Below are 72,089 nucleotides of genomic sequence, written 5' to 3'. Positions count from 1 at the left end.
CGCGCACATATCTCGCAGACACACAGACAGATTCGCAGACACAGATACACAGGCATATTCACCAACACATTCATAGAAACTCAGACAGAGATAACAGACATACACTGGATCAGGAGACTCTGGCACAGGTTTGGCTGTTGGTGCTTGATGATTGGGCAGGACGGTCTGGATTCTGCGCTCTCCTTGCATTGTTTACACGTTGCCTCCACGGGCTCCACCCTCCGATGCTCAAGTTGGTTGCTGTCTTCAAGGGTGCACTTTCGCCAGTTTGTGCATTCTGAAGCAAGCGATTTTCAGGCGTCGGTTTGTATAATGTATTGATTTAGGAAGGCTTTCAGAGGTCGTTATAAAGTTTTCTCTGCCCTCCTAGTGCTCGCTTGCCTTTGCAGAACTTGAAGTGGAGCACTTGTTTCCTGAGTCTTGTGTCAGTCATGAGGGATATGTGGCCCGCTCAATGCAGCAGGTCGAGCGTGAACAGCGCCTCGATACTTGGGATATTTGCCTGGGAGAGGACGCTCACGTAGATATCCCAATCCTGCCAGTGGATTTTCAGGGTTTTGCGGAGGCAACATTGGTGATGTCTCTCCAGTGATATGAGGTGTCTGCTGTACAACCATGCGGTTCAGACTAAATATGTTTAGTCCCACGACCATTCTCTCCTATGCCTTGGTGAATGCATCGATAATGTTTTGTAGTCCAGCCTCTGAATGGGCTCTCACACAGGCGTTGTCTGCGTACCGCAGCTCGATGACATAGGTTGGAGTAGTCTTAGTTCTGTCACGTAAATGTTGGAGCTTGAACAGTTTCTGCTTGTCCGATGCATAAGCTCCACTCCAGCGGGGAGCTTCAGGGTGAGAGGGTGGGCATTTGCTGCAAGGAAGATTGAGGAGAACGTTGGTGAGATGACGCATCCCTGTTTGACCTCAGTTTGCCAACCGATTGGGCCTCTGGTGGTTCCGTTCATGGGTACCATGACTTGCATGTTATCGTGGAGTAGAGACACAGAGGCGCAGATACACACATTCACAGACACGTAGTCACAAACAAACAGAAACGTTTAGAGACATATAAAGGCAAACATTCAAACGCAGGCGCCCCCAGTCACACAGAGACTCACACATCAATACATTTACACATATAAAAACTCACAGACACACATAACCATTCGGTAAAAACACAGGCACGCACACAGATACACGCGGACACACACATTTATTCACAGACACACATTCACAAACAGAAACAGTCACAGACACACACAGGCACTTGTAGGTACGCGGACGGACAGTTGGACGCACACAGCCACACACTGACACAGACTTAAATTCACAGACACTCACACAGACACATTTACAGACATACACTGACACTCATAGACACACACAGAGACACACTGACACGCACTGACACACAGACACACGCACACTAACACTCGCAGGAACACAAATACAACAACAGATACATTCAAAGACAAACGCACAGACACTTGCAGACACACACACACACAGCCACACACACATTGGCACACACAACCAGACACACTCAGAGACACCTTCACAGACAGACACACAGACATTCGCAGATACACCGGGGCACATTTACATGCACATTCACATGCACACACAAATTAAGAGATGGCTAGGGAAATAGCAAATGCACGAGTGATAATTTAGCAAAATTCACTAGACTCTGGGGTGGTCCCGGCGCATTGGAAATTAGCAAATGCGACACCGCTGTTTAAAAAAGGAGGAAGGCAGAAAGGGGGTAATTATAGGCCAGTGAGCTTAACTTCGGTAGAAGGGAAGATGCTGGAATCTATCATCAAGGAAGAAATAGCGAGGCATCTGGATGGAAATTGTCCCATTGGGCAGACACATAGAACATAGAACATTACAGCGCAGTACAGGCCCTTCAGCCCTCGATGTTGCACCGACCTGTGAAAACACTCTACAGCCCATTTACACTATTCCCTTATCGTCCACATGTCTATCCAATGGCCATTTGAATACCTTAGTGTTGGCGAGTCCACTACTGTTGCAAGCAGGGCACTCCACACCCTTACTACTCTCTGAGTAAAGAACCTACCTCTGACGTCTGTCTTATATCTATCTCCCCTCAATTTAAAGCTATGTCCCCTCATGCTAGACATCACCATCCGAGGAAAAAGGCTCTCACTGTCCACCCTATCTAATCCTCTGATCATCTTGTATGCCTCAATTAAGTCACCTCTTAAACATCTTCTCTCTAACGAAGACAGCCTCAAGTCCCTCAGCCTTTCCTCATAAGATCTTCCCTGCATACCAGGCAACATTCTGGTAAATCTCCTCTGCACTATTTCCAATGCTTCCACATCCTTCCTATAATGTGGTGACCAGAATTGCACGCAATACTCCAAATGCGGCAGCACCAGAGTTGTGTACAGCTGCAACATGTCCTCATGGCTCCGAAACTCAATCCCTCTACCAATAAAAGCTAACACATCGTACGCCTTCCTAACAACCCTCTCAACCTAAGTGGCAACTTTCAGGGATCTATGTACATGGACACCGAGATCTCTCTGCTCATCCACACCGCCAAGAATCTTACCATTAGCCCAGTACACTGTCTTCCTGTTATTCCTTCCAAAATGAATCACCTCACACTTTTCTGCATTAAACTCCATTTGCCACCTCTCTGCCCAGCGCTGCAGCTTATCTATGTCCCTCTGTAACTTGTAACATCCTTCCGCGCTGTCCACAACTCCACCGACTTTAGTGTCATCTGCAAATTTACTTACCCATCCTTCTACGCCCTCCTCCAGGTCATTTATAAAAATGACAAACAGCAGTGGCCCCAAAACAGAACCTTGTCGTACACCACTAGTAACTGGCCTCCAGTCTGAACTCTTCCCACCAACCACCACCCTTTGTCTTCTTCCAGCTAGCCAATTTCTGATCGAAACTGCTAAACCTCCCTCAATCCCATGCTTCCGTATTTTCTGCAGTAGCCTACCGTGGGGAACATTATCAAATGCTTTGCTGAAATCCATATACACCACATTAACTGCATTACCCTCATCCATCTGTTTGGTCACCTTCTCAAAGAACTCAATAAGGTTTGTGAGGCGCGACCTACCCTTCACGAAACCGTGTTGACTATGTCTAATCAAATTATTACTTTCCAGATGATGAGACACCCTATCTCTTATAAACCTTTCCAAGATTTTGCCCACAACAGAAGTAAGGCTCACTGGTCTATAGTTACCGGGGTTGTCTCTACTCCCCTTCTTGAACAAAGCGACAACATTTGCTATCCTACAGTCTTCTGGCACCATTCCTGTAGACAAAGATGACTTCAAGATCAAAGCCAAATGCTCAGCAGTCTCCTCCCTCGCTTCTCAAAGAATCCTAGGATAAATCCCACCCGGCACAGGGGACTTATCTATTTTCACCCTTTCCAGAATTGTTAACACCCCCTCCTTATGAACCTCAAGCCCTTCTAGTCTAGTAGCCTGAATCTCCGTATTCTCCTCGACAACATTGTCTTTTTCCTGTTTGAATACAGACGAAAAATATTCATTTAGCACCTCCCGGATCTCCTCGGACTCCAAGTATAACTTCCCACTACTGTCCTTGACTGGCCCTACTCTTACCCGAGTCATTCTTTTATTCCTGACATATCTACAGAAAGCTTTAGTGTTATCCTTGATCCTACCTGCCAAAGACTTCTTAAGTCCCCTCCTGGCTCTTCTTAGCTCTCTCAGTAGGTCCTTCCTAGCTAACTTGTAACTCTCGAGCGCCCTTACTGAACCTTCATGTCTCATCTTTACATAAGCCGCCTTCTTCCTCTTGACAAGTGTTTCGACTGCCTTAGGAAACCACGGTTCCCTTGCTCGACCATTTCCTCCCTGCCTGACAAGCACATACTTATCAAGGACACACAGAAGCTGTTCCTTGAACAAGCTCCACATTTCCATTGTGCCCATCCCCTGCAGATTTCCTCTCCATCCGATGCATTCTAAGTCTTGCCTTATCGCATCATAATTGCTTCCCCCCCCCCCCCCCCAGATACAACTCTTGCCCTGCGGTATATACCTATCCCTTTCCATCACTAAAGTAAAGGTAATCGAATTGCGGTCACTATCACCAAAGTGCTCACCTACCTCCAAATCTAACAGCTGTCCTGGTTCATTGCCCAGTACCAAATCCAATACGGCCTCGCCTCTCGTTGGCCAATCTACATACTGTGTCAGGAAACCCTCCTGCACACATTGGACAAAAACGGACCCATCCAAGTACTCGAACTATAGTGTTCCCAGTCAATATTTGCAATGGGTACAGCATGGCACATAAAGGGCAGGTCGTGCCTAACTAATTTAGTGGTTTTTTTTGAGGACATTTCCAGTGCGGTAGGTAGGGGGGAACCAATGGATGTGGTATATCTGGATTTCCAGAAAACCTTTGACAAGGTGCCACATAAAAGGTTGCTGCATCAGATAAAGATGCATGGCATCAAGGGTAAAGTAATAGCATGGATAGAGGATTGGTTAATTAATAGGAAGCAAAGAGTGGGGATTAATGGGTGTTTCTCTGGTTGGAAATCAGTAGCTAGTGGTGTCCCTCAGGGAACAGTGTTGGGCCCACAATCGTTCACAATTTACATGGATGATTTGGAGTTGGGGACCAAGGGCAATGTATCCAAGTTTGCAGACGACACTAAGATGAGCGGTAAAGCAAAAAGTGCAGAGGATACTGGAAGACTGCAGAGGGATTTGAGTAGGTTAACTGAATGGGCTAGGGTCTGGCAGATGGAATACAATTTTGACAAATGTGAGGTTATCCATTTTGGTAGGAATATCAGCAAAAGGGATTATTATTTAAATAGTAAAATATTAATATACGCTGCTGTGCAGAGAGACCTGGGTCTGCTAGTGCATGAGTCGCAAAAAGTTGGTTTACAGCTGCGCCAGGTGATTAAGAAGGCAAATGGAATTTTGTCCTTCATTGCTGGAGGGATGGAGTTTAAGACTAGGGAGGCTATGCTGCAATTGAATAAGGTGTTAATGAGGCCATACCTGGAGTATTGTGTTCAGTTTTGGTCTCCGTACTTGAGAAAGGACGTACCGGCACTGGAGGGTGTGCAGGGGAGATTCACTAGGTTAATCCCAGAGCCGAAGGTTTTGGATTACGAGGAGAGGTTGAGTAGACTAGGACTGTACTCCTTTGAATTTAGAAGGATGAGGGGGGGGGGATCCTATAGAAACAAATAAAATTGTGAAGGGAATAGATAGGATAGATGCGGAAAGGTTGTTTCCACTTGCGGGTGAAAGCAGAACTAGGGGGCATAGCCTCAATATAAGGGGATGTTGATTTAGGACTGCGTTTAGGAGGAACGTCTTCACCCAAGGGTTGTGAATCTATTGAATCCCTTGCCCAGTGAAACAGTAGAGACTCCTTCATTAAATGTTTTTAAAATAAAGATAGATAGTTTTTTGAAGAATACAGGCATTAAGGGTTATGGCGTTCGGGCCGGAAAGCGGAGCTGAGTCCACAAACGACCAGCCATGATCTCAGTGAATGGCGGAGCAGGCTCGAGGGGACAGATGGCGTACTCCTGCTCCTAGTTCTAATGTTCTTATGTTAAGATATACATTCACAGGCACACAGACACAATGGTAGCCACTCACAAAGAAACTCGCAGATAGCGAAACACTAGCCAAACACACACAGTCATTTGCTGACACACACATTTACAGACGCACAGACATAATATAGTAATATAATTTTTTTATTGTCACAAGTAGCCTTACATTAACACAGCAACGAAGTTACATTCAAAAGCCCCTGATAGCCACATTCTGGCGATTGTTCGGGTACACGGAAGGAGAATTCAGACTGTCAAAATTACCAAACAATACGCATTTCGGAACATGTGCGGGGAAACCGTAGCACGGAGTAAACCCACATATTCACAGACACACACAGATACTCTTTCACACACACACGGATGCACACAGACACACATAAAGAGACGTTTACGTGTCCGCAGACTCACACACTGACACATTGGTAGGCAGCAAGGCACATTCGCAGACATGCAGGCCCCAGACATAGACACACACGCTGTCAGTTACACAGAATAAGACAGAGACCACAAACGGTTGATGTCAATCTGAATGTAGTCAATTTGGGGGACACTCAAATATTAACTGCAGCAAAGTTAAACCTCTGCTCGAGAGTTTTAGAGGAAATTCGTTCCTTTCAATATTTATCAGCGTGTGAGTGTAATGGGTGAAGGCGTTTCCTACTTAATATATTCCTGTCTTCCAGACAATCACACACACGTCGTTCTCCTCCCACAAACCTGCCCCTTTCCGTGCTCAGAATGTCATTCATATTTATCTGTAGGAAATGTCGATTCAAGGTTAAGTCTGTTTCGCACTCCTGCCCAGACGCTGTCAGATATCCGGGACATTTCCACTGTGTTTTTCTCTTTGATTTGCTTTCGACTCAATTTTCCAGCATCGTTTGACTTTGGAGTGAATGGAATGAATGATCTGGTGCGTTGTGTGTGAGCAGTCAGTCTGATTTTTTTCACAGCAGCGTATGGAAATAGAACAGGGGAACAATAACACAGAAATAGACGCTGAAGTGGACCATACAGATTGTTCTGCTATGCACTGAGATCATAGTCAATACTATATGTCACGTTTTTACCCAGTACTCAGGACCGTGGAGAGTCCAAGTATTTTATTTCCTGACCTTCAGCTCACAACAATCCAAGGCCTTTTTTCGGATAGACCAAAGGATTGGGAAAGGCTCCAAAGGATCTGGCAGGAGAAACTGAAAGCACTGTTGCTAAGTTTGCAGATGGTTAAAGATCTGTAGAGGGAGAGGTAGTATTGAGGAATCAAGGGGGCTGCAGAAGGATTTGGACAAGATAGGAGAGTGGGCAATGAAGTGGCAAATGAAATACAATGTGGAAAAGTGTGAGGTTATGCATTATGGAAGGAGGAATTTAGGCAAAGTGTATTTTCTAAATGGGGAAATGATTACGAAATCAGAAGCAGAAAGGGATTTGGGAGTCCTTGTTCACGATTCTCTTAACGTTAATGTGCAGGTTCAGTCGGCAGTTAAGAAGGCCAATGCAATGTTACCATTTTTGTCAAGAGGGTAGAATACAGGGCCTGGGAGGTACTTCTGAGGCTATCTAAGGCTCTGGTCAGACGCCAGTTGGAGTATCGTGAGCAGTTTTGGGTCCTGTATCTAAGGAAGGATGTGCTGGCGATGGAAAGGGTGTAGATGAGGTTCACAAGAATTAACCCTGAAATTAAGAAATTGTCGTATGAGGAACGGTTGAGGACTCTGGGTCTGGATTCGTTGGAGTTCAGAAGGATGAGGGGGGGTGGCATAATGAAACTTACAGGATACTGCGAGGCCTGGGTAGAGTGGACGTGGAGAGGATGTTTCCACTTTGTAGGAGAAACTGGAACCAGAGGTCACCATCTCAGACTAAAGGGACGATCGCCTCCTCCATTGGGTCTTGCGACCCCGTCCCCAGACCTCATTGGCAGAGTGCCAGGGAACTTTCTGGAAAGGCATGAAGAGGGGGATAAAGATCCAGAACCAAGACCTTCCCCAGTGAACACTTAGTGAGATGTAATCGAAAGGATGGAGTGACGACACGAGACGGACGGAAGAAGCAAGCAAGCCCCACTTCTTTGGACGAAGGCTTTGAGGAAATCGAGACTCAACAGATCAGAACTGCAGCTAGAATAAATCCATTCTCTTAATTGGATGAATAATATTGTGACTGTTATTAATTGGGATAATTTAAGTGGGATAGCTCTTTTACTGTTTGATAAATAAATAAAATTCGTTTAATTTGCGTGACCACATACGGTTAACGTTAATACACCAGCGGACCTCCTGGGATCAGCAGCGTATGGTTTGATATGACCTCCTCAGAATATGAACTTTCCCTTTAAGGAGAGCCCCAACTCGCAGAACAGCTCCAACGTGGGTGCATATTGGGGAAGCAGAGCCTCAGGAGAATGTAGGAGGTTTGGAATTGTGTTGCAATAAATCTTGCTCGTTAATTTCTACGTATCGTCTGTGCATTCTTAATAATGCAGATATACAATTGCGATACACACTGGCCAGGAGGATAGGATGCAGTTGCCGTCGATACCGGTTGCAGTGCGCGCGGTCCATTATTTCTAGGCCTCAGAGGTCCGAATAGTGATCACAGACATGCCACATATTGGAAATCTGGGGCGTTTTAACGCAACCACAGGCGGTTTGAAGCAAGAACTCATAAGTGAGCGTCAATCGCCTTTGGCTAGAACTGAAGAAGCCGGTACGCTTTCTTCCCTGAGCAGGAGGAACAGGATTACGACCACCAACCAGTGGGGGCTGGAACAGCCCACAGAGACCACAGAGGGGAATTGTAGGCCCCGTGCGGATCGGCCTGCCTGCCGAGTACCAGGACGGACGGCTCCCACGTGCGAGGGCATACTACCTCGAAGACGACCGCAGCAGCAATGAGCAGTCGCACCCATTCTGAAAACTCTGCAAATCAATGGTCATCCAATCAGCAGGGAGATCGACATTGGTTCTGCAGGATCTGTAGTCTCGCTGTATTTTCAACCTTATTTCGTTGGTCATCAATCATTAACAATGTTGGACACCAACACACGGCTGGCCACTTTTACGGGGCGACACTACCAAGAGCGGGCACGTCAACTGTCCGGTCGCGTACGGTCAACAATCTGCCGTTCGTCCTCTGGCCGTGGTTCAAGGGAATGGGCCGAGCCTCCTGGGGCATGACTGATTATGTCACCTGCGATTATATTGACAGGGAGTGTGCAGCATGCACCCAGATGGCCCTGAAGGGGTTCTAACAATATATCCATCGTTCTTCCAGGATCGCTTGTGAACCATGAACGGTACTCTGGTCCCATTAAGCATTGGCCAACCACGCTACAGCAACGTACGACCTGTACGCAAAGCTCAGCAGAGGTCGTACGTTTGCGAATTCGACATGAACCAAGTTTCCCTCCAGTTAGTCCTGTTTACTGAGTCCAGACTCTTCGTAACGGTGAACATGCACTGAGGGCTACTTGAGTACACCCGACACCCCTTTGGGTATCCTCCACATACGCAATATTACACTCATAAAACTGAACATCATGAAAAACCGACTTCACGTGGGGGTATTTCAAGGCCAGTTCCTGATCACGTACCCGTCTGACCAGGGAGATCTGGAAAACCTGTCCGAGGTGCTGAGGCGTTTGGAGCAAGCTGCCGTTCGCCTCCTGCCGGAGAAAATGTGCCTTCAACGCCGCCCAAATAACGTACCTCGGCTATCTGTTAGGCCGCTACGGTTTTCAGCCAGTGGAAGGAAAGGTACCGGCAATTCGGCAGGGTCCGGATCCAGATGGCTCAACAGAACTCCAATTCGCCTAGGGCCTGGTAGATTGATATGGAAAGTTTCTCTCCAACAAGGCCACCACTTTTGATCTTCCAAAATGTGTCACCTCGCATTTGCCTGGATTGAACTCCATCTGCCATTTATCTGCCCAACTCTCCAATCTATTTATATTTTGCTCTATTCTCTGACAGTCCTCCTCGCTATCTGCAACTCCACCAATCTTAGTAGCATCTGCAAACTTGCTAATCAGACCACCTATACCTTCGTCCAGATCATTTATGTATATCACAAACAACAGTGGTCCGAGAACGGATCCCTGTGGAAGACCACTAGTCACCTTTCTCCATTTTGCGACAATCCCTTCCACCACTACTCTCTGTCTCCTGTTGCCCATCCAGTTCTTTATCGATCTAGCTAGTACACCCTGAACCCCATACGACTTCACTTTTTCCATCAACCTGCGATGGGAAACTTTATCAAACGCCTTACTGAAATTCATGTGTATGACAACTACAGCCCTTCCCTCATCAATTAACGTTGTCACTTCCTCAAAGAATTCTATTAGGTCTGTAAGACATGACCTTCCCTGGACACAACCATGCTGCCGATCACTGATAAGTCTATTTTCTTCCAAATGTGACTAGATCCTATCCCTCAGTATCTTCTCCAATAGTTTGCCTACCACTGACGTCAAGCTCACAGGTCTATAATTACCTGGATTATCCCTGCTACCCTTCTTAAACAAAGTGACAACATTAGCAATTCTCCAGTCCTCCGGGACCTCACCGGTGCTCAAGAATGCTGCAAAGATATCCGTTAAAGGCCCAGCTATTTCTTCTCTCGCTTCCCTGGGATAGATCCCATCTGGACTTGGGGACTTGTCCACCTTAATGCCTTTTAGAATACCCAAAACGTTCCCCTTCCTTATGCCGACTTGACCTAGAGTATTTAAACATCCATCCTTTGCCTCAACATCCGTCATGTCCCTCTCCTTGGTGAATACCGATGCAAAGTACTCATTAAGAATCTCACCCATTTCCTCTGACTCCACGCATAGATTCCCTCTTTTGTCTTTGCGTGGGCCAATCCTTTCTCTACTTACCCTCTTGCTCCTTCTCCCCGAACAAAAGGCTTTGGGATTTTCCTTATCCATGTTAGCCAAAGGTATTTCATGCCCCCTTTTAGCCCTATATATTGCGTGTTTGAGATTTGGCCTACTTTCCCGATATTCCTCCAAAGAGTCAGCAGATTTAAATTGCCTAGATCTTCTGTATGCTTTCTTTTTCATCTCACAATTTCACCCGTCATCCATGGTTCCCTAATCTTGCCATTTCTATCCCTCATTTTCACAGGGACATGTTTGTCCTGCACTCTAATCGACCTTTCCTTAAAAGACTCCCACATTTCAAATGTGGATTTACCCTTAAAGAGCTGCTCCCAATCCACATTCCCTAGCTCCTGCCGAATTTTGTTATACTTGGCCTTTCCCCAATTTAGCACTCTTGCTTTAGGACCACTCTCGTCTTTGTCCATGAGTATTCTAAAACTTAGTGAATTGTGGTCGCGATTCCCAAAGTAATCACCGACTATGGCCCTTTCCCGAGTTGGACTACTTACACGCTGCTCTAAAAAACTCTCCTGCATGCTCCTTACATATTCTGCTCCATCTACGCCTCCAACACGACACGAGTCCCATTCAATGTTGGGGAAGTTAAAATCTCCCATCACGACCACCCTATTGCTCCTACATTTTTCTATAATCTGTCTACATATTTGTACATCGACTTCACGCTCGCTTTTGGGAGGTCTGCAGTAAAGTCCCAACAATGTTAGTGCAACCTTCCTATTTCTTAGCTCTACCCATATTGTCTCAGTGCTCGAATCCTGCTTCATGTCCTCCTTAATCATAGCTGTGATATCATCTCTGACCTTTAATGCAACTCCTCCACCCCTTTAACCTCCCTCTCTATCCCTCCTTAAGCATCTATACACTGGTATATTTAGTTGCCAGTCTTGCCCTTCCCTCAACCATGTCTCTGTAATACCAATAACATCATATTCCCAGGTACTAATCCAAGCCCGAAGATCATCTATCTTACCTGCTACACTTCTTGCATTGAAACAAATGCACCTCAGATGACCTGTCCATTTGCGTTCATCATCTCTTCCCTGTCTACTCTTCCCCTTAGTCACATTGAGTTTATTATCTAGTACCTTACTGGCTTTAGTTGCTGTCTCTTTATGTGACCTCTAACTTCCTAATCGGGTTCCCATCCCCCTGCCACATTAGGATAAAGCCTCCCCAACATTGTTAGCAAAAGCCCCCCTAGGACATTGGTTCCAGTCCTGCCGAGGCGTTGACCATTCGATTTGTAATGGTCCCAACGCCCCCAGAACCGGGTCCAATGCCCCAAATATCTGAACCCCTCCTTCCTGCACTATCTCTCAAGCCACGTATTCATTCTGACTATTCTTGAATTTCTACTCTGACTGTCTCGTGGCACTGGTAGCAATCCTGAGATTACTACCTTTGAGGTCCTACCTTTTAACTTATCTCCTAACTCCCTAAATTATGATTGTAGGGCCACATCCCGTTTATTAACCTATATCGTTGGTGCCTCTATGCACCACGACAACTGGCTGTTCACCCTTCCCCTTCAGTATGTTAGCAGCCGATCTGAGACATCCCTGACCCGTGCACCCGGGAGACAACATACCATTCGGGGGTCTCGTTTTCGGCCACAGAAACGCCTGTCTACTCCCCTTACGATTGAATCCCCCATGACGATAGACCTGCCAGTCTTTTTCTCACTCTTCTGTGCAGCAGAGCCAGCCACGGTGCCATGAGCCTGACTACTTCTGCCTTCCCATGGTGAGCCATCTCCCTCAACAGTATCCAAAACGGTATACCTATTTTGGAGGGAGATGACCGCAGGGGACACCTGCACTGCCTCCCTGCTCTTTCTCTGCATTTTGGTCACCCATTCCCTGTCTCCCTCACCAATCCTAATCTGCGGTGTGACCAACTCACTTAACGTGGTATCCACGACCTCCTCAGCATCGCGAATGCTCCAAAGTGAGTCCATCCGCAGCTCCAGAGCCGTCATGCGGTCTAACAGGAGCTGCAGCTGGACACACTTCCCGCACATGAAGGGGTCAGGGGCATCTGCCACGTAACTGAACTCCCACATAAGAGAGGGAGAGAGAGTGGGAACGGGGCTGGGAGTTAGAGAGGCAACTAGCGTAAGAGGGAAATTGAGTGTGCACGAGGGAGAGAGCGTGAGAGAATGAGAGAGCGTGAAGGAAGGGAGAGCATGAGTGTTGGTGGGTTCTTTAATGTGCTCCCCATACCACAATATATAAAACATTGCGGCTCAGGTGAACTCCATGATACACTTTCGGGTTATCCAAACCCTGGCCCATAACAAACTGGGGGCTCGAGGGGGATAAAAGTATATTTATTGGATTGGCTTTGTGAACTTAAAGACAGTGAGGGGTGAGCATATTGTGGTTGCTTTTCAGGTGTGGTATTTCAGCTTAAGTACGGAGTGTTTTGAACAATGTCTTTCAGAGGCTCTGAGGTTTTTGGGGGTGGAGTCGGTCACACGCATTACCTTACGGCCAGAGACTAAAAGCAGTCTTCGATTTGTCACAAACATTGCAGTTAACATTACCGAACAAAATGCGAAAGGTTGAGGTAATTATGTTTGTGGCAAAGCACTTAAAAATGCCTGAGATACAGTTTGACGCATTGGAAATGGCAAAAATTCAGTTACAAATTAAACAAATGCAACATGAGAAAGAATTAAAGCAGCTTGAATACGAAAGAGAGAGAGAGGAAAAAATAAAGAGAGCGAGAGTATGAACTTTGGAAAATAGCCATGAAACATGACAGTCAGTTAAAATTGGCGGATTTAAACAGAAATGTACAGTTTGAAGATAGAGATGAGGATGAAGTGAAAGAGCGTCAAAGTCGAAGGCTTGGTGGGGATCTATTTAAATATGTCCAAGCATTGCCTAGGTTTGACGTGAATGAGGTAGAAGCCTTTTTTATTTCATTTGAGAAGATGGCTAAACATAAGAACATAAGAACTAGCAGGAGTAAGCCTTCTGGCCCATCGAGCCTGCTCCGCTATTCAATGAGAATATGACTGATCTTTTGAGGACTTAGCTCCACTTTCATGCCCGAACACCATAACCGTTAATCCTATCGTTATCTTAAAAACATTTAATGAAGGAGCGTCAAATGCTTCACTGGGCAAGGAATTCCATCGATTCACAACCCTTTGGGTGAACAGGTTCCTCCTAAACTGAGTCCTAAATCTACTTCCCCTTATTTTGAGGCTATGCCCCCTAGTTCTGCTTTAACCCGCCAGTGGAAACAAACTGCCAGCATCTATCCTATATATTCCCTTCCTAATTTTATATGTTTCTATAAGATCCCCCCTCATCTTTCTAAATTACAACGAGTACAGTCCCAGTCTACTCAACCTCTCCTCGTAATCCAAGCCCTTCAGCTCTGGGATTAACCTAGTGAATCTCCTCTGCGCCAATACGTCCTTTCTCTGGTAAACTGAACACAATTCTGCAGGTTAAGCCTCACTAACACCTAATACAGTTGCAGCATAACCTCCTTAGTCATAAACTCCATCGCTCTAGCAATGATGGACAACATTCCATTTGCCTTATTAATCACTTGTTGCACCTGTAAACCAACTTTTTGCGACTCGTGCACTAGCACACCCAGGTCTCTCTGCACAGCAGCATGTTTGAATATTTTATCATTTAAATAATAATCCCTTTTGCTGTTATTCCTACAAAAATGGATAACATCACATTTGTCAACATTGTATTCCATCTGCCAGACTGTAGCCCATTCAGCTAACCTATCCAGACTTCCGGTATCCTCTGCACTTTTTGCTTCACCACTCATCTTAGTGCCGTCTGCAAACTTGGCCACGTTGCCTTTGGTCCCCAACTCCAAATCATCTATGTAAATTGTGAACAATTGTGGGCCGAACACTGAATCCCTGAGGAACACCACTAGCTACAGATTGCCACCAGAGAAACACCCATTAATCCCCACTCTTTGCTTTCTTTTAAGTAACCAATCCTCTATCCATGCTACTACTTTACCCTTAATGCCACGCAGCTTTATCTTATGCAGGGACCTGTTGTGTGGCACCTTGTAAAGGCTTTCTGAAAATCCATATATACCACATCCATTGGCTTCCCGTTATCTACCGCACTGGTAATGGCCTTCACAAAATTCCACTAAATTAGTTCGGCACGACCTGCCCTTTCTGAACCCATGTTGCGTCTGCCCAATGGAACAATTTTCATCCAGATGCCACGCTATTTCTTCCTTGATGATAGATTCCAGCATCTTCTCTACTACCGAAGTTTAGCTAACTGGCCCATAATTACCCGCTTACTGCGTACCTCCTTTTTTAAACAGTGGTGTCATGTTTGCTAATTTCCAATCCGCCGGGTGGAATTGTCTGGTGAATTTTGGTAAATTATCACTCGTGCATTTGCAATTTCCCTAGCCATCTCTTTTAGCACTCTGGGATGCACTCCATTAGGGCATGAGACCTGTCTACCTTTAGCCCCATTAGCTTGCCTATCACTGCCTCCTCCATGATAACAATCATCTCACGGTCCTCACCTGTGATTGCTTTATTTCCATCAGTCACTGGCATGTTATTTGTGTCTTCCACTTTGAGGACCGACCCAAAAATCCTGTTCTGTTCCTCAGCCATTTCCTCATCTCACACTGGAACATAGAACAGTACAGCACAGAACAGGCCCTTCGGCACTCGATGTTGTGCCGAGCATTGTCCGAAAAAAAGATCACGCTATCCCAGTCCCTGTCATTCTAGTGTGCTCCATGTGCCTATCCAATAGCCGCTTGAAAGTTCCTAAAATGTCCGACTCCACTATCACAGCAGGCAGTCCATTCCACACCATAGCCACTCTCTGGGTAAAGAATACATTTTTGCATACATTAATACTTACTTTAATACATCATTAAATCTCCCTTCTCAGCCTCTAAAGGACCAATATTTACCTTAGCCACTCTTTTTTGTTTTATATATTTGTGGAATCTTTTACGATCTGTTTTTATATTCTGGGCAAGTTTTCTCTCATAATCTATCTTTCTCTTCTTTATAGCTTTTTTAGTAGCTTTCTGTTGCCCCCTAAAGATTTCCCAGTCCTCTCGTCTCCCACCAATCTTTGCCACTTTGTATGCTTTTCCCTTCAATTTGACACTCTCCCTTATTTCCTTCGATATACTCGGTCCATTTTCCCTCTTTCTACCGCCCTTCCTTTTTGTTGGTATATACCTTTGCTGAGCACTGTAAAAAATCGCTTGCAATGTTCTCCACTGTTCCTCAACTGTTTCACCATGAGGTATTTGCTCCCAGTCGACCTTAGCTAGCTCTTCTCTCATTCCGTTGTAATTCCTTTTGTATAAGCACAAAACACTAGTGTTTGATTTTACCTTCTCACCCTCCATCTGTATTTTAAATTCCACCATATTGTGATCGCCCCTTCTGAGAGGATCCCTAACGATGAAATCATGAATCAATCCTGTCTCATTACACAGGACCAGATCTAGTACCGCTTGTTCCCTCGTAGGTTCCATTACATACCGTTCTAGGACACTATCGCGGATACATTCTGTAATCTCCTCCTCAATGCTGCCTTGACCGACCTGGTTAACCAATCGACATGTAGATTAAGATCCCCTATGATAACTACTGTACCATTTCTACATGCATCCGTTATTTCTTTGTTTATTCCCTGTCCCACCATAATGTTACTATTTGGTGGCCAATAGACTACTCCTATCAGTGACTTTTTCGCCTCGCTATTCCTGATTTCCACCCAAATGGATTCAACCTTATCCTCCATTGCACTGTTGTCGTCCCTTACTATTGCCCGGATGTCAACCTTAAATAGCAGAGCTACACCACCTCCCTTAACATCCACTCTGTCCTTCCGAATAGTTTGATTCCCTTGGATATTTAACTCCCAGTCGTGACCATCCTTTAACCATGTTTCAGTAAGGCCACTAAATCATAATCATTCACGATGATTTGCGCCATCAACTCATTTACCTTTAAACAAATTAAATGGCCACAGGACATGTGGGTATTACTGATTCAAACAAAGCTGGTTGCTTGTACTAGTGATGTGTTTGCATCACTATCAGAGAAGCTATCTGGGACGTATGAGGAGGTGAAAATTCCCATCTTAGGTGCGTATGGATTAGTGCCTGAAGCCTCCAGGCAAAGGTTTAGAAATTTAAGGAAAGAACCAGGTCAAACATACATGGAGTTTGAAAGCATCAAACAGAGTAATTTTGATAGATGGACAAGTGCTTTGAGAATAGACCAAACGTATGAAGGTCTCAGAGAAATTTTACTTTTGGCCGAGTTTAAAAATTAAATTACTAATGTACTCAGAACTCATGTGGAAGAGCAGGGGGTTAAAACTGCGAGATTAACAGCAGAAATGTCAGATGCTAATGAATTAGATCATAAATCAAAGTTTGGTTTCCGGCATCAGTTCCAGCCTGTGAGGGAAAGAACTGGGGGCATGAGAAAACCTCATCTGTGAGAGGCAGAGGTGATCTGATGGGAGATACTAAGGTTAGTGCAACTCAGATTAAAAACGATATCCATAAGGGTGGAAAAGAAATGAAAAGTTTCAAATGTTTTCACTAATTATCTAGGCCATGCAGTCACAGTGTTGGTGGTTGAAGAAATGCACTGAGAAGGTTGATATGGTATAACAGGATAAGACATTGGGGTTTGTTCAAGTGGTAAAGGAAAGCCTAAGCGAAGCGAAGGAGGTGCAGACGATTGTACCGCCTGATCAAGAGGTGATTGATAAGAAGGTGCCAGTTACCTTTAAATATTTTACTTGTGTGGGTAAAGTTTGCTCATGTGTAACAGGAGGAACATAGAACATAGAACAGTACAGCACAGCGCAGGCCCTTCAGCCCACGATGTTGTGCCGACCATTTATCCTAATCTAACATCAACCTAACCTACCCCCCTTCAATTTACTGCTGTCCATGTGCCTGTCTAAGAATCGCTTAAATGTCCCTATTGACTCTTACTCCGCCACTTCTGACGTCAGTGCATTCCACACACCCACCACTCTCTGTAAAGAACCGTCCTCTGCCATCTTTCCTCTCCCTTCCTCCAATCACCTTACAATTATGTCCCCACGTGACAGCAATCCCCCCCCCCCCCACCTCCCTGCGGAAAACTCTCTGGCTATCTGCTCTATCCATGCCTCTCATCACCTTGTACACCTCTATCAAGTCACCTCTCTGCCTTCTTCGCTCCAGTGAGAAAAGCCCTAGCTCCAGCTCCCTCAACCTATCTTCACAAGACATGCCCTCCAGTCCAGGCAGCATCCTGGTAAATCTCGTCTGTACGCTCTCCAAAGCTTCCACATCCTTCGAATAATGAGGCGACCAGAACTGGACACAATATTCCAAGTGTGGTCGAACTAGAGTTGTATAAAGCTGCAGAAAATCCTCGCCGCTCTTAAATCAATCCCCCTGTTACTGAAAGCCAACACACCGTACGCCTTCATAATAACCCGATCAATCTGGGTGGCAACCTTGAGAGAACTCTGTACGTGGACGCCAAGATCCCTCTGTTCCTCCGCACTTCTAAGAGTCCTGTCTTTAACGCTGTATTCAGCATTCACATTCGACTTTCCAAAGTGATTCACTCACATTTATCAAGTTTTCACTCCATCTGCCACTTCTCAGTCGAGCTCTGCATCCTGGCAATGTTCTGTGCTAACCTGAAACAACCCTCAACACTACCTATAACTCCATCAACCTTTGTGTCATCGGCAAACCTACTGAGCCACTCTTCCATTTTCTCATCCAAGTCATTTATAAAAACCACAAAGAGCAGAGGTGTCAGAACTCTGGGGCAGCACAGTAGCGTTGTGGATAGCACAATTGCTTCACAGCTCCAGGGTCCCAGGTTCGATTCCGGCTTGGGTCACTGTGTGCGGGGTCTGCACATCCTCCTCGTGTGTGCGTGTGTATCCTCCGGGTGCTCCGATTTCCTCCCACAGTCCAAAGATGAGCAGGTTACGTGGATTGGCCATGATAAATTGCCCTTAGTGTCCAAAATTGCCCTTAGTGTTGGGTGAGGTTACTGGGTTATGGGAATAGGATGGAGGTATTGACCTTGGGTAGGGTGCTCTTTCCAAGAGCCGGTGCAGACTCGATGGGCCGAATGGCCTCCCTCTGCACTGTACATTCTATGATAATCTATGAATTCTGTGAACTGAACCTTGCGGGACACCACTGGTCACCGATCTCCAGGCGGTATACTTTCCATTCACTGCCGCTCTCTGTTTCCTTTCGACCAGCCAATTCTGTATCCAGAGAGCCAAATTTCCCTGTATTCAATGCCCCCTAACTTTCTAAATGAGCCTACTATGGGGAGCAGGTATCGAATTTCCATTTTTAGGAGATAGGGGAGCTCGTCAATCTTTAAGGGTCAGAGATGAGGAGCGATGTAGTTTGGATGCAATTTTTCCCGAAAAGCTGGTAATATGTGGAATTCCGGGTGAGAGGAGTAGTTTTCCATTATATAAGGCAAGGTTGGAAAGTCCAGTGAAGAGTGGGGAAGAGGTAGTAAGAGTAATAGAGAAACGATCTTGTCTAGGAATACAGTTTATCTTGGATAATGGTAAAGCTGGACCGCAGATAGGAGTGATGCCTACTGTGATTGATGAGCCAGTGAAAAATCGGACAACTGAAGTGTTGAAGGACGAGTATCCTGGGATTTCTCCGGATTGTGTAGTAACAAGGTCTTAAAGTAACAGGTTAAGACAAGAGGAGAAATCAAAGAGTGAAGATGAAGTCGAATTGCAATTATCAGAAACGATTTTTGATCAGGTGTTTGAAAAAGAACAAGATCGGGTGGAGGATGAGACGGATATTTTTAGTTCAGGAAAATTGGCGGAGTTGCAACAGAAAGATGTAGAAATAAAACAGATGTATCAGAAAGCATATACGCAAGAGAATCTGAGTGTATAACCACAGTGTTATTACCGTAAAAGTGATACCTTGAGTAGAAAATGCAAACCTTTACATATACAGGCGAATGAAAAGTGGGCAGAAGTTCATCAAGTAGTATTGCCGGTAGGGTATCGAAAGGAGGTGTTGCGAGTTGCAGGTACAAGTGGGAGGTCATTTGGGAGTAAGGAAAACTCAAGCTAAAATACAAAAGCATTTTAATTGGCCTGGACTACATAAAGATGAAGTTAAATTTTGTCAATCATGTTACACATGTCAAGTGATAGGGAAACCTCAAGCAGTGATAAAACCACCGCCCTTAATACGCATTCCAGCATTTGAGGAACGTTTTACAAGGGTCTTAATTGCTTGCGTAGGACCGCTTCCTAAAACGAAACGTAGGAATCAATATCTTTTCACACTAATGGATGTGTCTACTAGATTTCCAGAGGGCATTCCAGTGCATAATATTACAGCTAAAAAGATTGTGGAGGAGTTACTTATATTCTTTACTAGATATGGACTACCCACAGAAATACAATCGGATCAAGGATCAAATTTTGCCTCAAGGGTATTCAAAGAAGTTATGGATAGCTTAGGAATAAAACAAATCAAATCAACTGTGTACCATCCAGAATCCCAGAGAGCGTTAGAAATGTGGCACCAGACATGAAATACAATGTTGAGCGCTTATTGTGAAGATTATCCCGAGGATTGGGATAAAGGAATTCCATTCATACAGTTTGCAATTAGGGATGCACCTAATGAGTCAACCAAATTCAGTAATTTTGAATTAAGTTTTGGTCATGAAGTAAGAGAATCATTAAATTGATTGAGGAAAAATTGGTGAGTGAGCAGTCGAAACTTACATGATAGGATTACATGTCAATTTTTAGGGAACGAGCAGTTGAGTTGTCCAGTCAACATTTAAAAGTTGCACAAAATGTGATGAAACGGGTAGTGGACAGGATATCAAAAGTTCGCAGTGTTACCTGTGGAGATTAAGTTTTAGTATTGTTATGAGTGGTAGGTGAACCTTTAAAAGCAAAGTGTTGTGGACCTGATCAGATTGAAAGGAAATTAAGTAAGGTGAATTATGTGGTTAAAAACGCCAGATAGAAGGAAGACTCACCGAGTGTATCATGTGAATATCCTTAAAAGTTACGTTGAAAGGGAAGGAGAGGAACAGGAGGAGGTGTTAATGATTCTAACTGGAAGTGACGAACAAAATCCAGATGCCTGTCAATTTGACATACCTCAAATTAAATTGGAAAACGAGGATTATCTTAAAAAGTGGGATAAATTGTTGAGTTACCTTCCAGAGTAAAAACGGACAGACGTGAAAGAGTTATTGATATCACATGGGCAAGTTTGTAGAGATAAATTGGGTAGTACAAAAATGGCTTAACATAATGTAGATGTGGGAAATGCTGTTCCAATCAAACAACATTCACATGGAGTTAACCCTTTGACATTGGCACAGGTTAACAAAGAGATTGAGAGTATGCTTAAAAATGCCATAATTGAAGTGGGTTGCAGCCAATGGAGTTCATCCATAGTGATGGTACCTGAACCAGACGATACCCAACGGTTGTGTGTGGACTATAGAAAGGTTAATGCAGCTACAAGAACGGATTTGACCAATTGGATAAGTAACTGGCTATCACATAAGACAGAGGGTGGTGATGGATGGAACATTTTCAGACTGGAAACCAGTTATCAGTGGTGTACCACAGGGATCAGTGCTGGATCCTCTGCTATTTGTGATTTTTATCAATGACTTGGCGGAGGGGGCTGAAGGGTGTGTCAGTAAATTTGCTGATGATACCAAGATTGGTGGAGTAGTGGGTGAGGTGGAGTGCTGTTATAGGCTGCAAAGTGACATTGATAGGATGTAGAGCTGGGCAGACAAATGGCAGATGGAGCTTAACCCTCATAAGTGCGAGGTGATTCATTTTGGTAGAAAATATTTGAATGCGGATTACAGGGTCAACGGCAGGGTTCTGAGGAATGTGGAGGAACAGAGATATCTTGGGGTTCATTTCCACAGATCTCTGAAGGTTGCCACTCAAGTGGATAGAGCCGTGTCGAAAATCTATAGTGTGTTAGCGTTTATTAACAGCTTGAGCTTAAATGCCGCGTGTTTATGCCGAAACTGTACATGACCCTGGTGAGACCACCTTTGGAATATTGTGTGCAGGTCCGGTCACATCACGATAGGAAGGATGTGGAAGCATTGGAAAGGGTGCAAAGAAGATTTACGAGGATGCTGCCTGGTTTGCAGGATACGTCTTATGAGGAAAGGTTGAGGCAGCTAGGGCTTTTCTCTTTGGAATGGAGGAGGATGAGAGGCGACTTAATAGAGGTTTATAAGGTGATGACGGTGATAGATAGAGTGGACGTTCATATTTTATTTCCTCGGTGGATGTAGCTGTTAAAAGGCGGCATAACTTTAAGGTTCAGGGTGGGAGATATAGGAGGGATGTCTGAGGTAGGTTCTTTACTCAGAGAGTGGTTAGGGTGAGGAATGGACTGCCTACTGTGATAGTGGAGTCGGACACTTTAGGAAATTTCAAGCGGTTATTGGATAGGCACATGGAGTACACCAGAATGACAGGGAGTGGGATAGCTTGATCTTGGTTTCGGACAATGCTCGGCACAACATCGAGGGCCGAAGGGACTGTTCTGTACTGTACTGTTCTACATTCTATGTTCTCTGTTCTTGGACTCTTATCCTATCTCACGTTTGGAGGTTTGCATTCAGCAAGTGGGACAATCAGCTTTTATTTCCAAATTGTACTTACTTAATGCTTACTGGCAGGCATCTTTTTCCGAAAGGGCGAAAGAGATTTCAGACTTTGTGACTCCAGATGGTATATACTAATTCAAAGTTATGCCATTTGGCATGAAAGATACCCCAGCCACATTTCAACGGTTAACTAACAAATTCGTTTCAGGATTACCCAATTATGCAGAATGCATCGACGTTCTGGTAATTTTCAGCCACACATGGAACGAGCGTTTAAAACATCGGATGGAGTTATTCGATCGACTTCAGGACGCGGGTTTGGTGATAAACCTAGGAAAAAAGTGAATTTGGAAAAGCCCAAGCCACTTTCCGTGGCCATACTATCGGACAAGGTCGAATGGTCCCACGAGATGTGAAAACAAAAGTTATTGCGGAGTTTCCGATACGCTCGACCCGATGGGAAATAATGCGATTTCTTGGTTTGAGTGGATTTTACCAGAGATTTGTACCCAATTGTCGCAGTGTGGTCGCTCCACTGATGGACTTGCTCAAGAAGCGTAACAAATTCCAGTGGTCAGCGGATTGTCAACAGTCATCTGACTGCCTGAAAGCTGCGTTAACCAATGCTCCTGTATTGGAGAATTACAAGGGACTCTGTGATCAGATTGAACTAAAGTATCTGACTTTACAGAGATATGCCAAGGCTTGGAGAAATGGATGGATCGGGCAGAGACCTTCTTGTTCAAAGAGATTGTCTACTCCTCGGGCGTCCCGGCTGGAGTGGTGCCGACCTGTTCCGCCTTCTGCCCACCAGGGTCGGGAGGTGGGGGGGGGGGGGGGGGCGGTGTCCGAGGTATTGTGGTGCTCCGGGACAACCCTGCAGGATTCACCGACAAGGGCCCCAGTATCTCATCCTCACTCGGGGTGCCTGTTGGCTCCGGGATTTTCCATAGGACGGCGGTACGAGCAGAGCCATCCCCCGAGGCTCCCCCGACACCAGGCGCTGCCAGGCCTAGAGGCCCGCTGTGGTATCGACCAGGGTCTGCTCGTTAGCGGCCATGCAGCTCATGGGATTGTGCCTCCTCCCTCTGGGGCTGCGCCATCTCCCTCTTTGGCAGTGCCTTCTCCCTCTGAGACTATGCCACCTCCCTCTGGGACTGCGCCATCTCCCTCTGGGTCTGTGTGACGCCGGCCAGCACCTGGGCAATGGCGCGGATGCTCTCATCCATGACGGTGCTGAGACTGTGCAATCACCTGAGCCAGTGTTCTTCAAACCTTTTTTGGGGGGAACCATTTTTACCAACCGGCAAAACTCTCGGGAGCCAACCCGGTCGACGTTCGTGACCCAGGCCGGCCGACGTTCGTGACCCACGCCGGTGGACCTGCGCCACCCACTGTTTTCTCTTACCTTGTTTGCTGCTAACAAAAATGGGCGAAATGCTTTCGGATCCCTTTGGCCCTCTTACACGCTCCTCCAATGGGACCTGTTTGATTACGGTGAAGCTTTCCAGTGTTGGAAAGTAGGGACTCCCCAACCCTCTAAAGTTCTGCATTTTTTTACCTGTAAAATTTTGTCAAATACACCACCCCCCTGAACTAGTAAAAAAATATAAAAATAAAATAAATCAAATAAATGAAAAAAATAAGAACTAAATGAATAAAATAAATGAATGAAATGAATTAACCCCCCCCCCCCCCCACCCCCAATTTGGAAAATGAAAAGCTGCGACCATTTAAAACAAAGCAGCCACACTACGCGTGCGCACCGATGATCTGTCACGCATGAGTAGTGCGTCGGCGTTTTTTGTACATGTTCGCGTCCATTTTGAAGGCCGCTTGCAGCCGGCCTTCTTAACAGCCTGTTGCTGCGGCTGTTGCGCGTAGATTTGCGTGATCGGGAGCGCCGCGAAGGACGGCTCCGCGACACTTCCGACACCCGCCTGTGACCGTCATGTAGGTCACGCCCCCAGGTTTGACATGCCTGACCTGAGCAATGCCGCCCATGCTCTCAGAAATGGCCTGCTGGGACAGGACCACGCTGAGGAACCCCGTTGCAATCTGCAGCTGGCTCTGGCACATGGCTTCCAGTCAGTGGGCAGTCGGTCCCCGACTGCACAGATAGCCCCAGGCCTTGCATAATCTGACCCATCGCCCCCATAGCATCCACCGCGGAATCCAGCCGTGCACTTTCGAGCTGAGTGGCACGCATGACTGGAAGAACTCCTTGCACCTGCAAGCGGTTGGAATCTTCCAGCTGCGTCTGCAGGGATGGTAGCTGGCCGTTATCCCCGTCACTGCTCTCTGGTTCGCTAACTGCACCTAATTTATGGATGGGAGTCGATTTTCCAGGAACCCGGACCCTCTGGGCAGCAGCTGAATTCGGGGGACGGGCTGCCCTCCAATCCTCCGGACCCTCAGCTGCTCCGACCTCCAGCTTCTGTAAGAGAGTGACTGGTTGGTGCGCACCAGTACGTATCCCAGAAGCCTCCTCACGAAACAGCTGAACCGAGCTGATAGTCTCTGAACTGGCTGAGGGTGTGGAGACAGCAGTGGCGGGAAGTCTAGGTCATCATCGGTGACTCCTGTGTCTCCTGCGTCGTGTTCTGCTGTGTGTATGTCCCCTGTGTTGATGTGTGCTGTGAGTCCATCCACCATCATCCCTTTAAGTAACTGTCCCCAATCTATCAAGGCCAACTCACGCCTCATACCCTCATAGTTCCCTTTATTATGATTCAGCACCCTCGTCTACGAATCAACTACCTCACTCTGCATCTTGATTAAAACTCTATTATGTTACGGTCGCATATCCCCAAGTGGTCTCGTACAGCCAGATTGGCAATGATTAATTTCTCATTACACAGTACCCTGTCTTAAATGGCCTGCTCTCGAGTTGGATCCTCCACATATTGGTCAAGAAAACCATCCTGTAAACAGTCCATGAATTCGTCCTCTCCGGCATTCTGGCTAATTTGATTCGCCAATCTATGTGAAGATTAAAATCACCCATGATCATCGATATTCCCTTGTTACATGCATCTCCAATTTCTTGTTTAATGCCATTCCCAGCCTCATCACTGCAGTTTGGGGGGATATTAAAGGGCCCTATTCCTCTTCCAACTACAGCCCAGAATTTTCTTGGCTCACCGCAGGATATTTTCTTTATCTTGAAATGTATGCATTTGCACAATCACAGCGCATGTCAGCTTCCCACCCTCGGCTTCTGTCTCAATGACAGGTGGGTACGAACCAACTCCGGGATGCTCTCGATGACCTTCTCATCTTCCAGATTCTTGAACATCCTCGACATGAATCTGGTTGCCTTCGTTCTATCCAGACTCTCTGACAGCCCTACAATACACATGGTAAGCCGCCTTGACTGATTGCGCTCGTCATCGCCCATCGCCCGCAGCTTCCAGCAAGACAATTCGATCACTCTGTTCAGCAACTGCCCTCTCCAACTTCTTGCATCCCTTTGCCCGGTTGTCGTAACCTCTCCTGAATGAAAATCATGATCCATCAGCAATATGAACATCGATGACGGCCAGCCCCCTACCTGCCAAACTTGTCACTGCTGTTGTGCAACACGCTTATTCAAGCTTCTGGGCGAGGGCGCTCAGTGACTTTAAGCAGGTCCAGTAGCTCGTCTTTATACCACACTAGGGAAGAGTGCACGATACTCCTATCGAACCACGATTTATCCCCAGTTTTCACCCAACAAATTGTAAGGAAGCTCCAAAACCTACACCCAAGACAGGAGCCAACCTGCATGCGACTGATCACACCACTGCCACTACCGGACATAATGATCAATGTTTTTCTGTTTTACGCAACATGATTTGCATTAACAAGGTAGACAAGAACAATGTGATGAGGACACGACTGTTATATAAAGGGATTGTGGATAAAATGTCACGTTGATTATAATGCAGGATAAGTAAATGTTATACATTTTGGCGGGGTGAATGGAAAAGTGTGTTATCATTTAAATGTTGAGGGACCACAGCAGTTTGCAGTATCGAAGACATTAATTTTTTTCACATCCGGATCAGGAACTTCTATCCTAAACAGAAAGTAAGAAATTAGGAAGACAGATAAAATGTTGATTTTTCCACAAAGAGACATCGAGCTTAGACATGGAGAACTCCTGCTACAATCGTCTATTGTATTGTTAAGGTGACATCCTGGGTTCCTGCAAATGGTTTCTCATGTTTGCGTTGTAATGAACTTGCATTTGATGGGGTTCGTAGAAGATGTACTGAGCTGATTCCAAAAAGTAAAGGTTTTATCTTATCACAATCGATTGGAAAAGGTGGACTCATACGCCTTTAGAGGAATGGAAGCTGGTCTTACTCATACACGTAAGATTCTGAGGGAGATTGGTCGGGTAGATATTTTAGGATATTATCACAACCGGATGAAGTTTCAAATGAGACGGAAATACAGCAAATTATTTCTGATTTCACGTGTAGCGGTGGGTGGGATTGCCAAGGTATCAATGATGGAATTTGAGAAATCCAGTGTGTAAATATGGTAATTCACAGAAAACTGCATAATCCCTCTCTGGCGTGGAAAGCGCTGGCCCGCCTGTGCTGCATTTGTGATGGTGGCTGAGAGGTTTTACTCCAAAATCGGTGCAATTACGCATGGACTACTAATGTTTGGTGGACAATTACCATGTTCAGTCAATTCAACTTCAAGTCAACACTAATGAGCAATGATGTGGTATTGTCTTTCTAATTGAGAATCAGAGCTAAATATGGGCCAGATCAAGCGGCAATTAACACAGCTGGCGAAATCTGATTATTCAAATACTTAAAAGAAATGCTGATTATTATTTTAACTTCAATGCCCAGTGGAGATGTTGCAGAGTATAAATTAAAAGGGATGTGAAAACATCTGCACACAGTTTAAGTCCGGCAGATTTCCCTCAGTACAACAGAGATAGAACGCACCTCAGAATAATGCATCTTCCCATTCAAATGGTCAATAAAATGTTCTATTTGGTCCTCGCCGTCGTTGGTGTTCCTTGTAAGTCAGAAAACCATTGAGGTTTTGTGAATCTGTGTATCAGCTTGTATCGGGTTTCAATCTGCTTAATACACCACAAGCTGTGTAATGTGCAACTTACTGATCTAGTGCTGACTAATATATAAATACTGGTGATCTTTTCCACATTGCCTGCATGGTTTAATTCTGTAACCGGCACGAAAAAACGTAATCTGCCAAACACAGTCTCGATCAATTATCAAGCGATCTTTTTTTGTTACACAGTGGATATTTTTGAATCAGAAATTAGTCCACATAACTGTTTGAGGGAGAATGACAACATTGCCGTTTGGCAGGCTATGTTAGATTGTCACTAACTGGAGCAGAGCTCCTGACCGTAGTTATCATGAATGATTGGATTGGATTGGATTTGTTTATTGTCACGTGTGCCGAGGTACAGTGAAAAGTATTTTTCTGCGAGCAGCTCAACAGATCATGAAGTACATGAGAAGAAAAGGGAATAAAATAAAATACATAATAGGGCCACACAACATATACAATGTAACTACAAAAGCACTGGCATCGGATGAAGCATACAGGGTGTAGTGTTAATGAAACCAGTCCATAAGAGGGTCATTTAGGAGTCTGTGACAGTGGGGAAGAAGCTGATTTTGAGTCTGTTCGTGCGTGTTCTCAGACTTCTGTATCTCCTGCCCGATGGAAGAAGTTGGAAGAGTGAGTAAGCAAGGTGGGAGGCCTTTGATTATACTGCCCGATTTCCCGAGGCAGCGGGAGGTGTAGATGGCATCAATGGATGGGAGGCAGGTTTGTGTGATGGACTGGGCGGTGTTCACGACTGTCTGAAGTTTCTTGCGGTCCTGTGCCGAGCAGTTGCCATACCAGGCTGTGATGCAGCCTGATAGGATGCTTTCTCTGGCGCATCTGTAAAAGTTGTTAAGAGTCAATGTGGACATGCTGAATTTCCTTAGTTTCCTGAGGAGGTATAGGCGCAGTTGTGCTTTCTTGGTGGTAGCGTCGACGTGGGTGGACCAGGACAGATTTTTGGAGATGTGCACCCCTAGGAATTTGAAACTGCTAACCATCTCCACCTCGGCCCCGTTGATGCTGACAGGGTTGTGTACAGTACTTTGCTTCCTGAAGTCAATTACCAGCTCTTTAGTTTTGCTGGCATTGAGGGAGAGATTGTTGTCGCTACACCACTCCACTAGGATCTCTATCTCCCTCCAGTATTCAGACTCATCGTTATTTGAGATCCGGCCCACTATGGTCGTATCATCAGCAAACTTGTAAATGGAGTTGGAACCAAGTTTTGCCACGCAGTCGTGTGTGTACAGGGAGTAGAGTAGGGGGCTAAGTATGCAGCCTTGTGGGGCGCCGGTGTGAGGGCTATTGTGGAGGAGGTGTTGTTGTTCATTCTTACTGATTGTGGTCTGTTGGTCAGAAAATCGAGGATCCAGTTGCAGAGTGGGGAGCCAAGTCCTAGGTTTTAGGTTTTGGAGCTTTGATATGAGCTTGGCTGGGATTATGGTGTTGCAGGCGGAGCTGTAGTCAATAAATAGGAGTCTAATGTAGTAGTCCTTGTTTTCGAGATGCTCTCGGGATGAGTGTAGGGCCAGGGAAATGGTGTCTGATGTGGACCGGTTCCAGCGGTATGCGAATTGCAGTGGATCAAGGCGTTCTGGGAGTATGGAGGTGATGCGCTTCATGATCAACCTCTCGAAGCACTTCATTACGACTGACGTCAGGGCCACTGGTCGGTAGTCATTGAGGCACGTTGCCTGGTTCTTCTTTGGTACCGGTATGATGGTGGTCTTCTTGAAGCAGGTGGGGTCCTCGGAGTGGAGTAGGGACAGGTTAAAGATGTACGTGAATACCTCTGCCAGCTAGTCCACGCAGGCTCTGAGTGCGCGACCAGGGATACCGTCTGGGCCCGCCGCCTTCCGAGGATTCACTTTCAGGAAGGCCAATCTGACTTCAGAAGCTGTGATGGGGGGTATGGCTGAATTATGGGCTGCTGGGGCACTCGCCAGCGGATTGTTGGTTACCTGCTGGAACCGAGCATAGGATGCATTGGGTTCATCGGGGAGGGGTGCGCTGCTGCCAGAGATACTGTTCGGCTTCGCTTTGTAGCCCGTTATGTTGCTTAGTCCTTGCCACAACCACCAAGAGTCTGTCTGTGACTCTAGCTTGGTTTGATATTCTCTCTTGGCATTCCGGATGGCTTTGCGGAGGTCGTACCTGGATTTCTTGTATAGGTCAGGGTCGTCTGCCTTGAACGCCTCAGATCTGTCCTTCAGTAGGGGATCAATCTCGCGTTTGATCCATGTTTTCAAGTTGGGGAACGCACGTACTGCTTTTTTTGGCACGCAGTCGTCCACACATTTGCTGATGAAGACTGCAACGGTGGTGGCATACTCATTTAAGTTGTTCGCTGAGTTCTTAAATATGGACGCTCGTAAGAGCTCTTCTGTCTCCTCGGACCAGCACTGCACAACCTTACATAGAACATAGAACGATACAGCACAGTACATGCCCTTCGGCCCACGATGTTGCACCGAAACAAAAGCCATCTAACTTACACTATGCCATTATCATCCATATGCTTATACAATAAACTTTTAAATGCCCTCAATGTTGGCGAGTTCACTACTGTTGCAGGTAGGGCATTCCACGGCCTCACCACTCTTTGCGTAACCTCACCACTTCTTAGCTGGATTCTGCCGCTTGAGTTTCTGCTTGTATGCCGGGAGAAGGAGCACCACCTTATGGTCTGATTACCCAAAGTGCGGTCGGGGATGGACCGGTAGGCGCCCTTGACTTTTGAGTAGCAGTGGTCAAGAGTGTTGTCGCGTCTGGTGGGACAGGAGATGTGCTGGTGGAATTTTGGCAGTACACTCTTGAGGTTGGCCTTGTTGAAGTCTCCGGCCATGATGGACAAGGCCTCCGGGTGTTCTGTTTCGTAGTTGTTTATTACTGTGTATAGTTCGTCCAGCGCCTTCCTCACTACTGCCTGTGGTGGGATGTGGACTGCTGTGATAATGGCTGAAGTGAACTCACATGGAAGATAATATGGGTGGCACTTCACGGTCAGGTATTCCAGGTCTGGGGAGCAGTAGGTCGCCAGAGTCGCCACATCCAAGCACCAGAAGGAGTTGATGAGGAGGCAAACCCCTCCACGCTTCACTTTGCCTGATGATGCCGTGCGGTCCACCTGGTGAATTGAGAAGCCTTCAGGTTGTATGGCACAGTCCGGTGAGGCAGGGGTGAGCTATGTCTCTGTGAAACAGAGCACACAGCAGTCTCTTACTTCCCTCTGAGAGGTAAGTCTGACGTTAAGTTCATCCAGCTTGTTTTCGATCGCTTGGACGTTTGCCAGGAGTATGCTGGGGAGAGGGGTCTTGAAACCGCGTTGCTTCAGTCTAACCTGCAGACCGCTGCGTTTCCATCGCTTCCTCGGTCGGTGGCTGCTGCTGGATGATCCTGGGATCCGATGGTAGATGTCAGCTCTTGTGGAAGGTAGGTGGTTGCATCTGGTGGGGTGCAGGGCGCTGGTGGGGACCAGGGCGCTGTTTACGTGTCTGCGGTCGTGTCTGGCAGGGTCGCGGGCACTGGTTGAGGTAGAGCGGTTGCGAGTGGGCCATGTTTGCGATCTGGATGGGTCCTAGCGTTCTGCGGGCGTGGGAATACCTTGCAGCGCGCTGGGTCCTCGTGCACGGTCTCCGCCATTTCGGGGGTCCTGGATCGTGGGCAGGGGCATCCTGAGGCAGGTTTGGCTTGGTTCCGTGGTCTGTTCCCTCCCTGGGCGCTCCTGGGGTCGGATCTTGAAGTAGGCCTGGTCGGGCGGCCACGTGGATTTTTCTATCTTCCATCACCAAGTAGGTCAGGTTGCTGGGCATCTCTCTCGGGATCGGGTCGCTGGGCGGGTCTCTCGGGGTCGCGTTGGGCCTGGGCTTGCCGTCGGGGATCGGGTCGGGAGCTCCGGGGACTGGGCAAGGCGATCCGGTGGCTGGCGTCGGTAGTTAGGCCGGGTTTGGAGCTCCGAGGTCCGGGTCGGCTACAAATCGAGGTCGGGGCTTCACTTCCGGTTTGGACCTGATCTTCTTCCCGGTCGCGGAGGTCAGGTCGGGTCGGGTCAAAAGGTCCCCAAGGGCCTCGGAGGAAGTTCAAGCCTGCAAGAGAAGATTAAAGAGAGAGGTTAATAATAATGTTAGGTTTAGAATTAATTTTTAAAAGATTAGAACGCGTATAAGTTAAGTAAAAAGTGGATCTGTTTGTGAGAGCTCGCAGAGAGTCGTCTCGCTCCGGTGCCATCTTGGCAAAGCAATGAATTGCGTTATCTGCATTTTGTCTAACAAAACATATTCAAATCAGCATTTAATTAATTGAATCACACAATCTCCATTGAAATCCTGTGCACAGAATCCACAGACAAAAGGTTTTCGGTGATAATAAATGATATCTTACTACCTGAATAAACCGACAGTTATTTTATTGAATCCGCTCCCTCCAATTGTAGTCTCCCTCACAAGAGGAAACGTATTCCTGATGCAGGAACTTTGAAATGCCCATCAATATCGAAAAAACATAAAGTAAAATAGTCCTGATGCTGCAAGACTAGCCATGAAACATCAAGTGGCTGAATATCGCAACGGATGTGGCAGCGTCTGTGAAGAGAGAAAAGTCTTAACGTTCCAGTTCCATATTATTGTCAGGATTAGAGATACATAGACATGTGATTGGTCTAATTCTGTGAATAAAGGGGGTGGGGGCGGGGGAATATTGTGCGGAATATATGATTAGAGATATATCGGGGGCAGAGTAGATGAACTGACACATACGTATTGACACATACAGAAGATAACGTTTGTGGTGATTATAATGTGCTAATAGCAGCAGACAGGATGTCCCTGTCTGAAAGCAAATTATTAGAATATAATACAGACTGGAACGAGGAGGGGGAAATAAATCAAAATGAAGGATTGAATATACGTTCTGAAATTGTTGAACTCAATGTTTTGTCCCGAACGTTGTACACTGGCAAAGCAGAAGACGCGTGATGTTCTGTCGTTGATGTTGGGCTTTACTGGAATACTGTAACATCGCCGAGGACAGCATTGCGAGCACCAAAGCAAATCATATTGTATGCTCTCAAGATATTATGCCTATCAGAAATATCACCAGGCATTATTCAAAATTACATAGCTACGGCGAACATCTGTTCAAATTCCCCACATGAAATGAATCCTTCATGCGAGAAATAACTCGAGTCAGTCTTGACTGTGATCTCTCAGTGGGGTGGAACACTACTTGAATGCATTGTTTCAGAGATTGATTTCAGAGGCCCACGTTTTTGCCATTTCTGTTATGACTGTCTGTAATCGGTACGAAAGGGCAGTTTGTTCTCTGTCGGTGGAAGATATTATGTAATACGTCTGGAAAGTGTAAGTGGTTGAGATTATTCAATTTTTAATTGAATTTTACCCACAAAGAAAAGGTGGCTAACAAATTAATTTATGTTAACATTCGCTGAATGATGTAATCTTATGTCGATCCATTGAATCCTTCCTCATTCTTTCACTCAGTGAACTATCTGTAAAGACGTTGTGCTGCTGATGAATACTCTGCCCAGAACTATCATCACAAACTGCGACATCTCCACACTTGAGTTTCATTACTTTGCTGTTACCAAGCATAGTAGGTTACCAGTTATACCTATCGCATTACTGTAACGGACGATATACCTCACTCAGAGTCTCTACCTCTGAACTCTGCAGCAATCGCTGTCCCCAGCTCTGTGAGTTATATCCCTGCAAGGGTATAAATAGGAGCCGGGGAACATATATATTGTTCTGTTAACATCCAGAGATTTGTTCCGGACACGAAATAATAACAATAAACACAAGTCGAGAATGAAATAAAAATGTTCAACTGCTTCCATATATACCCAGTTTCAATGTATATTTCCCCATCATCCTATTTTATATCATTTCTCTCCACTTCTCCACTCGAGCACAGATCAAATGTTCCCTGTTTGACCTTCTCCTGTACACGACTCCTCACAGCTCATTTGAGTATCTAAACTAGAATTTGCATCCTCCTTATTTCGAGCAGTGATATAAGGATGAAATCCTAATGCTGACACTGACCCACTGGTGCGATACTGGAGTTGCCATCATTAAGCCGAGACCCGAAACCAATGTCTCATGTACCTGCTGGATGGTTGTTAAATATCCAGTGGAGCAGTTCGAAAGAAGAGAAGCAGAGTTATCCCCGGGGTTCTCGTCGATATTTAATGATCTCCATCCTCACAATGGAAACTGATTATTTGATCATTATCACATTGTCGTTTGCGTGAGAGTAATGAGATGAATTTGCAGAGCGCAAAGAGAGACCTACCGAGGAGAAGACGAATTGAGCGCCAAGATTGATTGCGGCGTTGCACCGGCCGGGGAGAACGGGGGGCGGGAGTACCAACCACGGAAAGACCTATCATGGAGAGAATAGATCGAAACCCGGTAACAGGCCATTCATTTTCGTGTAAAGTGCGGGGAGAAGGCCCAGAGCAGATCAAGGAAAGTTTGAATATAAAACGGTTCTTGTCATCGCAGGAAAGTCGTGAGTTAAATGGCTGATGAACAATTTTGCTGAGGGACGGAGCCCGAAATGATGGTGAGCTTTTTCTGTTATTATACTTAAGTTAATTCTTCATATTTCTAGCATTATTGCTTCCATATGTCTGCCTATATATTGGAAAACATGTTTTAATATGGCTGAGGTTTATTAGTATTGACCAATAAAATAATAATCTTTATCGTCGTGACTTACTATTCGTAAAACTTATGCATTTCGGAAAATTTTATTAATAACTATATGGTTTGTTGTAATTTGTGGGTTGATTACTGCTTGGAAGGCAGTGAAGAATAAAATATTAAACATTGATTATTAACGGTGTTTATGAGATAAAGCGAAATGAACGGTTGTTAGTAGATTTCGGAGTTAGAGGATGGTTCAAAGTCATGTTGGTACATAGTTCCGGTGTACTCCTAGCAAAGAGAGACTTCACTCAAACAATTTTATAGCTCATTGAATAACGCAATAGAGATAAATTAAGTTTGAGAAGAAAAAACAGGCTTCTAGCAGACTTAGAAGGATAAAACGACAAAGAATCAGGCCGAATATGGACGTTAAATAACAGAGAAGTTAAAAAAACAAAACGCCAGATGGTGATGAATCTGTGGAACTCTTTGCCGCAGAAGGCTGCGGAGGGCAAATCACTGAGTGTCTTTAAGAGAGAGATTGAAAGGTTCTTGATTATTAAGGCGATCATGGGTTGTGATGAGTAGGCAGAAGAATGGGGATGAGAAAATATCAGCCACGGTTGAATAACGGAGCATACTCGATGGGGCAAGTGGACTAATTCTGCTCATGTATCTTATGGCCTTAGATACGAAAGTCAGCGAGACAGTATGATAAATAAAAACTGCTAAATAAAAGGGATCTCTAAGTTTTACATTGGCATGCAAATTGTAAACGGAGGAATAGGGAGTAATTGGGGAAATAATGTTTTATACTTGGAGATAGACGACATAGTTCCCGTCAATGAATATTAAGCATTTCCTTTTACCAAGGAAGAAGGTGATTCACAAGTAACCAGTACTTCCCAATCTATCTACTTATAGGGAGCTAGTGTTACCAGTTTCACATTTTATATGTGAGTCTCTCTCTCTCCACCGCTTTCCCCTCTCTATCAGTTCAAGAAAGCTGTTTACCATTACCTTGTCAAGGGAAACTGGCCATTTACAATAAGCGATGGCTTAATCAGGCCGCCCGAACACCGTGAAAGAATATGCAAAATAGATATTGTGTAATTCCTATGTTCTGTTTCCTTCTCTGCACAGTTAATTTAATGACGATTCTGGTCCTGTTCCGGGAAAAGTGCGGCCTTTCCAGCTGCAGCACTCGCTACCTGTTGGCTATGGCATCCGGGGATCTGATGTTCATTATCATTGAGATCGTACTGTGGCAGTTACGTTTCTATTATTATCCACAATGTTTCCTGAAATTGACCCCTGTGTGCAGTGTTGTCAGTGCCCTTCGGGAAGCAGCCGTTGACCTTTCTGTCTGGTTCACTGTCATGTTCACCTTTGATCGATTTGTAGCCATTTGTTCGCATAAGCTGAAAGCTACAGATTGCACCAATAAAACTGCTGTTACAGTTCTTGCAACAACCACCATTCTTTTGTGTTTAAAAAATGTTCCCGTGTACTTTACACTTGAACCTCGACAATAACCGACAATGTGCCATGGGGCTGTTATGTTAAGAACGACTATATTGCTGACCCTACATGGCGGGGCCTTGCTGTATTTTCAATGGTGTCGACCCCAATGATCCCAATTACTTTAATTCTGATCCTCAACGCTCTGATATTCAGGCTCATATTACTGGGCAGCCGAGCTCGTAACTCATTCAAGGATCAGAACAAAGGAGATAAAGAGACTGACCCAGAGATCGAGAGCAGAAAAACGACTATTATTTTACTCTTCTCCATATCCATCAGCTTCGTAATACTGTGGTCATTGTACGTTTTATGTTTGCTGAAAGTGATCAAGCCCCTTTTAGACGTCGATGATCATTATACCTTTCTGTCAGTTGCATATATGCTGCGGAATTTAAGCTGCTGCACAAACACTTTTATTTATGTGGTGGTTCAGCCCAAGTTCAGAGAAGAGTTGAAGAGAATGCTGAAATACCCGTTTACGTTAATTGCTTCATACCTTGATTAAAACAACAGTTTATAGCAGCCCTAATAATTAGTGTGTCAGACACTAGAACACGGTGCCTTTGGGAACAGCAGTATGATTTTAAACATCAGCTAATATGGAGCAAGGTGTGACCAGAGGAGGACTCGAATGAATGTGTCTGGAGAATTCAACATCTTTAGGAAGATGTCAGAGATACGGCAGCAGGTGACAGAGACGGGTACTAGATCTGTACCGGTCAAATGAGGTCTGCCGCGCAAATAGGAAGTCAGTGAAGGGCAAAAGCTGAATCTGATGTAAGCGGGCATAAAATGGTCATAAACTGAGACATAGCGGCCCACACAAGGTCGGAAGTGTAAAGAGCAGAATAATACTCTCCTCCACACTCACTGCTTTTATTCTCACCAGCTCACACCTACAGAGAAAAGATTGTTCCTCAACAAATCAAAACGTGGCAAAAACTGAAAATAATGTCACCATAATTGCTGATGATAATATAATGATCGTGTTTAGATTAGCAATATTATTAATAATAATGGAACTTGATGGAGTTAATTTCTGACACATTCACAGACACTCAAAGATATTCGGAGGCAGAGACCCACAAGCGCGTTCACACACATACTCACAGGCACGCAAACAAGAGACATTCAGAGATGCACGCAAAGACACTCGCGCGTACACACAAATAGATTCTCAGACACAGACCCACAGGCACATTCACCGAAAAATGCACAGGCACACAAACAAAGATATTCACAGACACTCGCAGACACACACTCACACCAACGGGAACATTCACAGACGCACAGACTGAGACATTCACAGGCACGTGCATATATCTCGCAGACACACATACAGATTCGCAGACACAGATACACAGGCGTGTTCACCAATTCATTCATAGAAACGCAGACAGAGATAACAGACAGACACAGGCACACACAAATTCGCATGCGCACACACAGGCACGCTGACATTCAAACTGTACATCAACTCAATTACAGACACATTCGCAGACACAGACAGACACTCGCAATGCAAATAAATACTTTCACATGCACAGGCACTCACATTCACAGACACACAAAAACACACACTGACACTTATAGATATCCACACACTCGGACAATCATACATTCGCAAGCACACAAACAGAAACATTTATAGACACACACGCTGAGACACATTCACAGACACGGACACATTCAGAGAAATAGCAGCACAGTAGAATTGTGGATAGCACAATTGCTTCACAGCTCCAGGGTCCCAGGTTTGATTTCGGATGGGTCACTGTCTGTGCGGAGTCTGCACATCCTCCCCGTGTGTGCGTGGGTTTCCTCCGGGTGCTCCGGTTTCCTCCCACAGTCAAAGGATGTGCAGGTTAGGTGGATTCGCAATGATAAATTGCACTTTGTGTCCAAAATTGCCCTTAGTGTTGGGTGGGGTTACTGGGTTATGGGGATAGGGTGGAGGTGTTGACCTTGGGTAGGGTGCTCTTTCCAAGAGCCGGTGAAGACTCGATGGGCCGAATGGCCTCCTTCTGCACTGTAAATTATATGATAATCTATGAAAATACACGCAGACACTTGTAGGCGCACAAACAGCACATTTGCAGGCTTACAGGCACGCACATTCGCACACACATACACAGAAACACAGAGACAATAATTCTTCTACTTCCTGGGTGTTGAGGATTACTTGCTTACACTCGGAGGGCATGGGTTCGGCAGTGGCTGAAACGTCCTATCCTGTATCAGGAGACTCTGGCACAGGTTTGGCAGTTGGTGCTTGATGATTGGGCAGGGCGGTCAGGATTCTGCTCTCTCCTTGCATTGTTTACACGTGGCCTCCACGGGATCCACCCTCCGATGCTCAAAGTGGTTGCTGTCTTCACGGATGCACTTTCTCCAGTTTGTGCATTCTGAGCCAAGCGATTTTCAGGTTTCGGTTTGTATAATGTATTGATTTAGGAAGGTTATCAGAGGTCGTTATAAAGTTTTCTCTGTCCTCCTGGTGCTCGCTTGCCTTTGCAGAACTTGAAGTGGAGCACTTGTTTCCTGAGTCTTGTGTCAGCCATGAGGGATATGCACCGCAGCAGGGCGAGCGTGAACAGCGCCTCGATACTTGGAATATTTGCCTGGGAGAGGACGCTCACGTTGATATCCCAATCCTGCGAGTGGATTTTCAGGATTTTGCGGAGGTAACATTGGTGATATCTCTCCAGTGGTCTGAGGTGTCCGATGTACAACCATGCGGTTCAGACTAAATATGTTTAGTCCCAGGACCATTCTCTCCTATGCCTTGGTGAATGCATCGATAATGGTTTGTAGTCCAGCCTCTGAATGGGCTCTCACACAGGCGTTGTCTGCGTACCGCAGCTCGATGACATACGTTGGAGTAGTCATACGTCTGTCATATAAATGTTGGAGCTTGAACAGTTTCTGCTTGTCCGATGCATAAGCTCCACTCCAGCGGGGAGCTTCAAGGTGAGAGGATGGACCTTTGCTGCAAGGAAGATTGAGGAGAACGTTGGTGAGATGACGCATCCCTGTTTGACCTCAGTTTGCCAACCGATTGGGACTCTGGTGGTTCCGTTGATGGGTACCATGACTTGCATGTTATCGTGGAGTAGAGACACAGAGGCACAGATGCAAACATTCACAGACACGTAGTCACACACAAACGGAAACGTTTAGAGACATATAAAGGCTTACAATCAAACGCAGGCAGTCATACAGACACTCACACATCAATACATTTACACATATAAAAACTCACAGACACACATAACCATTCGGTAAAAACACAGGCACGCACACAGACACACGCGGACACACACATTTACTCACAGACATACATTCACAAACAGAAACATTCACAGACACACACAGGCACTTGTAGGTACGCGGACGGACAGTAGCAAGAACACAGCCATACACTGACACAGATTTACATTCACAGACACACACACAGACACATTTACAGACATACACTGACATTCATAGATGCACACAGAGACACACTTACAGACATACACTGACACGCACTGACACACAGACACACGCATACTAACTCTCGCAGGAACACAAATACAACCACAGAAACATTCAAAGTCAAACGCACAGACACTTGCAGACACACACATACACACACATTGGCAGACACAGAGGCACACACAACCAGACACACTCAGAGACACCTTCACAGACAGACACACAGACATTCGCATATACACAGGGGCACATTTACATGCACATTCACAGGCACACACACATTAAGAGATGGCTAGGGAAATAGCAAATGCACTAGTGAAAATTTACCAAAATTCACGAGACTCTGGGGTGGTCCCGGCGCATTGGAAATTAGCAAACGTGACACCAATGTTTAAAAAAGAGGTAGGCAGAAAGGCGGTAATTATAGGACGGTGAGCTTAACTTCGGTAGAAGGGAAGATGCTGGGTAATATCATCAATGACGAAATAGCGAGGCATCTGGATGGAAATTGTCCCATTGGGCAGACACAGCATGGCTACATAAAGGGCAGGTCGTGCCTAACTAATTTAGTGGAATTTGTTGAGGACATTTCCAGTGCGGTAGGTAGGGGGGAGCCAATGGATGTGGTATATCTGGATTTCCAGAAAACCTTTGGCAAGGTGCCACATAAAAGGTTGCTGCATAAGACAAAGATGCATGCCATCAAGGGTAAAGTAGTAGCATGGATAGAGGATTGGTTAATTAATAGAAAGCAAAGAGTGGGGTTTAATGGGTGTTTCTCTGGTTGGCAATCAGTAGCTAGTGGTGTCCCTCAGGGATCAGTGTTGGGCCCACAATTGTTCACAATTTACATGGATGATTTGGAGTTGGGGACCAAGGGCAAGGTGTCCAAGTTTGCAGACGACACTAAGATGAGTGGTACAGCAAAAAGTGCAGAGGATACTGGAAGACTGCAGAGGGATTTGAGTAGGTTAACTGAATGGGCTAGGGTCTGGCAGATGGAATACAATTTTGACAAATGTGAGGTTATCCATTTTGGTAGGAATATCAGCAAAAGGGATTATTATTTAAATAGTAAAATATTAATATACGCTGCTGTGCAGAGAGACCTGGGTGTGCTAGTGCATGAGACGCAAAAAGTTGGTTTACAGGTGCAGCAGGTGATTAAGAAGGCTAATGGAATTTTGTCCTTCATTGCTAGAGGGGTGGAGTTAAGACTAGGGAGGCTATGCTGCTATTGTATAAGGGGTTAATGAGGCCATACCTGGAGTATTGTGTTCAATTTTGGTTTCCGCACTTGAGAAAGGACGTGCTGGCACTGGAGGGTGTGCAGAGGGATTCACTAGGTTAATCCCAGAGCTGAAGTGGTTGGAATACGAGGAGAGGTTAAGTAGAATAGGATGGACTCGTTGGAATTCAGAAGGATGAGGGGGGGATCTTATAGAAACAAATGAAATTGTGAAGGGAATAGATAGGATAGATGCGGAAAGGTTGTTTCCACTGGCGGGTGAAAGCAGAACTAGGGGGCACAGCCTCAAAATAAGGGGAAGTAGATTTAGGACTGAGTTTAGGAGGGATGTCTTCACCCAAGGGTTGTGAATCTATGGAATTCCTTGCCCAGTGAAACAGTAGAGGATCCTTCATTAAATGTTTTTAAGATAAAGGTAAATCGTTTTTGAAGAATACCGGCATTACGGGTTCTGGTGTTTTGGCCAAAAGGTGGAGCTGAGTCTACAAAAGACCAGCCATGATCTCATTGAATGGCGGAGCAGGCTCGAGGGGCCAGATGACATACTCCTGCTCCTAGTTCTTATGTTCTTATGTTAAGACATACATTCACAATGATAGCCACTCACATAGAAACTCGCAATGCACACATAGACAAATACACACACAGTCATTTGCTGACACACACATTTACAGACGCACAGACATAAGATAGCAATATCATTTTTTTATTGTCACAAGTAGCCTTACATTAAAACAGCAACGAAGTTACATTGAAAAGCCCATGATAGCCAAATTCTGGCGATTGTTCGGGTACACGGAAGGAGAATTCAGAATGTCCAAATTACCTAGCAATACGCATTTCGGAACATGTGCGGGGAAACCGTAGCACCAGAGTAAACACACATATTCACAGACACACACAAGTACTCTTTCATATACACACAGATGCACACAGACACACATAAAGAGAGGTTTACGTGTCCGCAGACTCACACACAGACACATTGGTAGGCAGCAAGGCACATTCGCAGACACACAGGCCTCACACATAGACACACGCGCTGTCAGTTACACAGAATAAGACAGAGACCACAAACGGTTGATGTCAATCTTAATGTAGTCAATTTGGGGGACACTCAAATAATAACTGAAGCAATGTTAAACCTCTGCTCGAGAGTTTTAGAGGAAATTCGTTCCTTTCAATATTTGTCAGCGTGGGAGTGTAATTGGTGAAGGCGTTTCCTATTTAATCTATTCCTGATTTCCAGACAATCACACACACGCTGTTATCCTCCCACAAATCTGCCCTTTACGTGCGTCATTCATATTTATCTGTAGGAAATGTTGATTCAAGGTTAAGTCTGTTTCGCACTCCTGCCCAGACGCTGTCAGATATCCGGGACATTTCCACTGTGTTTTTCTCTTTGATTTGCTTTCGGCTCAATGTTCCAGCATCGTTTCTCTTTGGAGTGACTGGAATGAATGATCTGGCGCGTTGTGTGTGAGCAGCCAGTCTGATTTGTTCACAGCAGCAGAAAGGGATTTGGGAGTCCTTGTTCACGATTCTCTTAATGTTAATGCGCAGGTTCAGTCGGCAGTTAAGAAGGCAAATGCAATGTTAGCATTTTTGTCAAGAGGGTAGAATACAGGACCAGGGAGGTACTTCTGAGGCTATATAAGGCTCTGGTCAGACCCAAGTTGGAGTATCGTGAGCAGTTTTGGGTCTGTATCTAAGGAAGGATGTGTTGGCGATGGAAAGGGTCCAGATGAGGTTCACAAGAATGACCCCTGAAATTAAGAAATTGTCGTATGAGGAACGGTTGAGGACTCTGGGTCTGTATTCGTTGGAGTTTAGAAGGATGAGGGGGGGGTGGATAATGAAACTTACAGGATACTGCGAGGCCTGGATAGAGTGGATGTGGAGAGGATGTTTCCAATTGTAGGAGAAACTAGAACCAGAGGACACCATCTCAGATTAAAGGGACGATCCCTTAAAACAGATGAGGAGGATTTCTTTCAGCAAGAAAGTCGTGAACCTATGGAGCTCTTTGCCGCAGAAGGATGTGGAGGCCAAATTACTGAGTGTTTTTAAGACAGAGATACATAGGTTGCAGATTTATAAGTGGAAAAGGGTTTTGGGGAGAAGGCAGTTGAATAGGGATGAGAAAATATCACCATGATTGAATGGCAGAGCAGACTTTATGGGCCGAGATGCCTAATTCTGCTCCTTTGTCTTATGGTCGTAGTGAGGAATTGTCTTTGATGATTCGTCCTGAAGAATCGATCTCTGTTTTGAATGTTGTGGTAAAAAGGATAGAGGCCTGGATTTTAGGCCCGACATAAAATTTGACACTTAAATCTAACAGTTGGACATCTTAAATAAAACCTTAGTCAGTCCCAGGCAGACCTGGTGAGAATTCGAACATGGCCAATTTGAAATACACTGAACGCTGACAGACTGCCAGGACATGTCCAGACCCGCTCTATCAGCAAAACATCATGACAGGATCGGTCATATTCATATCGTTTGATTGTTTTGGGTTGCACAGATAAAGCTAGACATTCTGACACCCAGATTTCCCGCTGTTACTTATATTGTACAAGGTTCTGTGCAAATAGTACACCGAGAGATGCACACCTGGGGATGGCTTCCTGTTCTGCTGCTGAGTTGCCATCGCCTCCTCTACTGGGTCTTCCGACCCCGTCCCCAGACCTCATTGGCAGAGTGCCACGGAACTTTCTAGAAAGGCATGAAGAGGGCGATAACGATCCAGAACCAAGACCTTCCCCAGTGAACACAGTGAGATGTAACTGAAAGGATGGAGTGACGACACGAGACGGACGGAAGAAGCAAGCAAGCCCCACTTCATTGGACGAAGGCTTTGAGGAAATCGAGACTCAACAGATCAGAACTGCAGCTAGAATAAATCATTGTCTTAATTGTATTAATAATATTGTGACTGCTATTGATTGGGATAATTTAAGAGGGATAGCTGTTTTACTGTTTGATAAATAAATAAAATTGGTTTAATTATACACTTGTACTTTGCTCGTCTCACAAATGAAGACTCCTTAGAGTAAAACTGGTCGAAGTGCAGGAGGTTTCACAGCTAACAACGTGACTCCATCAGCAATGTCCAATTAACTAAAATGATCAATATCTTAGAAATAATTTAAAGCACAACTGTCAGTGACCACAACTGTATAGAGACAGACACGTTTTTCCCAGGAAAGAGACACAATACCGACCACAAATGGTTAAATAGAGACACTCTGTCCTCACAGAAAGGACACAAGTGTAGGGACTACAACTGGTTAGTTAAGACACCCCGTTCTCAGAAAAGAAGCCAATTTGCGTGACCACATACGGTTAACATTATAACACCAGCGGACCTCCTGGTATCAGGAGCGTGTGGTTTGATATGACCTCCTCAGAAAATGAACTTTCCCTTTAAGGAGAGCCCAAACTCGCAGAACAACTCCAACCTGGGTGCAGAGTGGGGAAGGATAGTCTCAGGAGAATGTAGGCGGTTTGGATTTGTGTTGCAATAAATCTTGCTCGTTAATTTCTACGTATCGTCTGTGCATTCTCAATAATGCAGATATACAATGGAGATACACACTGGCCATTAGGATAGGATGCAGTTCCCGTCGATACCGGTTGCAGCGAACGCAGTCCATAGTTTCTAGGCCTCGGAGATTTGACCAATTATCACAGACATGCCACATATTGGAAAGCTGGGACGTTTAACGCAACCACAGGCGGTTTGAGGCAAGAACACATAAGTGAGCGTCAATCGCCTTCGGCTAGAACTGAAGAAGCCGGTCTGTGGCAGTGGGACACCAGCCGGAGAAACACGGACCGCCATAATAAAGGCCATGAACACCGTACGCTTTCTTCCCTGACCAGGAGGAACAGGATTACGACCACCAACCAGTGGGGGCTGGAACAGCCCACAGAGACCACAGAGGGGAATTGTAGGCCCAGTGAGGATCTGCCTGCCTGCTGAGTACCAGGATGGACGGCTCCAATGTGCCAGGGCATACTACCTGGAAGACGACCTCAGCAGCAATGAGTAGTTCCACTGTGTGGCTGCACGAAGCGTCGCGCCCATCCTGAAAACTCTGCAAATCAATTGTCATCCAATCTGCAGGAAGCTCGACATTGGTTCTGCAGGATCTGTAGTTTCGCTGAATTTTCAACTTTATTTCGTTGGTCATCAATCATTCACTATGTTGGACACCAACACAAGGCTGGCCACATTTACGGGGCAACACTATCAATAGCGGGCACGTCAACTGTCCGGTCACGTACGGTCAACAACCTGCCGATCGCCCTCTGGCGGTGGTTCAAGGGAATGGTCCGAGCATGCTGGGGCATGACTGATTATGTCAACTCCGATTATATTGACAGGGAGTGTGCAGCATGCACCCACATGGCCCTGAAGGGGTTCTAACAATATATCCATCGTTCTTCCAGGGTCGCTTGTGAACCATGAAAGGTGCTGTGGCCCCATTAAGCATGGGCCAGCCACGCTACATCCACGTACGACCTGTACGCAAAGCTCAGCAGAGGACGTACGTTTGCGAATTCGACATGAACCAAGTTTTCCTCCAGTTAGTCCTGTTTACTGAGTCCAGACGCTTCGTAACGGTGAACATGCACTGAGGGCTACTTGAGTACACCCGAAACCCCTTTGGGTATCCTCCACATACGCAATGTTACACTCATAAAGCTGAACATCATGAAAAATCTACCTCACGTTGGGGTCATTCAAGGCCAGTTCCTGATCACGTGCCCGTCTGACCAGGGAGATCTGGAAAACCTGTTCGAGCTGCTGAGGCGTTTGGAGCAAGCTGCGGTTCGCCTCCTGCCGGAGAAATGCGCCTTCAACGCCGCCCAAATAACGGACCTCGTCTATCTGTTAGGCCGCTACGGTTTTCAGCCAGTGGAAGGAAAGGTACCGGCAATTCGGCAGGCTCCGGATCCAGATGGCTCAACAGAGCCCCAATCTGTCTAGGGCCTGGTAGATTGATATGGAATGTTTCTCCCCAACAAGGCCACCACTTTTGATCTTCCAAAATGCATCACCTCGCATTTGCCTGGATTGAACTCCATCTGCCATTTATCTGCCCAACTCTCCAATCTATTTATATTTTGCTGTATTCTCTGACAGTCTTCCTCGCTATCTGCAACTCCACCAATCTTAGTAACTGCAAACTTGCTAATCAGACTACCTATACCTTCGTCCAGATCATTTATGTATATCACAAACAACAGTGGTCCGAGCAAGGATCCCTGTGGAACACCACTAGTCACCTTTCTCCATTTTGAGACACTCCCTTCCACCACTACTCTCTGTCTCCTGTTGCACAGCCAGTTCTTTATCCAGCTAGCTCGTACCTGAACCCCATACGACTTCACTTTTTCCATCAAGCTGCCATGGGAAACTTTATCAAACGCCTTACTGAAATTCATGTATATGACATCTACAGCCCTTCCCTCGTCAATTAACGCTGTCACTTCCTCAAAGAATTCTATTAGGTTTGTAAGACATGACCTTCCCTTCACAAAACCAGGCTGCCTATCACTGATAAGTCCATTTTCTTCCAAATGTGAATAGATCCTATCCCGCAGTATCTTCTCCAATAGTTTGCCACCACTGACGTCAAGCTCACAGGTCTATAATTCCCTCGATTATCCCTGCTACCCTTCTTAAACAAAGTGACAACATTAGCAATTCTCCGGTCCTCCGGGACCTCACCCGTGCTCAAGAATTCTGCAAAGATATCTGTTAAGGGTTCAGCTACTTCTTCTCTCGCTTCCCTGGGATAGATTCCATCCGGACTTGGGTACTTGTCCACCTTAATGCCTTTTAGAATACCCAAAACGTCCCCCTTCCTTATTCCGACTTGACCTAGAGTATTTAAACATCCATCCTTAGCCTCAACATCTGTCATGTCCCTCTCCTTGGTGAATCCCGATGCAAAGTACTCATTCAGAATCTCACCCATTTCCTCTGACTCCACGCATAGATTCCCTCTTTTGTCTTTGAGTGGGCCAATCCTTTCTCTAGTTACCCTCTTGCTCCTTATACACGAATAAAAGGCTTTGGGAGTTTCCTTATCCCTGTTAGCCAAAGATATTACATGACTCTTTTAGCCCTCTTTATTGCGCGTTTGAGATTTGTCCTACTTTCCCGATATTCCACCAAAGCTTCATCAGATTTAAGTCGCCTAGATCTTATGTATGCTTCCTGTTTCATCTTAGCTAGTCTCACAATTCCACCCGTCATCCATGGTTCCATAATCTTGCCATTTCTATCCCTCATTTTCACAGGGACATGTCTGCCCTGCACTCTAACCAACCTTTCCTTAAAAGACTCCCACATTTCAAATGTGGATTTACCCTTAAAGAGCTGCTCCCAATCCACATTCCCCAGCTCCTGCCGAATTTTGTTATACTTGGCCTTTCCCCAATTTAGCACTCTTTCTTTTGGACCACTCTCGTCTTTGTCCATGAGTATTCTAAAACTTACGGAATTGTGATCGCTATTCCCAAAGTAATCACCGACTAAACTTTAACCACCTGGCCGGGATCACTCCCCAACACCAGGTCCAGTATGGCCCTTTCCCGAATTGGACTATTTACATACTGCTCTAAAAAACTCTCCTGCATGCTCCTTACAAATTCTGCTCCATCTACGCCTCCAACACTACACGAGTCCCATTCAATGTTGGGGAAGTTAAAATCTCCCATCACGACCACCCTATTGCTCCGACATTTTTCTATAATCTGTCTACATATTTGTACCTCTACTTCACGCTCGCTTTTGGGAGGCCTGCAGTAAAGTCCCACCAATGTTAGTGCACCCTTCCTATTTCTTAGCTCTACCCATATTGTCTCAGTGCTCGAATCCTGCATTGTGTCCTCCTTAATCATAGCTGTGATATCATCTCTGACCAGTCATGCAACTCCTCCACCACTTTTACCTCCCTCTCTATCCCTCCTGAAGCATCAATACCCTGGGATATTTAGTTGCCAGCCTTGCCCTTCCCTCACCCATGTCTCTGTAATGCCAATAACATCATATTCCCAGGTACTAATCCAAGCCCTAAATTCATCTACCGTACCTGCTACACTTCTCGCATTGAAACAAATGCACCTCAGATGACCTGTCCATTTGCGTTCATCATCTCTTCCCTGACTACTCTTCCCCTTTGTCACATTGAGTTTATTATCTAGTACCTTACTGGCTTTAGTTGCTGTCTCTTTACTGACCTCTAACTTCCTAATCTGGCTCCCATCCCCCTGCCACGTTTATTTGAAACCTCCCCAACAGTGTTATCAAAAGTACCCCCTAGGACATTGGTTCCAGTCCTGCCCAGGTGTAGACCATCCGATTTGTAATGGTCCCACCGCCCCCAGAACGGGTTCTAATGTACCACAAATTTGAACCCCTCCCTCCTGCACCATCTCTCAAGCCACGTATTCATTCTGACTATTCTTGAATTTCAACTCTGACTGTCTCGTGACTCTGGTAGCAATCCTGACATTACTACCTTTGAGGTCCTACTTTTTAACGTATCTCCAAACTCCCTAAATTATGATTGTAGCACCACATCCCGTTTGTTACTTTTATCGTTGGTGCCTCTATGCACCACGAGAACTGGCTGTTCACCCTCACCCTTCAGTATGTCCTGCAGCCGATCAGAGACATCCCTGACCGTGCACCCTGGAGGCAACATACCATTCGGGGGTCTCGTTTTCGACCACAGAAACGCATGTCTACTCCCCTTACGATTGAATCCGCTATGACAATAGCACTGCCAGTCTTTTTCCCGCTCTTCTGTGCAGCAGAGCCAGCCACGGTGCCATGAGCCTGGCTACTACTGCCTTCCCCTGGTGAGTCATCTCCCTCAACAGTATCCAAAACGGTATACCTATTTTGGAGGGAGATGACCGCAGGGGACACCTGCGCTGCCTTCCTGATCTTTCTCTGCATTTTGGTCACCCATTCCCTGTCTCCCTCACCAATCCTAATCTGCGGTGTGACCAACTCATATAACGTGGTATCCAGGATCTCATCAGCACCGCGAATGCTCCAAAGTGAGTCCATCCGCAGCTCCAGAGCCGTCATGAAGGGGTCAGGGGCATCGGACGGATCCCGGAACTCCCACATAATAGAGGTGGAGAGAGTGGGAAAGGGGCTGGAAGTTAGAGAGGCAACTAGCGCAAGAGGGAGATTGAGTGTGCGCGAGGGAGAAAGCGTGAGAGAATGAGAGAGCATGAAGGAAGGGAGAGCATGAGTGATGGTGGGTTTTTTAATGTGCTCCCCAGACCACAATATATAAAACGTTTCGGGTCAGGTGAACTCCATAATACAGTTTGGGGTTCTCCAAACCATGGCCCATAACAAATTGGAGGCACGAGGGGGTTAAAATTATATCCATTGGATTGGCTTTGTGAACCTAAAGACAGTGAGGGGTGAGCATATTGTTGTTGCTTTTCAGGTTTGGTATTTCAGTTTAAGTACAGAGTGTTTTGAACAATGCCTCTTTCAGAGGCTCTGAGGTTTTTGGGGTTGGAGTCGGTCACACGCATTACCTTACGGCCAGAGACTAAAAGCAGTCTTCGATTTGGCACAAACATTGCAGTTAACATTACCGAACAAAATGCAAAAAGATGAGGTAATTATGTTGGTGGCAAAGCACTTAAAAATGCCTGAGATACAGTTTGAAGCATTGGAAATGGCAAAAATTCAGTTACAAATTAAACAAATGGAACATGAGAAAGAATTAAAGCAGCTTGAATACGAAAGAGAGAGAGAGGAAAAAAAAAAGAGAGCGTGAGTATGAACTTTGGAAAATAGCCATGAAACATGACAGTCAGATAAAATTAGCGGATTTGAACGGAAATGTACAGTTTGAAGATAGAGATGAGGATGAAGTGAAAGAGCGTCAAAGTCGAAGGCTTGGTGGGGATCTATTTAAATAGATTTAAATAGAGGGAGACTGTGATCTGAGTGGTTGATAGCAAATCCGCCCCAAATTTAAAAAAGAAAACACAGCTAAACTCAAACTTAAATTAAACTAATTAATTAATTAGTGATGGCTGGTCAGGTGATGCGCTTGAGCTGCTTGATGTGGGGGCTGGCAGATCCCATTGCGAGCTGCAGCGACCACATCTGCAGTAAGTGTTGGCTGTTCGAAGAGCTCCGGCTCAGAATTGATGAGCTGGAGTCTGAGCTTCAAACACTGAGGCACATCCGGGAGGGGGAGACTTACCTGGACACTGTGTTTCAGGAGGCAGTCACACCTGTCAGAATAAGTAGTTTAAATCCTGCCAGTGGCCAGGGACAGCAGGGTGTGACTGCAAGTCAGGCAGGTAAAGGGAACCAGCAGTCAGGAACTCAGGAGCCTCAGCCCTTGACTCTGTCCAACAGGTATGAGGCACTTGCTCCCTGTGTGGATGGCGAACAGGGCTGCAGGAAGGATGAGTCAGCTGACCAAGGCACTATGGTTCAGCAGGCCATTCAAGGGGAGGGAGTAAATAGGCAAGTTGTAGTTGTAGGGGATTCTATTATCAGGGGGATAGATAGTATCCTTTGTGAGCACGATAAAGAGTCCCGCATGGTATGTTGCCTGCCCGGAGCTAGCGTGCGGGACATCTCTGACCAGTTTGAAAGGATACTGGAGAGGGAGGGGGAGGATCCAGTTATTGTGGTCCATGTCGGTACCAACAACATAGGCAAGTCTAGGAAAGAGAACATGTTTAGAGATTATAAAGAGCTAGGATTCAAATTTAAAAACAGGTCCTCAGGGTCATAATCTCCGGATTACTGCCCGAGCCACGTGCAAGTTGGCATAGGGAGGCAAGAATAAGGGAAGTTAACACGTGGCTGAAAGAGTGGTGTGGGAAAGAGGGGTTGCTTTTCATGGGACACTGGCATCAGTTTTGGGACAGGGGTGACCTATACCGTTGGGATGGTCTCCACCTGAACCGAGCTGGAACCAGTGTTCTGGCGAAAAGAATAAATAGGGTGGTCAATAGGACTTTAAACTAATGATTGGGGCGAGGGGGGGGGGGAGGGAAAGTCAGGGAACCAAGAGATGAAGTAATCAGTTGGAAGCGTAGCTGCTTAGGAATACAAAAAAACACAAAAAGACAAAACTCAGGAGAGGTTACGATAGTCCCCATCCCACAAAATTTGACACAGTGTACGGAAAGGCTCATTAAACCAAGGTCCACCACACTAAGAAAACAAAAAGGGACGGTCAATAGAGAATTAAAGGTGCTATTTTTAAATGCGCGCAGTATACGGAACAAGGTAGATGAGCTTGTGGCCCAGATTGTGACTGGCAGGTATGATGTGGTAGGCATCACAGAGACATGGTTGCAGGGGGTTCAGGACTGGCATTTAAACATCCAGGGATTCACAACCTATCAAAAAGACAGGGAGGTGGGCAGAGGGGGCGGGGTTGCCTTGTTAATTAGGAATGCAATTAAATCAATAGCACTAAATGACATAGGGTCAGATGATGTGGAGTCTGTGTGGGTAGAGTTGAGGAATCACAAAGGCAAAAAAACCATAACGGGAGTTATGTACAGGCCTCCTAATAGTGGTCAGGACCGGGGGCACAAAATGCACCACGAAATAGAAAGTACATGTCAGAAAGGCAAGGTCACAGTGATCATGGGGGACTTCAATATGCAGGTGGACTGGGTAAATAATGCTGCCAGTGGAGCCAAGGAAAGGGAATTCATTGAATGTTTACAGGAAGGCTTTTTGGAACAGCTTGTGATGGAGCCCACGAGGGAACATGCCATTCTGGACTTAGTGTCATGTAATGAGCCAGTAAAGTAAGGGAGCACTTAGGAGGCAGTGATCATAATATGGTAGAATTCAATCTCCAATTTGAAAGAAAGAAGGTAGAATCAGACGTAAAGGTGTTACAGTTAAATAAAGGTAACTACAGGGGCATGAGGGAGGAACTGACGACAATCGACTGGGAGCAGAGCCTAGTGGGAAAGACAGTAGAACAGCAATGGCAGGGGTTTCTGGGAGTAATTGAGGACACAGTACAAAGGTTCATCACAAAGAAAAGAAAGGTTATCAGAGTGGGGTTAGGCAGCCATGGCTGACAAAGGAAGTTAGGGAATGCATCAAAGCAAAAGAGAAAGCCTATAATGTGGCAAAGAGTAGTGGGAAGTCAGAAGATTGGGAAGGTTACAAAAACAAACAGAGGATAACAAAGAGAGAAATAAGGAGAGAGAGGATCAAATATGAAGGTAGGCTAGCCAGTAACATTAGGAATGATAGTAAAAGTTTTTTTAAATACATTAAAAACAAACGGGAGGCAAAAGTTGACATTGGGCCGCTCCAAAATGACGCTGGTAATTTTGTGATGGGAGACAAGGAAATAGCTGAGGAACTAAATAAGTACTTTGCGTCAGTCTTCACAGTAGAAGACATGAGTAATATCCCAACAATTCCGGAGAGTCAGGGGGCAGAGTTGAATATGGTAGCCATCACAAAGGAGAAAGTGCTAGAGAAACTAAGAGGTCTAAAAATTGATTAATCTCCGGGCCCAGATGGACTATATCCTAGAGTTCTAAAGGAGATAGCTGAAGAAATAGTGGAGGTGTTAGTTATGATCTTTCAAAAGTCACTGGAGTCATGGAAAGTCCCAGAGGATTGGAAAATCGCTGTTCTAACCCCCCTGTTCAAGAAGGGAACAAGGAAAAAGATGGAAAATTATAGGCCAATTAGCCTAACCTCGGTTGTTGGCAAGATTCTAGAATCCATTGTTAAGGATGAGATTTCTAAATTTCTAAATTCTTGGAAGTGCAGGGTCAGATTAGGACAAGTCAGCATGGACTTAGTAAGGGGAGGTCGTGCTGACAAACGTGTTAGAGTTCTTTGAAGAGATAACAAATAGGTTAGACCAAAGAGAGCAAATGGATGTTATCAATCTTGACTTCCAAAAGGCCTTTGATAAGGTGCCTCACGGGAGACTGCAGAGTAAAATAAGGGCCCATGGTATTCGAGGCAAGGTACTAACATGGATTGACGATTGGCTGTCAGGCAGAAGGCAGAGAGTTGGGATAAAAGGTTCTTTTTCGGAATGGCAACCGGTGACGAGTGGTGTCCCGCATGGTTCAGTGTTGGGGCCACAGCTGTTCTCTTTATATATTAACGATCTAGATGACGGGACTGCGGGCATTCTGGCTAAGTTTGCCGATGATACAAAGATAGGTGGAGGGACAGGTAGTATGGAGGAGGTGCGGAGGCTGCAGAGAGATTTAGACAGTTTAGGATAGTGGTCCAAGAAATGTCTGATAAAATTCAACGTGGGCAATTGCAAGGTCTTGCACTTTGGAAAAAAGAATAGAGGCATGGACTATTTTCTAAACGGTGACAAAATTCATAATGCTGAAGTGCAAAGGGACTTGGGAGTCCTAGTCCAGGGTTCTCTAAAGGTAAACTTGCAGGTTGAGTCCGTAATTAAGAAAGCAAATGCAATGTTGTCATTCATCTCAAGAGGCTTGGAATATAAAAGCAGGGATGTACTTCTGAAGCTTTCTAAAGCATTGGTTAGGCCCCATTTAGAATACTGTGAGCAATTTTGGGCCCCACACCTCAGGAAGGACATACTGGCACTGGAGCGGGTCCAGCGGAGAATCACACGGATGATCCCAGGAATGGTAGGCCTAACATACGATGAACATCTGAGGATCCTGGGATTATATTCATTGGAGTTTAGGAGGTTGGGGGCGATCTAATAGAAACTTACAAGATAATGAATGGCTTAGATAGGGTGGATGTAGGGAATTTGTTTCCATTAGCAGGGGAGACTAGGACCCGGGGGCACAGCCTTAGAATAAAAGGGAGTCACTTTAGAACAGAGATGAGGAGAAATTTATTCAGCCAGAGAGTGGTGGGTCTGTGGAATTCATTGCCACAGAGGGCGGTGGAGGCCGGGACGTTGAGTGTCTTTACAACAGAAGTTGATAAATTCTTGATTTCTCAAGGAATTAAGGGCTATGGAGAGAGCGGGTAAATGGAGTTGAAATCAGCCATGATTGAATGGTGGAGTGGATTCAATGGGCCGAATGGCCTTACTTCCGCTCATATGTCTTATGGTCTTATAAAAATATAAGAACTAGCAGGAGTTGGCCATCTGGCCCCTCGAGCCTGCTCCGCCATTCAATGAGATCATGAATGATCTTTTGAGGACTTAGCTCCACTTTCATGCACGAACACCATAACCGTTAATCAATTCGTTATCTTAAAAACATTTAATGAAGGTGCGTCAACGGCTTCACTGGGCAAGGAATTCCATCGGTTCACAACCCTTTGGGTGAACAAGTTCCTCCTAAACTGAGTCCTAAATCTACTTCCCCTTATTTTGAGGCTCTGCCCCCTAGTTCTGCTTTCACCCGCCAGTGGAAACAACCTGCTGGCATCTATCCTATATCTTCCCTTCCTAATTTTATATGTTTCTATAAGATACCCCCTCATCCTTCTAAATTCTAACGAGTACAGTCGCAGTCTATTCAACCTCTCCTTGTAATCCAAGCCCTTCAGCTTGGGATTAACCTAGTGAATCTCCTCTGCACACCCAGGTGCCAATACGTCCTTTCTCAGGTAAACTGAACACAATTCTCCAGGTGTAGCCTCACTAACACCTTATAAATTGCAGCATAACATCCCTACTCATAAACGCCATCCCTCTAGCAATAAAGGATAACATTCCATTCGCCTTCTTAATCACCTGTTGCACCTGTAAACCAACTTTTTGCGACTCAAGCACTAGCACACCCAGGTCTCTGCGCACAGCAGCATGTTATAATATTTTATCATTTAAATAATAATCCCTTTTGCTGTTTATCCTACAAAAATGGATAACCTCACATTTGTCAACATTGTATTCCATCTGCCAGACTCTAGCCCATTCAGCTAACCTATCCAGACTTCCGGTATCCTCTGCAAATTTTGCTTCACCACTCATCTTAGTGTCATCTGCAAACTTGGCCACGTTGCCTTTGGTCCCCAACTCCAAATCATCTATGTAAATTGTGAACAATTGTGGGCTGAACTCTGATCCCTGAGGAACACCACTAGCTACAGGTTGCCAAGCAGAGAAACACCCATTAATCCCCACTCTTTGCTTCCTATTAATTAACCTTAACTTAGAATTTCGGCGGGAGCGGCGTGCAGGGGCTGCCGGTGGGTGAGTATTTGAGTTTGAAACACTTACCTGGTCCCGTTTCTGTTCTTCTTTGCTGTTTAATTTTTAATTTTTTTTTAAGGCGTGAAACGGAAGTTCGAACCGGAAGTTCGACCCGAGGACTTCTGGGAAGCGGAGTGCAGGGGCTGCCGGTAGGTGAGTATTTGAGTTTAAAATCACTTAGCTTGCAGAAGCAGCACTTGGAGTTTCGGCGGGAGCGGCGTGCTGGGGCTGGGTGAGTATTTGAGTTTGAAACACTTACCTGGTCCCGTTTCTGTTCTTCTTTGCTGTTTTATTTTTTAAAAACTTTTTTAAGGCGGGAACCGGATGGTCGACCCGCGGACTTCTGGCAAGCGGCGTGCAGGGGCTGCCGGTAGGTGAGTATTTGAGTTTAAAATCACTTAGCTTGCAGAAGCAGCACTTAGAATTTCGGCGGGAGCGGCGTGCAGGGGCTGCCGGTGAGTGAGTATTTGAGTTTAAATCACTTACCTTGCAGGAGCAGCACTTGGAATTTTGATGGAGCGGCGTGCTGGGGCCGGGTGAGTATTTGAGTTTGAAACTCTTACCTGGTCCCGTTTCTGTTCTTCTTTGCTGTTTAATTTTTAATTTTTTTTTTAAGGCGGGAACCGGAAGTTCGAACCGGAAGTTCGACCCGAGGACTTCTGGGAAGCGGCGTGCAGGGGCTGCCGGTAGGTGAGTATTTGAGTTTAAAATCACTTACCTTGCAGGAGCAGCACTTGGGGTTTCGACGGGAGCGGCGTGCCGGGGCAGCCAGTGAGTGAGTATTTGAGTTTAAAATCACTTACCTTGCAGGAGCAGCACTTGGGGTTTTGGCGGGAGCGGCGTGCTGGGGCTGGGTGAGTATTTGAGTTTGAAACACTTACCTGGTCCCGTTTCTGTTCTTTGCTGTTTTATTTTTTAAAAACATTTTTAAGGCGGGAACCGAAAGTTCGAACCGGAAGTTCGACCCGAGGACTACTGGGGAAGGTCCCCCCACCACCCCCCCCCCCCCCACCCTCCGCCCACCAATAAATTCTGGTGGCGAGGAAACCAGAGACACTACACGTGTAGTGTCTCCCACCCGCCCTCCTCCTCTAACCTAATAATAAAACCCATTGGTGTGAGGAAAGTGCCATATTATATTATTATTTTTAAAAAAAAATTTTTAGACATATTTATTAGCCAGATCCTGGTTCGAAGTTAGAGGGATGGCAGGGAAGGGAGTGCAATGTTCCTCCTGCAGGATGTTTGAGTTGAGGGATGCCGTTAGTGTCCCTGCTGATTTTACCTGCAGGAAGTGCAGCCATCTCCAGCTTCTCCAAGACCGAGTTAGAGAACTGGAGCTGGAGTTGGATGAACTTTGGATCATTCGGGAGGCAATGGGGGTCATAGATAGCAGCTTCAGGGAATTAGTTACACCAAAGGTTGGAGATATATGGGTAACTGTAAGAGGGACTGGGAAGAAGCAGTCAGTGCAGGGATCCCCTGTGGTCGTTCCCCTGAGTAACAAGTATACCGCTTTGGAAACTTGTGGGGGGGGGGTGACTTACCAGGGATAAGCCATGGGGTACAGGCCTCTGGCACGGAGTATGTCCCTGTTGCTCAGAAGGGAAGGGGGAGAGGAGCTGAGCATTAGTAGTTGGGGACTCGATAGTCAGGGCCACAGATAGGAGATTTTGTGGGAGCGAGAGAAACTCACGTTTGGTATGTTGCCTCCCAGGTGCAAGGGTACGTGATGTCTCGGATTGTGTTTTCCGGGTCCTTAAGGGGGAGCGGAAGCAGCCCCAATTCGTGGTCCACATTGGCACTAACGACATAGGTAGGAAAGGGGACAAGGATGTCAGGCAGGCTTTCATGGAGCTAGGATGGAAGCTCAGAAGGAGAACAAACAGAGTTGTTATCTCTGGGTTGTTGCCCTTGCCACGTGATAATGAGATGAGGAATAGGGAGAGAGAGCAATTAAACACGTGGCTACAGTGATGGTGCAGGCGGGAGGAATTCAGATTTCTGGATAACTGGGGCTCTTTCTGGGGAAGGTGGGACCTCTACAGACAAGATGGTCTACATCTGAACCTGAGGGGCACAAATGTCCTGGGGGGGGGGGGGGGGGAGATTTGTTAGTGCTCTTTGGGGGGGGGGGTTTAAACTAATGCAGCAGGGGCATGGGAACCTGAATTGTAGATTTAGGGTACGGGAGAATGAGAGTATAGAGGTCAGGAGCACAGATTTGACTTTGCAGGAGTGGGCCAATGTTCAGGTAGGTGGTTTGAAGTGTGTCTACTTCAATGCGAGGAGTACACAAATAAGGTAGGAGAACTGGCAGCATGGGTTGGTACCTGGGACTTCGATGTTGTGGCCATTTCGGAGACATGGATAGAGCAGGGACACGAATGGATGTTGCAGGTTCTGGGGTTTAGGTGTTTTAGTAAGCTCAGTGAAGGATGCAAAAGAGGGGGAGGTGTGGCGCTGCTAGTCAAGAGCAGTATTACAGTGGCGGAGAGGACGCTAGATGGGGACTCATCTTCCGAGGTAGTATGGGCTGAGGTTAGAAACAGGAAAGGAGAGGTCACCCTGTTGGGAGTTTTCTATAGGCCTCCAATTAGTTCTAGGGATGTAGAGGAAAGGATGGTGAAGATGATTCAGGATAAGAGCGAAAGTAACAGGGTAGTTATTATGGAAGACTTTAACTTTCCAAATATTGACTGGAAAAGATATAGTTCGAGTACATTAGATGGGTCGTTTTTTGTGCAATGTGTGCAGGAGGGTTTGCTGACACAATATGTTGACAGGCCAACAAGAGGCGAGGCCACATTGGATTTGCTTTTGGGGAATGAACCAGGCCAGTTGTTGGATTTGGAGGTAGGAGAGCGCTTTGGGGACAGTGACCACAATTTGGTGACGGTTACGTTAGTGATGGAAAGGGATAAGTAGACACCGCAGGACAAGAGTTATAGCTGGGGGAAGGGCAATTATGATGCCATTAGATATGACTTGGGGGGGGGGGGGGGCGGGTGGATAGGTTGGAGAAGTAGGCTGCAAGTGTTGGGCACTCTGGATAAGTGGAGCTTGTTCAAGGAACAGCTACTGCATGTTCTTGATAAGTACGTACCGGTCAGGCAGGGAGGAAGGCGTCGAGCGAGGAAACCGTGGTTTACCAAAGAAGTGGAATCTCTTGTTAAGAGGAAGATGGAGGCCTATGTGAAGATGAGGTGTGAAGTTTCAGTTGGGGCAATTGATAGTTACAAGGTAGCGAGGAAGGATCTAAAGAGAGAGCTAAGACGAGCAAGGAAGGGACATGAGAAGTATTTGGCAGGTAGGATCAAGGAAAACCCAAAAGCTTTCTATAGGTATGTCAGGAATAAACGAATGACTAGGGTAAGAGTAGAGCCAGTCAAGGACAGGGATGGGAAGTTGTGTGTGGAGTCTGAAGAGATAGGCGAGATACTAAATAAAAAAGTTTCGTCAGTATTCACTCAGGAAAAAGAGAATGTTGTGGAGGAGAATGCTGAGACCAAGGCTATTAGAATAGATGGCATTGAGGTACGTAGGGAACAGGTGTTGGCAATACTGGACAGGCTGAAAATAGATAAGTCCCCGGGGCCTGATGGGATTAATCCTAGGATTCTCTGGGAATCCAGGGAAGAGATTGCTGGGCCTTTGGCTTTGATTTTTATGCCATCATTGGCTACAGGAATAGTGCCAGAGGACTGGAGGATAGCAAATGTGGTCCCTTTGTTCAAAAAGGGGAGCAGAGACAACCCCGGCAACTATAGACCGGTGAGCATACGTCTGTTGTGGGTAAAATCTTTGAGGTCATTATAAGAGACAAGATTTATAATCATCTAGATAGGAATAATATGATCAGGGATAGTCAGCATGGCTTTGTGAAGGGTAGGTCATGCCTCACAAACCTTATCGAGTTCTTTGAGAAGGTGACTGAACAGGTAGACGAGGGTAGAGCAGTTGATGTGGTGTATATGGATTCAGTAAAGCTTTTGATTTGGTTCCCCACAGTAGGCTTTGCAGAAAATACGGAGGCTAGGCATTTAGGGTGATTTCGAGATGTGGATCAGAAATTGGCTAGCTGAAAGAAGACAGAGGGTGGTGGTTGATGGGAAATGTTCAGAATGGAGTTCAGTTACAAATGGCGTACCACAAGGATCTGTTCTGGGGCCTTTGCTGTTTGTCATTTTTAGAAATGACCCAGAGGAGGGCGCAGAAGGGTGGGTGAGTAAATTTGCAGACAACACTAAAGTCGGTGGTGTTGTCGACAGTGCGCAAGGATGTAGCAGGTTACAGAGGGACATAGATAAGCTGCAGAGCTGGGCTGAGAGGTGGCAAATGGAGTTTAATGTAGAGAAGTGTGAGGTGATTCACTTTGGAAGGAATAACAGGAATGCGGAATATTTGGCTAATGGTAAAGTTCTTGGAAGTGTGGATGAGCAGAGGGATCTAGGTGTCCCTGTACATAGATCCCTGAAAGTTGCCACCCAGGTTGATAGGGTTGTGAAGAAGGCCTATGGAGTGTTGGCCTTTATTGGTAGAGGGATTGAGTTCCGGAGTCATGAGGTCATGTTGCGGCTGTACAAAACTCTGGTACGGCCGCATTTGGAGTATTGTGTACAGTTCTGGTCACCGCATTATAGGAAGGACGTGGAAGCTTTGGAGCGGGTGCAGAGGAGATTTACCAGGATGTTGCCTGGTATGGAGGGAAAATCTTATGGGGAAAGGCTGATGGACTTGAGGTTGTTTTCGTTAGAGAGAAGAAGGTTAAGAGGAGACTTAATAGAGGCATACAAAATGATCAGGTGGTTAGATAGGGTGGACAGTGAGAGCCTTCTCCCGCGGATGGAAATGGCTAGCACGAGGGGACATAGCTTTAAACAGAGGGGTAATAGATATAGGACAGAGGTCAGAGGTAGGTTCGTTACGCAAAGAGTGGTGAGGCCGTGGAATGCCCTACCTGCAACAGTAGTGAACTGAGCCAACATTGAGGGCATTTAAAGGTTTATTGGATGAGCATATGGATGATAATGGCATAGTGTAGGTTAGATGGCTTTTGTTTCGGTGCAACATCGTGGGCCGAAGCGCCTGTACTGCGCTGTATCGTCCTATGTGCTATGTTTTAACCAATCCTCTATCCATGCTATTCCTTTACCCTTAATGCCACGCAGCTTTATCTGATGCAGCAACCTTTTGTCTGGCAACTTGTCAAGGCTTTCTGAAAATCCAAATATACCACATCCATTGGCTCCCCGTTATCTACCGCACTGGCAATGGCCTTCAAAAAATTCCACTAAATTTGATCGGCACGACCTGCCCTTTTTGAACCCATGTTGCGTCTGCCCAATGGAACAATTTCCATCCAGATGCCTCACTATTTCTATCTTGATGATAGATTCCAGCATCTTCTCTACTACCGAAGTTAAGCTTTCTACCTACCTCATTTTTAAAACAGTGGTGTCACGTTTGCTAATTTCCAATCCGCCAGCTCGACACAAGAGTCTAGTGAATTTTGGTAAATTATCACTACTGCATTGCAATTTCCCTAGCCATCTCTTTTAGCACTCTGGGATGCACTCCATCAGGGCCGGGAGACCTGTCTACCTTTAGCCCCATTAGCTTGCCCATCACTACACCCTCCATGATAACAATCATCTCACGGTCCTCACCTGTCATTGCCTTATTTCCATCAGTCACTGGCATGTTATTTGTGTATTCCACTTTGAAGACCGACCCAAAAATCCTGTTCTGTTCCTCAGCCATTTCCTCATCTCCCATTGGAACATAGAACAGTACAGCACAGAATAGGCCCTTCTACCCTCGATGTTGTGCCGAGCATTGTCCGAAAAAAAGATCACGCTATCCCACTCCCTGTCATTCTGGTGTGCTTCATGTGCCTATGCAATAGCCGCTTGAAAGTTCCTAAAGTGTCCGACTCCACTATCACAGCAGACAGTCCATTCCACACCATAGCTACTCTCTAATTAAAGAATACATTTTTACATACATTAATACTTACTTTAATACATCATTAAATCGCCCTTCTCATCCTCTAAAGGACCAATATTTACCTCAGCCACTCTTCTTTGATTTATATATTTGTGGAACCTTTTACTATCTGTTTTTATATTCTGAGCAGGTTTTCTCTCATAATCTATCTTTCTCTTCTTTATAGCTTTTTTAGTAGCTTCCTGTTGCCTCCTAAAGATTTCCCAGTCCTCTCGTCTCCCACCAATCTTTGCCTCTTTGTATGCTTTTTCCTTCAATTTGATACTCTCCCTTATTTCCTTAGATATCCTCGGTCGATTTTCCCTCTTTCTACCGTCCTTCCTTTTTGTTGGTATATACCTTTGCTGAGCACTGTGATAAATCGCTTGCAAGGTTCTCCACTGTTCCTCAACTGTTTCACCATGAAGTCTTTGCTCCCAGTCGACCTTAGCTAGCTCTTCTCTCATCCCGTTGCAATTCCTTTTGTTTAAGCACAAAGCACTAGTGTTTGATTTTACCTTCTCACCCTCCATCTGTATTTTAAATTCCACCATACTGTGATCGCTCCTTCCGAGATGATCCCTAACGATGAAACAATTAATCAATCCTGCCTCATTACACAGGACCAGATCTAGTACAGCATGTTCCCTCGTAGGATCCATTACATACTGTTCTAGGACACTATAGCGGATACATTCTGTAATCTCCTCCTGAATGCTGCCTTGACCGACCTGGTTAACCAATCGACATGTAGATTACGATCCCCCATGATAACTGCGTAACCATTTCTACATGCATCCGTTATTTCTTTGTTTATTGCCTGTCCCACCATAATGTTGCTATTTGGTGGCCTATAGACTACTCCTATCAGTGACTTTTTTGCCTTACTATTCCTGATTTCCACCCAAATGGATTGAGCCTCATACTCCATATCACCGTAGTCGTCCTTTACTATTGCCCGGATGTCATCCTTAAATAGCAGAGCTACACCACCTCCCTTACCATCCACTCTGTCCTTCCGAATAGTTTGATACCCTTGGATATTTAACTCCCAGTCGTGACCATCCTTTAACCATGTTTCAGTAATGACCACGAAGTCATAGTCATTCACGATGATTTGCGCCATGAACTCATTTATCTTTAAACAAATGAGATGGCCGCAGGACATGTGGGTAATACTCATTCAAACAAAGCTGGTAGGTTGAACTAGTGAAGTGCTTGCATCATTCTCAGAGAAGGTATCTGGGACGTATGAGGAGTTAAAATTCCTATCTTAGGTGCGTATGGACGAGTGCCTGAAGCCTACAGGCAAAGGTTTAGAAATGTAAGGAAAGAACCAGTTCAAACAGACATGGAGTTTGAAAGGATCAAACATAGTAATTTTGATAGATGGATAAGGGCTTTGAGAATAGACCAAACGTATGAAGGTCTCAGAGAAATTTTACTTTTGGACGAGTTTAAAAATTAAATCCTGATGCACTCAGCACTCATGTGGAAGAGCAGAGGGTTAAATCTGCGAGATTAACAGCAGAAATGGCAGATGATTATGAATTAGTTCATAAATCAAAGTTTGGTTTCCGGCATCAGTTCCAGCCTGTGAGGGAAATAACTGGGGACATGAGAAAACCTCATCTGTGAGAGGCAAAGGTGATCTGATGGAAGATACTAAGGATAATGCAACTCAGATTAAAAACGATATCCGTAAGGGTGGACAAGAAATGAAAAGTTTCAAATGTTTTCACGAAAATAATCTAGGCCATGCAGTCACAGTGTTGGGAAAACAGGATATGACATTCGGGTTTGTTAAAGTGGTAAAGGAAAGCCTAAGTGAAGCGAAGGAGGTGCAGACGATTGTACCTCCTGATCAAGAGGTGATTGATAAGAAGGTGCCATTTACCTTTAAATAATTTGCTTGTGTGGGTAACGTTTGCTCATGTGTATCAGGAGGAACATAGAACATGGAACAGTACAGCTCAGCGCAGGCCCTTCAGCCCGCGAAGTTGTGCCATCCATTTATCCTAATCTAACATCAACCTAACCTACCCCCTTCAATTTATTACTGTCCATGTGCCTGTCTAAGAATCGCTTAAATGTCCCTATTGACTCTTACTCCGCAACTTCTGATTTCAGTGCATTCCACACACCCACCACTCGCTGTAAAGAACCGACCTCTGCCATCTTTCCTACACCTTCCTCCAATCACCTGAAAAGTATGTCCCCTCGTTACAGCCATTTCCCCCCCTGCGGAAAACTCTCTGGCTATCCGCTCTATCCATGCCTCTCATCACCTTGTACATCTCTATCAAGTCACCTCTCTGCCTTCTTCGCTCCAGTGAGAAAAGCCCTAGCTCCCTCAACCTATCTTCATAAGACATGCCCTCCAGTCCAGGCAGCCTCCTGGTAAATCTCGTCTGTACCCTCTCCAAAGCATCCACATCCTTCTAATAATGAGGCGACCAGAACTGGACACAATATTCCAAGTGTGGTCCAACTAGAGTTGTATAAAGCTGCAGGCAATCCTCGCCTCTCTTAAATCAATCCCCCTGTTAATGAAAGCCAACACACTGTACGCCTTCATAATAACCCGATCAATCTGGGTGGCAACTTTGAGAGATCTATGTACATGGACGCCAAGATCCCTCTGTTCCTCCGCACTTCTTAGAATCCTGTCTTCAACTCTGTATTCAGCATTCAAATTCGACTTTCCAAAGCGATTCACTCACATTTGTCAAGTTTGAACTCAATCTGCCACTTCTCAGTCGAGCTCTGCATCCTGGCAATGTTCTGTGCTAACCTGAAACAACCCTCAACACTACCTATAACTCCATCAACCTTTTTGTCATGAAAATAAAATGAAATGAAAATCGCTTATTGGCACAAGTAGGCTTCAAATGAAGTTATTGTGAAAAGCCCCTAGTCGCCACATTCCAGCGCCTGTTCGAGTAGGCTGTTACGAGAATTGAACCGTGCTGCTGGCCTGCCTTGGTCTGCTTTAAAAACCAGCGATTTAGCCCAATGTGCTAAACCAGCCCCGTCATCGGCAAAGCTACTAATCCACCCTTCTACTTTCTCATCCAAGTCATTTATAAAAAACACAAAGAGCAGAGGTCTGTGAACTGATCCTTGCGGGACACCACTGGTCACCGATCTCCAGGCGGTATTCTTTCCATTCACTACCACTCGCTGTCTCTTTTCGACCAGCCAATTATGTATCCAGAGAGCCAAGGTTCCCTGTATTCCATGCCCCCTAATTTTCTAAGTGAGCCTACTATGGGGAGCAGGGAGAGAATTTCCAATTTTAGGAGACAGGAGAGCTCGCCAATCTTTAATGGTCAGAGATGGGGAGTTATGTAGTTTGGAAGGAATTTCTCACGAAAAGCTGGTGATATGTGGAATTAAGGGTGAGAGGAGTAGTTTTCCATTGTATAAGGCAAGGTTGGAAAGTCCAGTGAAGAGTGGGGAAGAGGTATTAAGAGTAATAGAGAAACTATCTTGTCTAGGAATACAGTTTATCTTGGATAATGGGAAAGCTGGATCTCAGGTGGGAGTGATGCCTACTGTGGTTGATGAGCCAGTGAAAAATCAGACAACTGAAGTGTTGAAGGACGAGTATCCTGGGATTTTTCCGGATTGTGTAGTAACAAGGTCTCAAAGTCACAGGTTAAGACAAGAGGAGAAATCAAAGAGTGAAGATGAAGTCGAAGTGCAATTATCAGAAACGATTTTTGATCAGACGTTTGCAAAAGAACAAGATCGGGTGGGGGATGAGACGGATATTTTTAGTTCAGGAAAATTGGCGGAGTTGCAACAGAAAGATGTAGAACTTAAACAGATGTATCAGAAAGCAGATACGCAAGAGGAATCTGAGTGTATACCACAGTGTTATTACCGTAAAAGTGATATCTTGAGTAGAAAATGCAAACCTTTACATATACAGGCGAATGAAAAGTGGGCAGAAGTTCATCAAGTAGTATTGCCGGTAGGGTAGCGAAAGGAGGTGTTGCGAGTTGCCCATGAGGTACAAGTGGGACATCGTTTGGGTGTTCGGAAAATTCAAGCTAAAATAAAAAATCATTTTAATTGGCCTGGACTACATAAAGATGAAGTTACATTTTGTCAATCATGTTACACATCTCAATTGATATGGAAACCTCAAGCAGTGATAAAACCACCGCCCTTAATACGCATTCCAGCATTTGAGGAACCTTTTAAAAGGGTCTTAATTGCTTGCGTAGGACCGCTTCCTAAAACGAAAAGTGCGAATTAATATCTTTTGACGATAATGGATGTGTCTACTAGGTTTCCAGAGGGCATTCAGGTACATAATATTACAGCTAAAAAGATTGTGGAGGAGTTATATATATTCTTTACTAGATATGGACTACCAACAGAAATACAATCGGATCAAGGATCAAATTTTGCATCAAGGTTATTCAAAGAAGTTGCGGAAAGCTTAGGAATAACACAATTTAAATCAACTGCGTACCATCCAGAATCCCAGGGAGCGTTAGAAAGGTGGCATCAGACATGAAATACAATGTTGAGGGCTTATTGTCACGAATATCCCGAGGATTGGGATAAAGGAATTCCATTCGTACTGTTTGCAATTAGGGATGCACCTAATGAGTCAACCAAATTCAGTACTTTTCAACTAATTTTTGGTCATGAGGTAAGATAATCACTTAAATTGATTCAGGAAAAATTGGTGAGAAGGCAGTCGGAACTTACATGATAGGATTACATGTCAATTTTTAGGGAACGATCAAATAGAGCAGTTGAATTGTCCAGTCTACATTTAAACGTTGCACAAAATGTGAGGAAACGGGTAGTGGACAAGATATCAAAAGTTCGTAGTCTTACCTGTGGAGATTAAGTATTAGTATGGTTATGAGTGGTAGGTGAACCTTTAAAAGCAAAGTGTTGTGGACCTTATCAGATCGAAAGGAAATTAAGTAAGGTGAATTATGAGGTAAAAACGCCAGATAGAAGGAAGACTCACCGAGCGTATCATGTGAATATCTTTAAAAGTTATGTTGAAAGGGAAGGTGAGGAAAAGGAGAAGGTGTTAATGATTCTAACTAGAAGTGACGAACAGAATCCAGGTGACTGTCAATTTGACATACCTCAAATTAAATTGGAATACGAGGATGTTCTTAAAAAGTGGGATAAATTGTTGAGTTACCTTCCAGAGTAAAAACGGACAGACGAAAAAGTGTTATTGAAATCACATGGGCAAGTTTGTAGAGATAAATTGGGAAGTACAAAAATGGCTATACATAATGTAGATGTGGGAAATGCTGTTCCAATCAAACAACATCCACATGGACTTAACCGTTTGACATTGGCACAGATTAAAAGGAGTTTGAGGGTATGCTTAAAAATGCCATAATTGAAGTTGGTTGCCGCCAATGGAGTTCATCCACAGTGATGGTACCTGAACCAGACGGTGCCCAACGATTGTGTATGGACGAGAGAAATGTTAATGCAGTTCCAAGAACGGATTTGACCAATTAGATAAGTAACTAGCTATCACATATAAGACAGACGGTAGTGATGGATGTAAAATTTTCAGACTGGAGACCAGTTAGCAGCGGTGTACCACAGGGATCAGTGCTGGATCCTCTGCTATTTGTGATTTTTACCAATGACTTGGCAGAGGGGGCTGAAGGGTGGGTCAGTAAATTTGCTGATGACACCAAAATTGGTGGAGTAGTGGATGAGGTGGAGGGCTGTTGTAGGCTGCAAAGAGACATTGATAGGATGTAGAGCTGTGCAGAAAAATGAGAGATGGAGTTTAACCCTGATAAGTTCGAGGTGATTTATTTTGGTAGAAAATATTTGAATGCGGATTACAGGGTCTGGCACATGGCTTCCAGTCAGTGGGCAGTCATGTCCTGGCCACGGTCCCCGACTGCACATATATCCCTAGGCCTTGCATAATCTGACCCATCGCCCCCATAGCCTCCACCGCGGAAGCCAGCCGTGCACTTTCGACCTGGGTGGCACTCATGACTGGAAGAACTCCCTGCACCTGCAAGCTGTTGGAATCTTCCAACTGCGTCTGCAGTGATGGTAGCTGCCGTTATCCCCTTCACTGCTCTCTGGGTCGCTGACTGCACCTAATTTATGGATGGGAGTCGATTTTCCAGGAAACCGGACCCTCTGGGCAGCAGCTGAATTCGGGGGACGGGCTGCCCTCCAACCTTCCGGCCCCTCAGCTGCTCCGACCTCCAGTTTCTGTAACAGAGCGACTGGTTGGTGCGCACCAGTAAGTATCCCAGAAGCCTCCTCACGAAACAGCTGAACCGAGCTGATAGTCTCTGAGCTGGCTGAGGGTTTGGAGACAGCAGTGGCGAGAAGTCTAGGTCATCATCGGTGACTCCCGTGTCTCCTGTGTCGTGTTCTGCTATGTGTATGTCCCCTGTGTGCCTGTCCCATGTGTTGATGCGTGCTGTGTGTCCATCCACCGTCATCCCTTTAATAACTCTCCCCAATCTATCAAGGCCAACACACGCCTCAAATCCTCATAGTTCCCTATATGATGATTCAGCACCCTAGTTTACGAATCAACTACTTCACTGCATCTTGATAAAAAAACTCGATTATGTTACGGTCGCATATCCCCAAGTGGTCTTGTACAGCCAGATTGGCAATGAATCCTTTCTCATTACACAGTACCCTGTTTAAGAGGGCCTGCTCTCTAGTTGGATCCTCCACATATTTTTCAAGAAAACCATCCTGTAAACAGTCCATGAATTCGTCCTCTCCGGCATTCTGGCTAATTTGATTTGCCAATCTCTGTGAAGATTAAAATCACCCCTGATCATCGGTATTCCCTTGTTACATGCATCTCAAATTTCTTTTTTAATGCCATTCCCAAACTCACCACTGGAGTTTGAGGGTATATTAAAGGGCCCTATTCCTCTTCCAACTACAGTCCAGATTTTCTTGGCTCACCGCAGGATCTTTTCTTTATCTTGAAATGTATGCATTCGCACAATCGAAGCGCATGGCAGCTTCCCACCCTCGGCGTCTGTCTCAATGACAGGTGGGTACGAACCAACTCCGGGATGCTCTCGATGACCTTCTCATCTTCCAGATTCTTGAACATCCTCGACATGTATCTGGTTGCATTCGTTCTATCCAGACCCTCTGACAGCCCTACAATACACATGGTAAGCCGCCTTGACTGATTGCGCTCGTCATCGCCCATCGCCCGCAGCTTCCAGCAAGACAATTCGATCACTCTGTTCAGCAACTGCCCTCTCCAACTTCTTGTGCGTTGCCCCGTACGCCTCCAGACGATTGTCTACTCGCCACAGGGACCCCCGAGAAGGTACTACTGCACCGTCCATTGCCATTGACCAGTCTTGCATCCCCTTGCCCGGCTGTCTTAACCTCTCCTGAATGAAAATCATAATCCATCAGCAATATGAACATCGACGACGGCCAGCCCCCTACGTGCCAAACGTGTCACTGCTGTTGTGCAACACGTTTATTCCAGCTTCTGGGCGAGGGCGCTCAGTGACTTTAAGCAGGTCCAGTAGCTCGTCTTTATACCACACTGGGGAAGAGTGCACGATACTCCTATCGAACCACGATTTACCCCCAGTTTTCACCCAACAAATTGGCAGGAAGCTCCAAAACCTACACCCAAGGCAGGAGCTACCCTGCATGCGACTGATCACACCACTGCCACTACCGTCCATCATGATCAATGTTTTTCTGTTTTACGCAACATGATTTGCATTAAAAAGGTTGACAAGAACAATGTGGTGAGGACACGACCGTTATAGAAAGGGATTGTGGATAAAATGTCACGTTGATGAAAATGTGGTATAAGTAAATGTTATACATTTTGGCGGGGTGAATGGAAAAGTGGGCTATCATTTAAATGTTGAGGGACCACAGAAGTTTGCAGTAGCGAAGACATTAATTTTTTTCACATATGGATCAGTAACTTCTATCCTAAACCTAAAGTAAGAAATTAGGAAGACAGATACAATGTTGATTTCTACACAAAGAGACATCGAGCTTAGACATGGGGAACTCCTGCTACAACCGTCTATTGTATTGTTAAGGTGACATCCAGGGTTCCTGCAAATGGTTTCTCATGTTTGCGTTGTAATGTACTTGCATTTGATGGGGTTCGTAGAAGATGGACTGAGCTGATTCCAAAAAGTAAAGGTTTTATCTTATCAGAATAGATTGGAAAAGGTGGACTCATACACCTTTAGAGGAATGGAAGCTGGTCTTACTCATACACGTAAGATTCTGAGGGAGATTGGTTGGGTAGATATTTTAGGATATTATCAACGGGATGAAGTTTCAAATGAGACGGGAATACAGCCAATTATTTCTGATTTCACGTGTAGCGGTGGGTGGGATTGCCAATGTATCAATGATGGAGTTTGATGAATCCAGTGTGTAAATAGGGTAATTGACAGTAAACTGCATAATTCCACTCTGGCGTGGAAAACGCTGGCCCGCCTGTGCTGCATTTGTGATGGTGGCTGAGAGGTTTTACTCCAAAATCGGTGCAATTATGCATTGACTACTAATGTTTGGTGGACAATTACCATGTTCAGTCAATTCAACTTCAAGTCAACACTAATGAGCAATGATGTGGTATTGTCTTTCTAATTGAGAAGCAGAGCTAAATATAGTCCAGATCAAGCGGGAATTAACACAGCTGGCGAAATCTGATTATTCAAATACTTAAAAGAAATGCTGATTATTATTGTAACGTCAATGCCCAGTGGAGGTTTTGCAGAGTATAAATTAAAAAGGATGTGAAAACATTTGCACACAGTTTAAGTCCGACAGATTTCCTGCAGTACAACAGAGATAGAACGCACCTCAGAATAATGCATCTTCCCATTCAGATGGTCACTAAAATGTTCAATTTGGTCCTCGCCGTCGTTGGTGTTCCTGGTAAGTGAGAAAACCATTGAGGTTTTGTGAATCTGTGTATCAGCTTGTATCGGGTTTCAATCTGCTTAATACGCCACAAGCTGTGTAATGTGCAACTTACTGACCTAGTGCTGAGTAATGTTTAACTACTGGTGATCTTTTCCACATTGCCTGCATGGTTTAATTCTGTAAGCGGCGCAAAAAAAAGTAATCTGCCGACTCAGTCTCGATCAATTATCAAGCGATCTTTTTTTGTTGCACAGTGGATGTTTTTGAATCAGAAATTAGTCCACATAACTGAGGGAGTGACAATATTGCCGTTTGGCAGACTATGTTAGATTGTCACTAACTGGAGCGGAGCTCCTGACCGTAGTGATCATGAATGAATTGCGTTATCTGCATTTTGTCTAACAAAACATATTCAAATCAGCATTTAATTAATTGAATCGCACAATCTGCATTGAAATCCTGGGCACAGAATCTGCAGACAAAAGGCTTTCGGTGATAATAAATGATATCTTACTACCTGAATAAAACGACAGGCATTTTATTTAATCCGCTCCCTCCAATTGTAGTCTCCCTCACAAGAGGAAACGTATTCCTGCTACAGGAACTTTGAAATGCCCATCAATATCGAAAAAACATAAAGTAAAATAGTCCTGATGCTGCAAGAATACACATGAAACATCAAATGGCTGAGTATCGCAACGGATGTGGCAGCGTCTGTGAAGAGAGAAAAATCTTAACGTTCCAGTTCCATATTATTGTCAGGATTAGAGATACATAGACATGTGATTGGTCTAATTGTGTTGGATAAAGGGGTTGGTGGGGGGGAGGGGGAAATCTGGTGCGGAATATAAGATTAGAGGTATATCGGGGGCAGAGAAGATGAACTGATACATACGTGTTGGAACAGAAGATAAAGTTCGTGGTGATAATAATGTGTTAATGGCAGCAGATGGGATGTCCCTGTCTGAAAGCAAAATATTAGAATATAATACAGACTGGAACGGGGGGGGGGAATAAATCATAATGAAAGATTGAATATACGTTCTGAAATTGTTGAAATCAATGTTGTGTCCCGAAAGTTGTAAACTGCGAAGCAGAAGACGAGTGATGTTCTGTCGTTAATGTTGGGCTTTACTGGAATACTGTAACATCGCCGAGGACAGCATTGCGAGCACCAAAGCAAATCATACTGTATGCTCTCAAGATATTATGCCCATCAGAAATATCACCAGGCATTATTCAAAATTACATAGCTATGGCGACAATCTGTTCAAATTCCCTGCATGGCATGAATCCTTCATGCGAGAAATAACTCGAGTCAGTCTTCACTGTGATCTCTCAGTGGGGTGGAACACTTCTTGAATGCATTGTTTCAGAGATTGATTTCAGAGGCCCACGTTTTTTCCATTTCTGTTATGACTGTCTGTAATCGGTACAAAAGGGCAGTTTGTTCTCTGTCGGCGGAAGATATTATGTAAGACGTCTGGAAAGTGTAGGTGGTTGAGATTATTCACTTTTTAATTGAATTTTACCCACAAAGAGAAGGTGGCTAATTAATTTATGTTAACATTCGCTGAATGATGTAATCTTATGTCGATCCTTTGAATCCTTACTCATTCTTTGGCTCAGTGAACTATCTGTAAAGACGTTGTGCTGCTGATGAATACTCTGCCCAGAACTATCATCACAAACTGCGACTTCTCCACACTTGAGTTTTATTACTTTGCTGTTTCCAAGCATGGTAGGTTACCGGTAATATCTATCGCATTACTGTAACGGATTATATACCTCACTCAGAGTCACTACCTCTAAACTCTGCAGCAATCGCTGTCCCCAGCTCTGTGAGTTAAATCCCTGCAAGGGGATATACAGCTGCAGACGAACATATATATTGTTCTGTTAACATACGGAGATTTGTTCCGGACACGAAATAATAACAATAAACACAAGTCGAGAATGAAATAAAAATGGTCAACTGCTTCCATATGTAGCCAGTTTCAATGTATATTTCCCCATCAACCTATTTTAAATCATTTCTCTCCACTTCTCCACTCGAGCACAGGTCAAATTTTCCCTGTTTGACCTTCTCCTGTACACGACTCCTCATAGCTCATTTGAGGATCTAAACTAGAATTTGCATCCTACATATTTCGAGCAGTGATATAAGGATGACATCCTAATGCTGACACCGACCCACTGGTGCGATACTGGAGTTGCCGTCATTCAGCCGAGACCCTAAACCAACGTCTCATGTACCTGCTGGATGGATGAAAAATATCCAGTGTCGCAGTTCGAAAGAAGAGAAGCAGAGTTATCCCCGGGGTCCTCGTCGATATTTAATGATCTCCATCCTCACAATGGAAACTGATTATTTGACCATTATCACATTGTCGTTTGTGTGAGAGTAATGAGATTAATTTCCAGAGCGCACCGAGAGACCTATCGGGGAGGAGACGAATTGAGCGCCAAGATTGATTGCGGCGTTACACTGCCCGGGGAGAACGGGGGGCGGGAGAACCGGCCACGGAACGACCTATCATGGAGAGAATAGATCGAAACCCGGGAACAGGCCATTCATTTATCTGTAAAGTGCGGGGACAAGGCCCAGAGCAGATCAAGGAAAGTTTGAAAATAAAAAGGTTCTTGCCATCGCAGGAAAGTCGTGAGTTAAATGGCTGATGAAGAATTTTGCTGAGGGACGGAGCCCGAAATGATGGTGAGT

The sequence above is a fragment of the Scyliorhinus torazame genome, chromosome 19 (genome assembly GCF_047496885.1).
Source record: "Scyliorhinus torazame isolate Kashiwa2021f chromosome 19, sScyTor2.1, whole genome shotgun sequence".
NCBI lineage: Eukaryota > Metazoa > Chordata > Chondrichthyes > Carcharhiniformes > Scyliorhinidae > Scyliorhinus > Scyliorhinus torazame.
The sequence above is the reverse complement of the archived record's forward strand: the minus strand, read 5'-3'. Positions refer to the sequence as shown.